Source organism: Rhineura floridana, chromosome 3, assembly GCF_030035675.1.
Source record: "Rhineura floridana isolate rRhiFlo1 chromosome 3, rRhiFlo1.hap2, whole genome shotgun sequence".
Classification (NCBI taxonomy): Eukaryota; Metazoa; Chordata; class Lepidosauria; order Squamata; family Rhineuridae; genus Rhineura; species Rhineura floridana.
Window position 1 is genome coordinate 199003663 of NC_084482.1, and position 62937 is coordinate 199066599.

A 62937-nucleotide genomic window follows, 5' to 3' on the forward strand; every position below is an offset into this window, starting at 1 on the left:
TGTTAAATTTCTTAAATTAATTAAAAATCAGAAATCCATTTTTTAAAACCTTTAAACTGCAGAAGACGAAGGTCAGAGTATGGCGCAAGGTCAGTGATAGGATTACAGGTACTCTGTGAGCATGGCTGATTTTTAATTTCAATAAATGAGACCACTGACAAAAGTCCAACGGGTCTGAGTTTTTTTCTCTCTTTTTCACTTTGAACTCTCAATTCTTAACTGTTTTGTGTATCGCCATGAAAACTTTGTTAAGCAAGCATTTCAGAGTTCAAGATTATAAATTTTGTAAGATTTTGTTTTGAAATGAGTTTATGGGAAGCAGCAGAATGGCATGGGGGTATTTTCAATTTAACATTGCAGAATGTGAAAAATCTATGCTGGCTATAGTACATATTGCCACTCTCCTGGCTATATAATAAAAGCTGGTCCAAGATTTGTGTGTGTGTGTGAGAGAGAGAGAGCCTACCAAACTGATACATTTTACACAGGCTGTGAGCTTTTTCCTCTAGCAATGTAGTGGCTGATTCTGACCTCTTTTAAGTGGAGTATGTTTCTCTTCAGCAGCAAATGTACAAGAATCGTAATTAAAATATATCATTATAGGGTCACAGATGTGGCCCTGTTGTGGGGAAGCCGGCTGAATTGCATCCCAACATTATAATGGGATATGAAAATATATAAACTTCCAGATTTTGGCACTGATTAGATTGGAATAAAATCAGAGTGAGTCCAGAGCTTGGAAAAGTTACTTTTTTAAACTACAACTCCCATCAGCCCCAGCCAGCATCCCGTTGGCTGGGGCTGATGGGAGTTGTAGTTCAAAAAAGTAACTTTTCCAAGCTCTGGACTAAACCCGAAATAGTTTTTTTTAATTAATTGCAAGGCATCACTTACTTTTCTTTTAAGCGCTCCTTGCGTTTGGTACTGCTGGTGCACAAAGGGAAGTGGGGGACTACAGCTCCCAGAATCCCTTGTGCTTGTGGGGGCAGACACTAGGGGAGGGGGGGTGGACTACAAGTCCCAGCAGCTAGATGGCTCCCTAATCCCCTTATTACCAAGAGATCTGGCTGAGATTGAGTCTGGGGGTGGAGGGTAAAGGGGGATCTGCTGGGAAGCGGGGGGAGGGAGCACGCTGAGGAATCGCAGCAGTCGGGAAAGATCCCGGAGGACCCACTGCGCAGGTTTGCCAATGCGGGTGAGGGGCTTGTCCTGCTGGAGAGGGTGGGTGGAGGGGTGGGTGCGTGTGTAGCGGGACTCCCTTCTTCACCCTTGTCTGATCGTGCCTATATGATAATGAATCTAGAAGTGAAGAAGTGGACCGGGGGGGGGAGGGAGCGGCTGCAGCCCTTTGAATTTCCTTTTGTTTCCTTTCCCGCCGGTCGCCCCTCCCCCGCGTTGTGGATGGGTGGGAGGAAAATCCAGAAAAAAGAAGCATTGAGACCTGCTCAAGGCGTGGAGCGAGACAGAAGAAAGGGGCGGAGAAGAGGCTGGCGGGGAAAGAGGTGGGCAGGGAATCCGGCGAGGTGTCGGCTCTCCCTTACGGTCATAAAAATGAGATGTGGAGAGGGGCGGGGCGACGCTTGAAAAAACAGGAACAAAGAAAAGAAGTTGGAGCCTTGGCCAATTCTGCAGCACCGTCAGGGACCGGGGAACCTGCCGTTGGACTACAACTCCCATCCGCCTTAACCATTGGTCGTGCCGGCCGGGGCTGATGGGTGTTGGAGCCCAACAAGGTCTGGAGGGCCACAGGATGAGAACATGGATCAGGGCAAAGGCACATCTAGTCCAGCATCCTCTTCTTAGAGCGGCCAACCAGATGTCCCATTGGGAAGCATACAGGCAGGATCTGGGCGCAAGAGTACCATGCTCACTTGCTGGTGTTCAGAGGTATACTGCCTCCGACAGTGGAAGGAGAACAGACCCACCGTGGCTGGTAGCTATGGATAGCTTTATCCTCCCTGATCCCTCCCCAACTTTAAAACCTAAGTGTTAGATGAGTAGAGTCCAGAGAACATAAGGAGAGCCTGCTGGATCAGGCCAGTTGCCCATCTAGTCCATCCTCCTGTTCTCACAGTGGCCAACCAAATGCCCGAGGGAAGCCCCCAAGCAGGACCTGAGCGCAAGAACATTCTCCCCTCCTACAGTTTCCAGCAACTAGCATTTGGAAGCATACTGCCTCTGACCATGGTGGGAGAACACAGCCATCGTGGCTAGTAGTCATTGATAGCCTTTTTCTCCATGAATTGGTCTAATCCTCTTTTTAAATCCATCCAGAGGGGTAATGGTGCAGCTGAGGAGCCTTGTGGTACCTTAATTTATAGGGGCAGAAATTTTCGTGGACTAGAGTCTGCATCATCAGATGCAGGAAGTGTTAGACAGATGGGTATGGACTGGCCCTGCGGTTAGGGGGAGTGAGGTGGACGCCTCTGGTGGCAGATGTGGGGTGAAGAGTGCCGCGGAGGTGTTGGGAGGACGGAGTTGTGTGTGTGGCTGCATATGCACTACACATTTAAAGCTGTGTTAAACCACTTTAAAGAATCATGGCTTTCCCCAAAAAATTCTGGAACCTGTAGTTTGTTAAGGGTGCCGAGAGTTGAAAGAAGACCCCTGTTCCCTTCACAGAGCTACAATTCCCAGACTGGTTTAACAGTCCGTCCCTCTTCCTAGAGAACTCTGGGAACTGTAGCCCTGTGAGGGAAATAGGGGTCTCCCAACAACTCAGCATCCTTTGCAAACTACACTTCCCAGGAGTCTTTAATAAAGATATTGCTTTAAATATATCATGCGGATGGGGCCTGAGTCACACGGCCTGTTCTGTACCCCCAAAGCTAGTCTGCTGCCCTCAGGAGCGGTGGAGGATGTTGTCCTCTCACCAGCACTGAAGCAAGATTCAGCCGCCTAGTTCAGGTGTGGGGAACCTCTGGTCCTCCAGATGTTGCTGAACTGAGCTAGGTGGGTGTTCCCTTCCTCTCCGCTCCATGCGTGTCCCTCCCAAAACTGTGAGCTTGGTGGAAGACAGCCATTCCAGATAGACGTATACTGTTCTTCGGTCAAGAGTATACAGTTCTCATAATCCCTGGCCATTGTCCATGCTTGCTAGGCTTGATGGTAGTTCTAGTTCAGGAACATCTGGAGGGCCAAAGATCCCCCACTCCTGGCCTAGTTGGTCAGCTTCTATACATGAAAGTTGCTGTGGGGAGGGGAGTGTCATCTTGTACTTTGCCATACAAAATGTATGGGTGGGTATGGAGAAAGATGATGACTAATGGCATTTCACAGCCTTTTGGACAATTTCCCCCCATGTGTATGTCTGTTAGGCTTGTCCGATCAAAGAAGTTGTGGAAGATTAATCAAAATGATTTTTAAAATATTTTCATACGAACTGTCAAATGACAAAAATAGCCATTCACATGTTAACTGATTCAGTCTGCAAATATTTGCATATGACTAAGCGATAGTTTTGAAAGGAATAAAAACCCTTGCTTTTAGATGGTCAAGTAAGTGTTCCAAAAGGTGCTACCTTAGAAGAAGCCTTCTGTTCCATGTGTGAATGAAGAGAATGTCACTTCTAAGATGGTGTCTGCCACTGCTTATTTTTATAAGTAATTGTTTTTAATATAAGGAACTTTTTTTTGTAAGTGTCAACTGATTAATCAGGGTGCCTATTTAGTAGAATGAACCACTTCTTTTAATTGATTAGTCTACCTGAGGATTAATCTTGCTCAGGATATCTTTTTAGTTATTTTTATTTATTATAATTATGCACCCTACCTTTCAGGATGAAAAATGGAAATGGACTGCCTTCAAGTCGATTCTGACTTATGGGTGACCCTATGAATAGGGTTTTCATGGTAAGCAGTGTTCAGAGGGGGTTTACCATTGCCTCCGTCCGAGGCTGAGAGGCAGTGACTGGCCCAAGGTCACCCAGTGAGCTTCATGGCTGTGTGGGGATTTGAACCCTGGTCTCCCAGGTCATAGTCCAACACCTTAACCACTACACCACACTGGCTCTCATGCCTTTCAGGATATATTACCAATTTTTCCAAAGCTGCTGACAAGTCATATTAAACTACATTTTTTAAAAAAAACAGGTCAACATATTTTTAAAAAATCAGGATCCTTCCCACAGGACATTTGGTGGGGTTGGGGAGGGAAAGTCTTATTTCCACACTTCTGATAACATTGGCTTTATCCTATGAAATCTTCTGCCACTATGTGTGTGTTATGTGCCTTCAAGTCGATTACTATGTCTTTTAAATTTTAAATGTTGTGTTATGTATGCTTTTATCCTTGTAATTTGCTTTGAGACATTTATATAGTAAGAGACAAATAAATGCTAATTATCATCATCACCTGCTAGACCATTGGTTCCCAAACTCCCCCCCCCGTGGACCCCTGGAAAATTGCCAAGGGTCTTGGTAGAGCACTTAATAAGGTTTTATCCTGTTGTAGCCATTGTAATGCTTTGTGGTTTTTATTTCTGTTTTTACAGACTTGTCACAGACCATTTCAATGAAGCTCGCAGACCACCAGTGGCCCATGGATCACAGTTTGAGAACCCATGTGCTAAACTTTAGGGTGTCTCAAGACTCATTTTTCTGTTTAAAGCATGCTGAGTGCTTTAGACAGTGATGAAGTGACCTAGGCAAGGTCAGGTACAAATACCTGCTTGTCGAGGATGGGCGTCTGGAGTCTCAGCCATGCTCCAGCCTACCAGTGTATTGAACCCCTTCTACATAATTTCTCAGCCCTTGAGAACATAAAACCATAAGAAGAGCTTGCAGGATCAGGCCAGTGACTCATCTAGGCCAGCATCCTGTTCTCACAGAGGCCAACCAGATGCCCATGGGAGACCTGTAAGCAGGACTTGAGCACAAGAGCACTCTCCCCTCCTGCGGTTTCCAGCAACTAGTATTTGGAAGCATACTGCCTCCACCTATGGATAGTCATCATGGCTAGTAGCCACTGATAGCCTTTTCCTTCATTAATTTATCTAATCCTCTTTTAAGTCCATCCAAGTTGGTGGCCATCACTGCCTCTTGTGGGAGCGAATTCCATCGTTTTAACTATGCGCTGTGTAAAGAAGTGCTTTATTTTGTTTGAGTCTTCCAACATTCCACTTCATTGGATGTCCACAAGCTCTAGTGGTATGAGAGAGGAAAATCTTTTCTCTGTCCACTTTCTCCATGTCATGCATAATTTTACACACTTCTGTCATGTCACTGCTGACTCTCCTTTTCTCTAAACTAAAAAGCCCCAAATGCTGCAACATTTCCCCATAGGGGAGTTGTTCCATCCCCTTGATCATCTTGACTGCCCTTTTCAGAACCTTTTCCAGCTCTGCAATATCCTTTTTGTGATGAGGCGATCAGAACTGTACACAGTATTCCAAATGTGGCACATGATAGATTTATATAATGGCGTTATGCTATCAGCAGTTTTATTTTCACAATCTTTCCTAATGATCCCTAGCATAGATCTCTGCTTTGTAGTTCCTGTCTTCCCCCTTCCCCCAGTTACCTTAAAAGGAGTTATTCAGAAAATGGGGAATATACAGGCAGGAGGATATGGTGGGGAACTAGTGTCAGGAACTGATTTATTTGTATGGTTGGGTCCTTTAGCTGTTAATAAGAATCATAGATATTCTAATTTAGGATTTAAAAAAAAAAAATTGGAAAGACCTTTATTGTACCATACAAAAAGAGGCATCACAACTCAACTACTAGCAGATTTATGAATGAATAATATATGTTATTATAATCAGATGTACTATTCTGTAAGCAGCAGTAAAATTCTAAAAGGGAAATGGCTTCCCTTCTGCGTGCACACATTGTTTCATATGTGTACAATTAATATATGCAATTTCACTTCCATCAGATATGGTGACGGCCACTTTAGTAGACGTCTTTGGGTGTTTTTAAATAAAGTTTTTTTTAAAATTGTGGGAGTTAAGTCTATTGATGGCTATTAGCTATGTGGAACCCCCATATTGAGAGGTAGTATACCTGGATGCTGGGGATTAACTATGGAAGAAGTCTTCCTTTGTTCCCTGCTTGTGCCTTTCTAGAAGCATCTGGCTGGTCAGTGTTAGAAACAAAATGGCAGATGACACTGAACTTTCCCAGCAAGGCAGTTCTTAGATTCTAGTTTGCAAATTTATCTTTCAGCTTCTTATCCTACAATTTCATCAGTAGTTTTCTGCATTGTGAACAGTCCTTCTGTGATACCCTTTCCTTTGCCCATTTTTGCTTTCACCTCAGAAAATTCCAATGTAATATTGAAAAAGTGAGATTTTCCCCACCCGCTCCTTATGCTTGAAATTAACCCATTTTCCTTTGGCCGTTTAACCTCTACAGAACACACAATGAGGGCCATGGTTCTGTCTGAATTGTCCCCTCTTTCCAGAGGATGGCAAAGGGCTGCAGTTGAGCCAGCTCAGGTAGGAAATTACCTAAAATGTTGGAGACCCATTCAAAGTTCTCCTCCCAAGTGGAAGAGATTGGGGTGTGGGGAAACATATTTTAACCCCAGGAAAACTACTATCCATTGAGGGACTGAACATCATTCCCTGCCAGTGGCTAAGATAGACACTATGTTTTTAGAGCATTGTGGCCAGTTTGAAAGTCCCTCCACAGCATTCAATACAAAGCTCTTTTTATTATTCTGCGACAAACTCTGCAGAAACAGTTCTGTATATTTGCAGCTTGGTCAGTTTGAATTTGGGGAAAGATAGCTGTAGTAGACTAGGAAGGAACAAATCTGTCAATTTCAGTTTCTAAGTTTTCCAGTCTTAAATTCAGTTCTCCACATTTCTGCGATTTGTAATTTTTTAAAAAAATCCTCATGAAAATTCATCAGCATTTTCATCTGAATTTTTTCCTAATAAACACATTTTTGTAAGCTGCTTTGCCAAATATGCATGTTATTGCAAGCAATCTTTCCTTTTATAATGCATTTCAAATGTTGTTTTCACAAACATATGCATTTCAGAGCTTGGAAAAGTTACTTTTTTGAACTACAACTCCCATCAGCCCCAGCCAGCATGGCCACTGGCTGGGGCTGATGGGAGTTGTAGTTCAAAAAAGTAACTTTTCCAAGCTCTGAAATGCACACTTTCCCCTAATATGTGCATTTTTGTAGACACTGGTTAGAGAATTGCATCGCAAAATTAGGAGAAGTGTGACTTTTGAAGGATAGGTGTGTTCTGATTCACATACTAGTTCAAGAAATGAGAATTAGGAATTTTCTCATTAAAATGCAAACAAAATCAAATTTCTCCATCATCCCTAGTTTTGCAGCTGTTTTTGAAATGGGAGGAGTGGGGGACACTGGACCATGCATAATGGCTTGGATCCAAAGTTGCCTTACACAAGTGGAAAGGCACTTCTGCTCATGCAAGGCATACCCCAGGATTCTCCTAAATCCCCCCCCCGCTGCAGCCCCCCCCCCCCCCCGTGCCTCGCTGTTCTAGGATACTTCCAGACTGTTGCTGTTTTCAGGCGGGATTCAATCACATATCGGCAAATTCAGGTTGTGCAAATACAGTTGAGGGGAGGTCTTGCATAACAAGTCTGCTTCCCCCAAATATCTGATTTTTTTGATATAAGAAAAGTGATGGGGAAATGCGCTGCAAAGTGTGGGATAATCCTGGCTTTGTTGTAATGTCATTTAACCTCCCCACAAACAAATCAGAATTACTTTCTATTTAAAGCCAGCGTCGACTAACCTCCCTGCAAGCAAATCAGGTTGAATGTTCAATAAACCCCTTGTTTGGAAGCACCCTCAGAAGGTCCCGTGACACTTGGGAGAATCTTTTTGGGGAGTACAGTGAGCTGGGACCCGTAAAACTGTTTTGCACATCCAAACTATTGTTAGGGGAAAAAATCACTAAGGTTTTTATGATAGCTTGGTGAATGCACATTTAGTGTTAGTGTGACGGGAACCTATAGATGTACATGCACGCAGGGCTCCTCCACATGAGCAAGAATGCTAGTCAATCAGCATTTCCACTCCCATGGAAAAGCCCTGTACGCCAAAGGCCGCCTACACCCTAGTGCTAAATGCATGGCTGCTAGGACCAGTGATGTGGGTTTTCCAGAAAAGCATGAATTGTTTGCACAAGGTCATTTCCATCAGAAAAATATCTGATGCCCTAGAACAGGGATAGCCAACATGGTACCCTCCAGCTGTTGCTGGACGGCAACTCTCATCATCGCTAACCAGTGGCGATGCTGACTGGGGCTGATGGGAGCTGGAGTCCAGCTAGGTATGGAGGGCTCCATGTTGGAAATCCCTGCCCTAGAGAGTGATCTGATTTAGTACGTTTATTTGACATGGATGTCAAGTTTGCCTAATAATATGTTTGCAGTTGGCATCCATTCATTGTTACAAATTAACTTAGGAAAATAAGCACTTGAAAATTTCCGCCCCATGTCACTGAGATACACAGCCAGTGGGTGTGTCGGCTTAGGGGAGGATGTGGCTGTCAGGTGTGATCTCACTTCTCCCTCATGCATGCACTGAATGCTTTGAGTTGTCTGAATGCTGCACTGTGTATTTTACGGATTTGTTTCCTTGTTCCATTTCCTATAAGTTTTGGGCTGAAATATTTGCAGACTATTGTTCTGTCTGTGTGGTTGAGAGAGTTTTTGAGGGAGTGGAGGCTGAACAAGAATTCTTTGCTCTTTCAGAGGCTGGTGACTTTTAAAGATGTGGCTGTCTATTTCACAGAGGGACAGGGAGCTCTGCTGGACCCAAATCAGAGGGCCTTATACAAAGAGGTCATGATGGAGAATTATGAGAATGTGGCCTCTTTAGGTAAGGAACTTTGCCTTCTTGTTTCGTTAAGCTAGAAAAATATGAAATTCCGACAGTGGCTTCTTCTTTTCCATAGTCCTTTATATTTTCAGGAAGATGAGTTTTTATTTTATTTTTTTAATCCAGGATTTCCAGTTGCCAAGCCTAACCTGATCTCTCGTCTGGAACGAGGAGAAGTTCCATGGGTACCGGATTCCCGAGGCTTGGGTCGCAGCTGCTCAGGTGAGGGAGTGGGATACATCAACAAGCAAATAATCCACTGGGGAATCTCTAATCTGCCCCCATCACCCATACATGGTGAGCAATGGGTCTTAGTCACTACATTTGAACATATTGCTGACTTCTTACCAACTCAGCCTCCCTGTTATCAAGAACGGTCCCCTCCATTTTTATTTGAAATGCCACTTCTTCACCATAGCTCTTCCATCTGACTTCCAAAGCAGGTGATTTGATTTGTTCAGGCTCACCTTTGCATGATTCTGTTGACTCCATCCTATGAAGAAGCTGCTGCCAAGGCTTACAGAGGACTAGCAACAGACCTAGTTGACCAAAGTGGTGTTTGCACATTCTGGATGTTGCTATTCCTTGTCCATGTGATTAGTCACTCCAGGGCATTGCTCCTTCATATTTTCCTATTTTGGCTTCCAGTTTAGAATAATTCCCTGAATTGATAATGGTGGCGGCGATTTTATTAATTTATTTCATTTCGGGGTATTTATCCCACTCAGGCAGTTTTCCCCCAAGGCAGCTATACGATGTCTCTAAACAAAATACAATCGGTAACAATGCAACAGGTAAAACAAACAAAAGCGAGAGCTTTAAAGCACCAGATTCACTAGGAACTAAAACTTTTTAAAGCCTGGGGAAATCAGTGTCCTTCCTTCAACCCCAAGCTTTGCAGAAATCCCAAAAATCTTTAGCAAAAACCTCTGAGCAAAGGGACCCCCTAAAATACCCCACTGAGGACTGAGCATGCTCAGTGGCTCTGGAATGCTGACTGACAGTTGCAGGAAAAGAACGGAAAACCAAACAGGGAGGGAGGAATAGAATGGAGTGGTTGAAATCCTGAATGGGGAGCACTTCACGCTGCAACATTTTGTTATGAATTCCACTTACCATGATTAGTAGACATTGATAGCTTTATCTTCCATGATTTTATCTAATCCCCTTTTAAAGTCTTCTGAGTTAGTAGCCTGGCCATCACTACCTTCTGTGGCAATCCTTATGCTGGTCACCGACCGTAACAATAAAGAGATATATATACCTTCTGTGGCAAAAAAATTCTTCAGGAAATTTGCAGTTAATTTTTCACCACTACCACCACTTACCCTGGCCTGTCTCTTGATCCACTTTCCGCAATTCTTCCTCTTCTGGAGTCACAAGTCAATCCTGGCAGTGTCTGCATTTTTTTCCCTACCAGGTGTGTTGAGGAAAAAGAACTCTTGCCGCAGGTGTGGAAAGTGCTTTGCTCAGAAATCGGATCTGGTCATACATCGGCTGGTCCACATGGGAGAAAAACCTTTCAAGTGCTTGGAATGTGCCAAATATTTTGTCCACCATTCGGAGCTTGTGAAACACCAGCGAGTCCACACGGGTGAGAGACCCTTTAAATGCCTGGAGTGTGGGAAATGTTTCTCGCGTCAGTCTGTCCTTGTGAATCATCACAGAATCCACACGGGAGAGAAACCCTATAAATGCTTGGAGTGTGTGAAATGTTTTACCCAGAGATCGCAGCTTGTCAGACACCGAAGAGTCCACACGGGAGAAAAACCTTATAAATGCTTGGAATGTGGGAAATGTTTTGCTCGTCACTCAGTCCTCATAAATCACCAAAGAGTCCACACAGGAGAAAAACCTTACAAATGCTTGGAATGTGCAAAATGTTTTGCACGCCAGTCAGTCCTCGTAAACCACCAGAGAGTCCACACAGGTGAGAAACCGTACAAATGTCAGGAGTGCGGGAAACGTTTTGCTCACCAGTCAAACCTTGTGAATCACCAGAGAGTCCATACGGGAGAGAAACCCTACAAATGTTTGAAGTGCGGGAAATGTTTTGCTCAACAATCGGATCTTGTGAAACACCGGAGAATCCACACAGGAGAGAGACCTTATAAATGCCTGGAGTGTGGGAAATGTTTTGCTATACATTCAGACGTTGTGAATCACCAGCGAGTCCACACAGGAGAGAAACCTCATAAATGTTTGGAGTGTGGGAAATGTTTTGCTCAACGTTCAGCCCTTGTGAGCCACCAAAGAGTCCACACAGGAGAGAAACCCTACAAGTGTTTGGAGTGTGAGAAATGTTTTGCTCAGTTGTCAAACCTTGTGAAACACCAGAGAGTCCACACGGGAGAGAAACCTTATAAATGCTTGGAGTGTGGCAAATGTTTTGCTCGACACTCACACCTCCGAGTACACCACAGAGTTCACTTAAGGGTGAAATCCCATGAACGCCCCAAGTCTCGTGAAAGCTTTACAGACAAAGGGAGCTTTATTCAGTATCTAACAGCCAGCACAGGTGAAATACATTCTGAATAATTCAAGTTTAGTCAAATATATTGATAGCTATGTTTTCTTGACATTAGATACCCTTCTCTAGCTTGGATACTGCATAGTACCTTAGGGTGAGGACAGATTTGGTATGTAGAGAATAATAATAGTTCTTTACTTGAAGTGTGAGCCTGAGCTTGGCTTTGCAATCTGCACGATAGTCATATACGAACAAGTCTAACAGTGGTTCAGCTGTCTCTTTTGCCTCCTTCCAGTATGCTTTGTGTGGGTTGTGGACCTTTAACAAACAAACAAGCAAGCAAACCACATGTACATTTGTTTGTTTGTCCTTCGCCTTTTTTAAAAACCCCAATACCAGATACGTTAAGACCAGTTGCAAAATTGGGACAGGGAAATATATTTGTGACATGGGCACTCGCCAGTTGGCACTCTCCACTGCTGGCTTTTCCCTGGTTCCTCTTTTTTTAGAGCTTATCCCAAGCAAGCAAGCAAGCAAACCACATGTACATTTGTTTGTTTGTCCTTCACCTTTAAAAAAAACCCCAATACCAGATATTTTAAGACCAGTTGCAAAATTGGGACAGGGAAATATATTCGTGACAACATGGGCACTAGCCAATTGCCACTCTCCACTGCTGGCTTTTCCCTGGTTCCTCTTTTTTTAGAGCTTATCCCAGGCTAAGGGGATCATAAATTTGTATTGAATGCAGTGGGGAGCTTTCCAAGCACTCCCACGGCTCTGAAAATGTTGCTGTCTGTCTTTATTACTAGTCTATAATTAATTGGGAGAAATCAGGTATGTATTTTTTTGTTTCTGAGTGTATGGCTTATGAAGGCAGTTACTGAGGAGGCATCCCCCACCACATTGGCTTAAAGAGATGCTCTGCAAATGAAGCTACAACTCTGCAGAGGAGCTGCTTGAGCTATTCTTTTTCAGGTTTGAGGCTCCACAGTGATAAAGCATATTAGATATTCAAGGACCACACATATGTTCACACTAGCCACAGAAGCTGCAGAGAGAGTAGAATTTGAGTAATCAAAGTGAACCTTTTTTTAAAAAAAATTATAAGCCACTTTGAGTCATTTAGAGAAAGGGAACCTGAAAGATCTAAAATAAATATATAGAGCCAAAGCTGTTCTGATCTGTAATGCTGACTTTAAAATCGTCCCTGTTCTGTAAGCCAGAGTTGCGATCTGACCGATGGCTGGCATCTATTGTGTTGGGTACGAATCAGAAGTTTGATTTGAATGGTATGGTGGAGAAAGGCACTTAGGTTCTCTGATGAGCAATGTTGCAAAACTTTGGTGGCTTTGGAGGGGGGGCATAGTTTGTGTTTGAGTCTGTGTCTCTGAGATGGGATGAGGCTTATGAGCATCTGCCTATGCACTGTATAAATCACTTTGCAATGTTCATTGCAGTGTTTATTGCATACCGTAGAGCAGAGGTGCAGAACCTTTTTTCCATGGAAGGCCATGTTCTCTTGGGGGTAATTTGCTTTCTAGCAGTAGGTGGGGCCAGAATCTGTGGTGGGCGGAGCCCTCTCTCTCTCACACACACACACTCACACACACACTCTGCTACCCCCTTTCCCCCTGTTTTTCCCTCTTGACCACTCTTGAGAAATTAAGCTTGTGGCCCAAGGGTCATAAATCCACTATCCATGCTGTAGAGCAGGTGTGGGGAACCTTTGGCCCTCCACATGTTGCCGAACTACAACTTCCATCATCCCTGGCCGTTGGCCATGCTGGGATTTGTAGCTGATCTACATCTGTGGGGCCAAAGCTTCCCACCCCTTCTCTGGAGCGGCCAGCAAAACCCAGAGCAGGGTTATGCAGAGAGGGGAAGGTTTGATTCTTAGTGGCTGGGGTCACCAGGGGCAGATATAGCCCCCAACCCAGTAGGGTGCACTCCTACATAAGTGAATGGCTGTGATGCACTCCTAAAAGGCAAAGCAATAGTCTGTGGCGACACTGCAACTGTGGGGGCAGAATCTCCCTCCCACACCTCATAGTGGGTGACCCTACTTTCACTGACGGGGATCCCATAAAGGTGCGTTTGATTGGTGTGCATGCGCTGGCTCCTTCCCAGGGATCTCCGCAGTATAAAGCTCACACGCACACTGTCAGAATGACAGCATTTTGCCAGTTTTCACCACAATGTTTGCCTAAGACGTTTTGTGGCTTAAAGCAGAGACTAAATGGTCTCTTCCACCTCTCTCTGAGGCAGAGCCAAAATGGTACCCTCCCTCCACTAAGACAAACTCTTTGAAAAGCCTTGCTGCATCATTCATGCCCCAATTCTTGCCCTCCCCTGTCTCTCCCTTACGGTGCTGAAGCAGGCTGCTTCACTCTGCTGCCAGGCAAAGCTAGCCCTGTTGAACCATCACTTAGTCTCATATTAGCATTTTTTGTCAGGATTCCGCTGGAACAGACAGACATAAAATAGGGAGGGGGAGAACCATATGTGTCCCTAGGAGGAAAGGTGGGACAGAAATATCATAATTAAAAATAAAAATGTGGATGTTCAATGAATTATCTACATATTAGCTACCAAAGAACTGTTCGTTATTTGAAGGCCAAGTTGGAACTGAGAATGTCACTTACAAAGATAACCTTACAGCTCTGCTGGGCCATCCTGTACAATAGCACCATTTCTTGCTCTGTATTATTGTTTGCTCATAATACTGTGTTCATGACCATGGTATTTGTCTCTCCCACATATTTACTTCATATTTTATGTTTTGCTGCCCCTTGGGTGTGCATTGCTATTTATGTGAAGCTTGTGCTCTTAATTTATAATTTCATTATAATCGTTTATTATGCTGCATTATTTGACTTGGTGTTCCACTACATGTATTTTATTTATAAAATGTAATATTTCATTGTTTCTTGCTCTTTTGCAGTCAGTATGGCTCAAATTAATCAGTAAAGCCTTGAGCTCTGTTTTTTAAAGTGGTTCAGTATATATATATTAAAAACCCACCACCAATCTTGTAGTATTAATCACTACAAAGAGTTGCATCCCTTTGTGGGGAATTCCATTCGTTCCACGGGACTTCCGTTTCCTCTCCATGCCCCCCCCCAATCTGCTTTGAAGAGCTCCCATCCAGAGCTGATTTAGTGTGCTCAGGGAGCTGGAGAGGAAGAAGGAAAAAAATCTGCTGTGCGCACAGAAGTATGTTGCGCAAGCAGAGCTGCAGCGTTGGATGCAGCTCAACGTCCCTAACATTTTAAGACAACCGGGATATAAATGTACTTTATGTGTATTCCTGGCTTATTGGTAAGGTTCCTCCCTCGGGCAAGTTGTTGAGTCAGAGGAAGAAAAATATCAGATCAACCTCCTTTTACTTCCAGATGGAGGAGATTTAACAATGCGGTAGACTTCAGGAAGGAACTGAAGGGGAGAATTAAGCAGGAATGAGGGGAAAATATTAAAAGGCTATGAGGATGAGTTTTCTTTCATTTTACAATCCAGGCTTTCTTAGATTAACATTGGCAACATGTGATAAGTACGGTTGATTTAGAACCATTAGGCACAATCCAGCCAAATTTAAGCAATTCAAAATCTCCTATCAAAACACACGAAGCTGACTTATACAGAGTCAAGCCATAGATACATCTAGCCTAGTATTATCCACACTGACTGGTAACAGCTCTCCAGATCTCAGAAAGAGCGCTACTTGGAGATTTCAGGGATTGAACCTAGGAACTTCTGCATACAAAGCATGTGCTTTACACTGAGCTAGAGTCTCTCATTGAGTTTGGTGGGAGAGATTTTAATAGTTGCTAAATTTTGCTGTTGAAATCAATGGGACTCTGAAATATTTGGCTTTGGCACAAATTGGCAGGATTGTGCCCAACGTTAAAAGCTTTGCTGATGTTAAATAAGGAAGGAACTAATTGTTTGTTACCTCTGATAGATTGGGGGAATTATATCAATAATTGGTATTTGATATGTATGCTATTCTTGTGGTTAAATGTTGGATAAAATGACTTGAGTACATGCATTGTCTGTAAATTGTTTTTGTAGCATAATTACTGCAGTTATTACAGTGGTGAGGAAAGAGATGGCAAATTAGGGACCTGTGATAGCATATTAGTGGCTTATCACTATTGAATTTTTCATAAAGGTTTCTTAATTGAAGTAGGCATTAGGTCATAAGTATTGTGGTATTTTTAAATTTTGGTTTTATTGGCTATAATAACTGATTCACAGCGCAATCCTACATAGGTTTACTCAGACATATATCCCTCTGTGTTCTCAGTGGAATTTTCTGTTTAGTAAGTATGTTTAGGATTGCAACGTCAAATAAAATTCATTGTTTGTAATCACAGTAATAGAACTAATAGCAATTTGCAGTTACATTTTGTAGGATTATGTAGGAGAGAATAATGAGTGTTTGGGGTAACAACATGAGTTAATAAATCTTATATCCATAGAACTACTTTGTAAGAATTCTGTAGATTTTTATATTAAACACTGTAACATTTCAATGGGATCTCCAGTATAGAAAGCTGTCTCTGTACAGAAAAGAAAAAGGACAGAAATATTTCATGACACTTCTCACTTAAAATGGAAAGATATTCTAAAGCAGAACATATATTTTCTGCCTCGGTACCTAACGGTGATATAATATTTTTATAATCAAACTTGGAATATTGGACAAGCATCATAATTAGATGAGTAATATATTCAGATGAAATAATGGGTTATAGCCACCTAAGCCATACTCAAAGTAGACCCATTGAAACTAACAGACATGAAAAAGTTGTCAATTGATTTTAATGGGTCTACTCTGAGTGTGACATAGATGGATGTAGCCCATAGTCTGGATTTTTAAAAAATTGGGTGGTGTCAAGGAGTCATAAGTTCCCACTGGGGTCAGGTCCCAAGCCCAGGGCAATGGATCCCAGCCAGGCACAACCCATGTCTCCCTTACCAGGGCTGAGTTAAACCAACACCAACCCTCCCTGCGAGATAGGCAGACTGCCACCACCCCTTAAACCTGGTTGCCCACTCTGGGCCAAGGGAAAACCCAACGTGCCAGAAATACACCTGCCAATGATTCCAAAAGCCAAAGATGCACTCTTTGTCCTGGAGCCTTAAGGTAAAATACCCAGCTATACAGTAGTCTGTGGCTAACTGGCCAAGGTGCTCAATTCAGAGCCAATCTCCCCCTGAAATGAACACACACTGGTAAATAAGAGGTAGCTTGTTAAAATAAAAGTGCAAAAACGGAGCAGCAAAATAATTCCTTAAGCCAAACACCCCTAGGGTTAGGTAAAATACAAAAGGCAAAGGGTTCAAGTCACAGGTAAAAAATAACAAAGCTGTGTAACCTAATCTATATTCACACAATATAGGTAAACCAGCAGAGTAACATCATGGTTCCACATCTTCCCAGAGATGTATAGCCTGGATAGCAAAGGAAGATGACACCCCAACATCAGCACCAGGGAACACTGGAGAACAAAGACCCAGAATCATAGCTCTGTTTTTATGGGGAAAAGCCTAACAACAGCCAGGAATTAATTAGCCAGTCAGGGGGCTTTCTGATGATATCTTCTGGAGCTTTCATGCGTTATGGTCACACACTTCTAGAACCTTCCCAGGCCTGTGGCCTTGAGGTACCAGTCTCAGGCTGATAAGTAGGTGTTCCTGCTCACTGCCTAATTAACTGAGTTCAGCTATGAGAACTGACAATCTCATGGCCTCCCAGAGGCCCTAATTCAGGCAAGATGTTCTCCCCACAATTCCTTGCCACAGAACCATTTTAGTTAACAACCTTACAAACCAGGCATTCTTGACAGGCCCCCCACTAAAAATATGCAGTACATGAATGTTCAGCAAGCCTGCATTTAAAATTAAGAAGCACCATAGGAGAATAATACATAAACAAGAAAAGCGTTCATCAAACAACATGGGATCGAATTGATTAAATGGAAAATAAAGGTGGGGAAAACATTTTATTCAGACAGATCCAGAATAAAATGAAGGTGGGCAAGTTGTAGTTTTAACAGACTCATGTGTCAGTGTACTATTGGGAGCTCCCCAAGAATCAGTTGAGGAACTTGGGGACAATACGGGGGCTGTCGATCCTACTGTCCTGAGCCTTATTTTGCCCTCAACTATCCATGCTGTTGGAAAGATCCTCCTTGGTTAGTGCCTAGCAGGGTTACAAACAGCCAGTTACAGGATTGACCAAGCACCCCAACACATCCAGGCTTCCTTGAAGGAGAGGACGTGTTACCACAGCAATGGGACCACACTTCTCTGTTTCCTTGCTTTCCTTCTTTGGTAGCCTTGGTTTTTGCTGGAGCAAAACGGGCATTGTTTTTGTAGTGAACACTATCAGCATGTGTCCCCTGGCTTGGTGGGTCACAAGTGCTGCCTTCTCCTTAACCATTAGCCTGGATCAGTGTGCCATTATCAGATGCCTGACAGTGAAGATGAGCTTGATAGCTGCATGTTCAGTAAACACCAGTTCTAGTCTTGTGGGTCATGGTGTGAGATGGTTCTGCCTCACATCTCTGCTCCAGCTCATCCTTATTTGGGGGCTCTCCCTGGTTTTATCTGTGGGATCCCGGGCAATTTAGTTTGGTTGCCAGGCCCGGCCTCCAAGAGGTCTTTTGTATCTTTAAAAGTTGTGCAGGGGAGAGGGAGAATTGAATTCCACCTTGTGGTTTTTCCCATTACAGCGTTGCAAGAACACCTGCACTTGGCTGACTTTCTTTTCTCCTAAAGATACAGGATCAGTCTCAGGGATTGAACCTGGCAACCCTAACCTGAACACATTACTCTCCTCACATAAGATTCCCAGCAACTGCTATACAGAGTCATATTATAATAATATAATAAAAATTAAAGTAGAATAATATTCTTAATGTTTTGAAAATAACATGTTTCTTTATAAGCCGCCCATAGAACTATGGTTACAGGATGACCTATTCCACTGAATGAATGTATGAATAAATAAATATACACTCAGAATACACAGTACATAGGGCACTTAAATATTGGATCATTTATGTGATTGAATAAGAATGGATTAAATTATGTAACCCGGTTGCTCCATGTATAAATTGAAATATTTCTGATCTGAAAGGTTTGTGATGTCTCAACCTATGTGTTCTGTATGGATAAATGTAATTTTTCAACTTAATACTTAATAAAACATTTAATGTATATTCAATAATCAATAAAGAACTTAAAGATCATAAAGGAATCTTTGTTGTATTTTCATTTTCTGTTTTAAAGAGATAACATTAATTTTGCTGTCTATTATATCCCTTTACTTTCTCAAAAGTATTTCCTTTAAAAAAAAATCTTCCCAGATCAACCAGTTTAGTAGTGCCAGTTCCCATAAAATTTGTTTCATATTCTTGGAAAAGCTGGATCTGATTGTTTACACGGTGCTATGATGTCATCATGTTCACTATGTGATCCCTCACTGGCTGGGATCATGCAGTGAAGGAATCTTTTCTGGTTAAAAAACAAGACACTCAAGCAGCAGCAGGTTGGGGGAATGCATAGCTCCCCCCACCATACACAAAAAATCCCTTATCTGAAATGGCAACTCGTGGACCTGCACCCAAAAAGCCTATCATTTTAAAAATCCCATGGATTTGGCCAGAATAGGGAGAAGCTTTTCCATTCTATGCTCTGTCACTTCTCGACCACATAAAGAGGCATCAAGGACCATCCAGCTCTCTTTCTGTGTGCTTGTTGTTACTTTAAACTGTTGCATATAGATTTGGTTAGAACCAGTAAGTTTTTATTTATTGCACATATTTGTTTTTCCTCCTGTTTCCCCCTTTTATTCTTCCTTTATAAAACTTGAGTAATTTGACATTTGGACTTGATGGATTCCTTTATCCAGCCAGATAACAGATTCTCTCCATGCTGCCTTGACTGGGTTGTACTCCAGGCTTTTAACAGGGTTGCCAGGTCAGAAGCATCCCAAACCCTGATATTTCAGGGGTGGGACCTAGTGATGTCATTAAGCATATGTTCAGCATCAACCACAGTTGCTTGGAGCGCACCACTCAAACAAACAAAAAATCCGATTGGAAATTAAGATAGAAAGCTAAATTAGGGTATTCCCAGATCCAGCTGAAGTGATGGGATCATTCCTTCTCATCTGCTTAGGGAGCCTGGATAGGAAACATGTAATCTAGCCCAGTGCTTCCCAATCTTTATGAGTATGGTACCCCCTTTGTAAGCTCAAAAATTTTTGTGACCCCCCCCCCCATGCTAATTGTAATTTTGGTCTGTTAACTGGGAAAAAAATGGTGCGTGGCAAAATCACATCTCCAAATATCCCTTTCCAGATAGGGAGGTGTTGCTTTCTTTTCTTAATGCAAAGGTCCAATCAAATTGGAATCCCCCTACCCCCTCCACAGTCTGAAGTTGTACAGACCTGTCTCCCAACACCAGTGAGTTACAGTGTTGGACTAAGATTCAGGTTCAAATCCCCACCCAGCTATGAAGCCCACTGGGTGACCTTAGACCAGACACAGTCTGCCAGCCTGACCTATCTCATAGGGTTGGTGTAAGGATAAAATGCAATGAGAGGGACCATGTGCACCACCTTGAGCAACTTGGAGGAAAGGTAGGATATAAATTCAATAATTAATAAATAAATACATTTCAGCTGCAGTATGTGGACCCCACCCTCATTATTATTTTAAAAATAATAATAATAATACAGCCATGAGAATGGCTGTATACTATAGTCAGCATGGATTTTTCGCATTCTGCAATGTTAAATTGAAAATACCCCCTATGCCATTCTGATCCTTCCCAGCTCATTTAAAAACAAAACCTTACAAAACTTATAGTGCTGAACTCAGAAATGCTTACTTAACAACCCTCTAAATGTTTATGGTGATACACAAAACAGAGAATTGAGAGTTCACAGTGTAAAAAGAGAGAGAGAAAACCCATACCCCTTTTGGACTTTTTTCTGTGAGAGTTCTCAATCTGTTGAAATTAATTAAAAATCAGCCATGTTCACAGAGTACCTGTAATCTTTTACTGACCTTGCCCCATACTCTGACCTTCATCTTCTGCAGTTTAAAAGTTAAAAAAATGCCTGGCTGATATTTAATTAATTTAAGAAATTTTGGCTTGAACTCAATGATAAGGCTGGGCATGCTCAGTAAGAACCAACTGTCAGTGTTCTAAAACCCAGACTCACAGCTGCTGGGCTTAGAACATAAGAAGAGCCTGCTGGATCAGGCCAGTGGCCCATCTAGTCCAGCATCCTGTTCTCACAGTGGCCAACCAGGTGCCTGGGGGAAGTCCGCAAGCAGGACCCGAGTGCAAGAACACTCTCCCCTCCTGAGGTTTCTGGCAACTGGTTTTCAGAAGCATGCTGCCTCTGACTAGGGTGGCAGAGCACAGCCATCATGGCTAGTAGCCATTGATAGCCCTGTCCTCCATGAATTTGTCTAATCTTCTTTTAAAGCCATCCAAGCTGGCGGCCATTACTGCATCTTGTGGGAGCAAATTCCATAGTTTAACTATGCGCTGAGTAAAGAAGTACTTCCTTTTGTCTGTCCTGAATCTTCCAACATTCAGCTTCTTTGAATGTCCACGAGTTCTAGTATTATGAGAGAGGGAGAAGAACTTTTCTCTATCCACTTTCTCAATGCCATGCATAATTTTATACACTTCTATCATGTCTCCTCTGACCCGCCTTTTCTCTAAACTAAAAAGCCCCAAATGCTGCAACCTTTCCTTGTAAGGGAGTCGCTCCATCCCCTTGATCATTCTGGTTGCCCTCTTCTGAACCTTTTCCAACTCTATAATATCCTTTTTGAGATGAGGTGACCAGAACTGTACACAGTATTCCAAATGCGGCCGCACCATAGATTTATACAACGGCATTATGATATCGGCTGTTTTATTTTCAATACCTTTCCTAATTATTGCTAGCATGGAATTTGCCTTTTTAACAGCTACCACACACTGGGTCGACATTTTCATCGTGCTGTCCACTACAACCCCGAGGTCTCTCTCCTGGTCGGTCACCACCAGTTCAGACCCCATGAGCGTATGTGAAATTAAGATTTTTTGCTCCAATATGCATAATTTTACACTTGTTTATATTGAATTGCATTTGCCATTTTTCCGCCCATTCACTCAGTTTGGAGAGGTCTTTTTGGAGCTCTTCGCAATCCCTTTTTGTTTTAACAACCCTGAACAATTTAGTGTCGTCAGCAAACTTAGCCACTTCACTGCTCACTCCTAATTCTAGGTCATTAATGAACAAGTTGAAAAGTACAGGTCCCAATACCAATCCTTGAGGGACTCCACTTTCTACAGCCCTCCATTGGGAGAACTGTCCGTTGATTCCTACTCTCTGCTTTCTGCTTTTTAACCAATTCCTTATCCACAAGAGGACCTCTCCTCTTATTCCATGACTGCTAAGCATCCTCAGAAGTCTTTGGTGAGGTACCTTGTCAAACGCTTTTTGAAAGTCTAAGTACTTTGGCTAGTCAGGGGGCCGTACCCCCACCAGACCTTTATTTCACTTGAGACAGTCATTGCTTCCCCCAAAGAATCCTGGGAAGCGTAGTTTGTGAATAATAGACTCTTATTCCCCTGACAGAGCTCCAGTGGCCACAGTGATTTGTCAGCCACTCTGATTAAAGCTCTGTGAGGTGAAAGGGCATCTCCTAGCAACTCTCCTGCAAGCATCTGCAGACATGCAAGCTTTCAGGAGGGGGGGGAAGCCCTCAACTGCCGCAGCATCTTGGAGAGATTGGGGGTGTGGAATGTAGGTGAAAGAAAGGGGATGCTGGCACACACACTTAGCAGAGATTGGGGGTGAGCAAGTCCAGAGTGTCCTCACTGCTTCTTGGCTCAATCTGGGCAGCCTTGCAAATAATAATTTTTAAAAGGAGATGGCAGTGAAGCAGGAGCCAAAAAAGGCAGGAGGGGGAAAGCAGCCTTTCCTTGCAGCCTTGCTTCTTTTGCTTCACGAAAAGCCTTCTCTTATCGTTCTGAGCAAGGACGACAGCAGTAGCGAGGAGATGGGAGTCAGCGATTGTAATCCACTCTTCTTCTTGATAGCTCCACCCTCAGCTTCTTTTGGCATCTGCCACATGTTTTATAGGCAGACGCCTGCCCTCGGCATGCCGGAAAGACACTCTGCCACTTCAGCAAAAGTCCTCTTTCTCGTTTGCAGCAAGGGGAAGGTGTAGTCTGCAGCGACAGTGGAGAACTGACAGCATCCTGGGAATGAAGACTTTTAAACAAATTAATAATTCATTTCTTTACTAGTTGTGTCCCCCCTGGATTACTTCACGGGGGCCCTGGGGGTCACGGCCCTCAGGTTGGGAATCACTGATCTAGCCTACTTGCTTCTGGGAAGAAGGATTTAAATGCCCCCAGGCCAGGCCAGTCACCAGAAGGCCATTGTAGGAAGAAAGCCTAGTGTTGTGGAGGTGTTAGATGGGAGTACTCAGGAGTAAAGATGAATGCCCCTAAAGGCTGCAATTCTAAACACACTTACTAAGGGACTAAGCCCCATAGAACTCAACAGGACTTAGTTCTGAGTAGATACGGTTAGGATTGTGCTATTGGTGAGGCTTGACTAGGGATCCTGTGCAAAGATATTGATATCTAAGAGGGTTGGCAACCCCTTGACTGGAATGCCCTGCCTGCCTGCCTTTTCACATGGCTGCTCCAGACGTCTTTGCAGACTTGACCCTTCACCTCAGAAAGAGATTTGAGAAATGAGTACTAGTTAAGAAGATTCTCTACCCTTTTGTGCCTATCCTGTGGGCTGCTATAAACTCACTTTGACAGCCAATCCAATTCCAGTGAGTAATAATTGACAGAGAGAAAACACACTTGGTTTGGTCTACCTTCACAGGCAGTAGCTTGTGAACAACAGCAACTGAAGCCACACTTCCCAATATGGGCATTCTCTTTTACCACTATTGGGCAAGAAACAAACTGTCATGCAAACAACAAGGTGCATCATCAATGGGTTTAAGGAGGTTGACCTGAGTGCATGGAACCACTGTTGTTGCTTCTATGGATGTAAGGGAGTGAGGTTAAAGGTAAATGAAATGCAAAAAGAAAAAGACAGTGATGATTTCCTAAATGCAATACCATATCAACCATAACAAGATGCCTACAAGTAAAGCAGAAAACCTAGCATCCCACAACTAGTCAAGATTCCTAACCAAAAACTAAAACTAAAAAAATCCTGGCAGCCAATCAGTCAAGGTCACAGAAATCCCCATGAAGCAGAACCTGACCTCGGGGCTACAGTTAGTGCAGAATGCTGTGGCATGATTGCTGACATGAGTGAGATCTTGTCAGCACGTAATATCTCTGTTCTGAAATCTGCACTGGTTGTCGATATGCTACCAGGCCAAGTTCAAGGTGTGCTTTCCATGTTACGGGTGCCACATAGTATTTGTTCTGCTCTTGTAACAAATCAGTCCTTTAGTGTGGCAGCACCTACCCTTTGGAACTCCCTGCCTATTGACATTAGGCAGATGCCTTCATTGTATTCTTTTCAGCATCTTTATATATAAAGATTCATAGGGTCACCATAAGCCATAACCAACTTGAAGGCATATAACAACAAATACCTACCTTTAACTATTTTTGCCAATAATTTTATTGTTTTAATTCCTTCTGTAAACTGCTTTGACGTTTTTTACAATAAAGCGGTATGCAGTATAAATGTAGTAAATAAATACATAAATATATTGCGGAGTCACTGTGGCCCTTGGGTCTCTTTCCTCTCTTAGGAACAAAGGAATCTACCTGATAAGAACCCAGGCCATTTGACACCATCTAGCTCAGTACTGATGACATGGACTAGCATTAGCTCTCCAGGATTCCAGGCAATAGTCTCTTCCAGAGATTGAATTTTGGACCTTTGCATGCAAAGCAGGTGCCCTACCACTGAGCTATAGCCCTTCCCCTGTTAAAAATTATCTTTTAAAATTGCTGTTTTCAATTCACTAATGAATTTATTTATTTATTATTTATTTATTAATTATTTTATTTATGTCCCACCCTTCCTCCCAGCAGGAGCTCAGGGCGGCAAACAAAAACGCTAAAAACTTTAAAACATCACCAAAAACAGAAAATACACTAAAACAAAACAACTTTAAAAACATTTTTAAAAGCTTTAAAAACATCTTTTAAAGGGGTTAAACAACATTGTTTAAAAAAAGATATTAAAAAGCAATTCCAACACAGATGCAGACTGGGATAGGTCTCAACTTAAAAGGCTTGTTGAAAGAGGAAAGTCTTCAAAAGGCGCTGAAAAGATAACAGAGATGGCACCTGCCTAATATTTAAGGGGAGGGAATTCCACAGGGTAGGTGCCGCCACACTAAAGGTCCATTTCCTATGTTGTGCAGAATGGACCTCCTGATAAGATGGTATCTGCAGGATGCCCTCACCTGCAGAGCGCAGTGATCAACTGGGTATATAAGGGATAGGTCTTTCGGGTATCCTGGTCCCAAGCTGCATATGGCTTTGTACACCAAAACTAGAACCTTGAACTTGGCCCGGTAGCAAATGGGCAGCCAGTGCAATTCTTTCAGCAGCGGGGTGACATGTTGGCAATACCCTGCCTCAGTGAGCAGTCTTGCCACTGCATTTTGCACTAGCTGCAGCTTCTGGACCAACCTCAAGGGCAGCTTCACATAGAGCGCATTACAGTAATCCAGCCTGGAGGTTACCAGTGGACAACAGTGGTCAGACTATCCTGGTCCAGAAAAGGCCGCAGCTGTCTTACCAGCCGAAGCTGGTAAAAGGCACTCGTAGCCACGGAGTCACCTGGGCCTTTAGTGACAAAGATGGATCCAGGAGCACCCCCAGACTACAAACCTGCTCTTTCAGAGGGAGTACGCCCCATCCAAAGTAGGCAACCGAACAATTATCAAAACTGTTATGAATGCATAACATACATAGGGCAGATCAACACCATGCATTTAAAGCACATTCAACATACATTTGAAGCACATGAATCCCACCACACAAACATGGGAACTGTGGTTTGTTAAGGGTGATGGGAACCATAACTGTGAGTGGGAAACTACACTTCCCAAGATTATTTGGGGGACCTCATGCTCTTTAAATGAGAGTTGGATGTGATTTAAATGTATTATGTGGATCTGCATTACTTCATAAACTTTGCCTGCATATAAATCGTTTTAATTATTTTTTAAAACTGAAATCAGCTACAAAGTTTACTTGGTTAACATGGGCTACTCACCATCTCTCTACTTAAACCAACAGAGGGGGACCATGACCACCCCAAGCAAGAAAGGTACACTTAAAATGTAGAAGAAATAATAATGTACAACCATAGTGTGAAATCAGATACATATCAGGACATAGTATGAAGAAATATTTATATTCAATGGGGCTTACTCAAACAGGGAAGTGTACAGAAGATTGCAACCTTAAATGATAAGGAACTTCACTCACCCAACTCAAAATTCAGAATCATGCCACTTTAAGCTGTTGTGCAAGTCTTTTATATCTGCTTTATGTTCATTGGATTTTAAATGGATTTATTTCTTATTATGAGCTGCCTTGGTTTCCAATCCTACCTCACAGGGTTGTTGAAAAGATTATATATACACACACCCTGGAGATCTAAAAATACACACACCCTGTATAAGAAGTTTATTGTCAAACAAGTTTATTGGTCATTGCAGAATATTTTTTTCTTAAATCAGTATTAATTTCCTACCAAATGAAAGCATTGACCTTTGGGTGAAGGACGGGTGATAAATTCTAATTCTAATAATAATTTTAAGTAAGCCCTAACTAGTTGCTTTAAAAAAAAAAAGGATTGGAGGGGAGAGAAAGATTTACAACACAAACACAATCCTTTCCGATGTTCACTCAAAAGTCTCATTGATTTACAGCACAATCCTAACCATGTCTATTTAAAAGTAAGTCCTACTGAATTCAATGGGGGTTTACGTTTAGGTATGTGGGATTAGCATTGCAGCTTTACTCCCAGAAAACTGGGTAGAGGATTAAAGCTTCATATTGGGAAGGTTTTCAAAACAGGCTACGACTTAGGCAAATAAACTGCCCTCTTCAACAGCCCAGTAAAATTTAAACTTGTTTGACTCCTTATAATTAGAAAAGTACAACATATTGTAATGACATCATGAGCTGCAGCATGTACACGTTTTCAAATTTCTGTTCAAAAATTATTTTAAAGATAAAATGTATAATATGCTATTTTACAAGTAATTTTTAAAAAGCACATGTACACTTTTATTATAATCATAATAACTGAAACTGTTTACTGCATATGCCAAGATCCTGCTGTAATCTTCTAGAATTCCTGGTACATTATTGTAGAAAAGCAAATGCTGCTGCTGAAAGTTATACACTCACTAACTTCTGATGTGTAGACAAACAAGAAAAGGAAACTGTTTTCAGGATTTGCAATGGGTTCTAGCTATTGCCTGGAGGTCAGCAAATCTCTTCTCAGTCACAACCCTGACTTCACTTATTGGCTAAAAACCTGAAAGGGCAGGGATTAGAGCAGCTGACTTCTAACTGAAGTTGTGAGGGGCAATGGTTGACATTTAATTAATTAATTAATTGATTGATTGATTTATATCCCACCCTTCCACCTGGCATATTTTGCTGTATGTTTCTTGAACCAGACCACCTAGCAACTTTTTTTAAATGAAAGCTAAGAATATGGAGATTAAGAACATAAGAACATAAGAAGAGCCTGCTGGATCAGGCCAGTGGCCCATCTAGTCCAGCATCCTGTTCTCACAGTGGCCAACCAGGTGCCTGGGAGAAGCCCGCAAGCAGGACCCGAGATTGGGGTGACTCACTTGGAGACCCAGAGAGGACCCCTAAAAATCAGAATCCCCAGACAAAAACAGACCAGGCAACCCTCTCTTCCAGTGAAGCACAATCACAGCCCAAGGATACATTCCCCAGCCCAGTATCAGTACAGATGAAGGGTGAGCTATAAAACTTTTTAATATTACAACAGCAATCAAATAAATCACACCTGAGTTACACCCACAATTGTGAGGTGTATGAAGAGATGATGATGATGAGGCCTCCCCAGCTGTTGCCATGGGCTGTGGACTGCCTGTGACATCACAAAAGCACATGGCTGCTGAGTGGATACTGTATAAAGGTGGGCCAAGTGGAAAGCCAGTGGACTGAGGTAAAGCATTGCCTGGTCTTTCACTTGGAGGAGGCGAATTGGCCAATGCAAGGAGGTGATTATCTGGCTGCGGGATGCCATCATGGAGCAATAATGAGGCAAGTTTACTTGCTGAGCGGGATCGCGGCTTGAAGGTGGCTGATACATCTGAAGCTGGCTGATGTCTAGCGATGGACCTAGCGGATGGTGGCTATTTGTGGGTTGAAGCTGGGGCACGAATGTGAATGGATGGGGGGGGCGAGAGAGGGGCGGATGTTGCCACTGGCGTTCTTCATGGATGTCGGCTGGCCATGTGTTTGTGTGTGAGTGGGGTTTTGGATGCGGTCCTTGAACTTTAATGACACCTGTTGCTTAACTGGACTGGAGAAATGGGAAAGTGCAGAAACTTTTCATTTTTGCATAGCTGGAATGGAGCCGAGTGTACAAAGATAAGTCATGGCCGTTGCTCCACCAACACTCGCATCTGACCATGCCTCTGGCAGTGCCCCCCTCTGGCATGTAGTCCCTGGAACGTTGCCCACAAGGGAAGGCCATCCTTGGGCTGAACAATCTTCCCCAGCTCAGTATAAGTACACATGAAGGGTGGGCTATAAAACTTTTTAATATTAAAAGAGCAATCAAACAAATCCCAACTGAGTTATACCCACAATTGTGCGGTGTGTGAAGAGATGAGGAGGAGGCCTCCCCAGCTGTTGCCATGGGCTGTGGACTGCCTGTGACATGACAAAACCACATGGCCGCTGAGTGGATATAAAGGTGGGCCAAGTGGAAAGCCAGTGGACTGAGGCAAAAGCATTGCCTGGTCTTCTTTCACTTGGAGGCGGCGAATTGGCCAATGCAAGGAGGTGATCATCTGGCTGTGGGATGCCATCATGGAGTGATAATGAGGCAAGTGTACTTGCTGAGCGGGATTGCGGCTTGAAGGTGGCTGATACTCACATCTGAAGCTGGCTGATGTCTAGTGATGGACCTAGTGGAAGCTGGCAGATGTTGGTGGGTGGAAGCTGGTGGATTTCGCATTCAGAAGCTGGCGGATGCCGCAAGGCTGAAGCAGGTAGATGTTTGTGGAGGAAGCTGGTTGAAATTCACCTTCGGAAGCCCATCGACAAAAGCGGTGGATATTTGTGGGTTGAAGCCGGGGCACAAATGTGAATGGATGGGGGGGTGAGAGAGGGGTGGATGTTGTCGCTGGCGTTCTTCATGGATGTTGGCTGGCCGTGTGTTTGTGTATGAGAGTGCGGTTTCAGATGCGGTCAAGGGGAGTGGTGGGTGTAAGTGTGTGAATGTGACATGTGAAAGAAAACAGGTGGATATTCGTGAACAGATGAAACCTGTGAATGTTGAATGTTGGCAGGTGGAAGCTAGCGGATGAAGTTGCCAGGTGGACGCCGGTGGAGGTGCCTGGGTGAGGTTGCTGGATAGTTGCCATCCCCCTCATTGTCTGTGTTTTTTTCCTTCCAGGGATGTCTCTGAAGCTGGCGAGGTTTTGGAAGAGACCACCTGTGAAAGCAACAAAGAGGACTGCAAGGCTTAAAGAAGCCAGCTTTTATTTCTAAATGAAATGTTTTTTTGTATTCATCTCCTGTGGAGTCCTTTGTTTTATTCAAACACAGATAATGGGAGATCAAATCCCAGAGTCTTATAGTGTGCCTCTCCCTGGTATCAGTATACATGAAGCCATAAGTATATATGAGGCTATAAATATTTTAATAATAAATGAATAAATCACTGCTGAGGTGTCCTTATCATTGTGATGTCACAAAAGGACATGGTGGCTGAGGGGAAGGAGGCAAGGGGAGGGGGGACGAATGGAGGGAAGGGCCCCAGGAGGAGGGGGAGGCTGAGAGGAAGTCAATATGTAAACTGGAGAAGCTGGGCTGGCTCCCTACTGTGTACTTGAGTTGCCAACATTTTGCTCCCTCAGAGCTCCTGTGCCTGTTTCACCTGCACTGCTGTCAAAAAAGGAGTATAACTGAGGATTCTCCTTGCCTCCATACACACCAATAAACACCTTAGGAGGATCTCATGGGTTTGGAAAGCTCTTTTAGTTGTAATATGCCTGCTGGGGCTGGTGAGGAGCTTGCTTCAGGATCAATTGATGACAACTTTGAAGAGCCTCAGTATAATCTAAGAGCTCAGCATCTAGGCTTTGAAGAGGACCTGGGTTCAAATCTTGCCTGCATGGAAAGGGGGAGATGTTCTTTTCTCAGCTTCCCCTTCTCCCTCCCTGGTCTGGGGCTCCCTTTATGGAATCAATCCATCTCTTGTTTGGCCTTCCTCTTCTTCTACTCCCTTTTGTTCTTCCCAGCATTATTGTCTTTTCTAGTGAATCATGTCTTCTCATGATGTGTCCAAAGTATGATAACCTCCATTTCATCATTTTAGCTTCCAGTGACAGTTCTGGTTTAATTTGTTCTAACACCCAATTATTTGTTTTTTTCGCAGTCCATGGTATGCGCAAAGCTCTCCTTTAACACCACATTTCAAATGAGTTGATTTTTCTCTTATCCGCTTTTTTTACTGTCCAACTTTCACTGAGATATTGTATTGCCCTACAAATTTGTCAAAATGCAAACAAAATTTGGGTTGGTCTCTCACAGTCCAAGCCACTTCCTGTGTAGGTTGGAAGAATTTGGTCACATGTGCCTCTGAGCATATGGTGAGTGGTGGCAACCCCTGCCATCTCCAAAGATGGAGGATTACATTTTTGTATGTTTGTTGGTGTTCTTCTTACTTTGCTTCTTTTCTGTGTTACTATTGTTTCTACAGAGTTTTGTTAAACTATGGCTTATTATCATAGCTTGGCATTCTGTATGAACGTTGCCCATACAATGTTTTGTCAGCAAGCCATGATCTGAAGCCATGGTTTGTTGTTGGCTTAAGAACCTTGCTTTGTTTTAACTGAGGCTTATTGTTCTGGAGAAACCCAGCATCCTTTCTTAACGATGGTTTGTTTGGCTTCCCCATCACAGATGCTCACCAAGTTACAAAGACATGAGGCAAGAGCATCTGGAAAACAAGCCAAACTTTGGAAAAGCAAGTCATGGTTTCTTTGTCTGTAGGGCAACTTGCAATTGTTAAACAAACCATAGCTTAAGGTTATATGCAAACCAGTCCATTGACTGGCAAATAATAGAAGCAGAAGAGAAGTTATCACCAGTGCATGTTTGGTTATGGAAAAGATTTGGAATTTGGCTAATAAAACAACAGTCTGACATCAGACTCCTCTGATGTCTGTTAAGGTGTGATTGATGCAGGGAGGTTTTTCCACAAGCAGAGCATTTATACAGTGCATTGCCTGTATGGATTCTCCTCCAGTGGACAATCAAGTCTGAGCAATCATTGAACCTTTTTCCACAATCCATGCATACGTATGGTTTTCCCCTGTATGTGTCCTCTCCTGCCGGATGAGGTGCGCTCCACGGCCAAAGGTTCTTTCACAAGATGAGCACTTGTATGGCTTCTCCCCAGTGTGAATCCTCTTGTGCACCACGAACATGGACTGCTTCCTGAAGCTTTTCCCACAATCCGCACATAGGTATGGCCTCCCTCCTGTGTGGAAGCTGTGGTGCCTAATCAGGTGCAAGGGGCGGCCACACCCTTTCCCACAATAGAAGCATTTGTAAGGTTTTTCTCCTGTATAGATGTTCATGTGCACTATGAAGCTTATAAACGGTTGCTAAAGCTTTGCCCACAGTCCGTGTAGACATATGGCTTCTGTCTGGTATGCTTTCTCTTGTGCATAATGAGCTGGGAGCTACAGTTAAAGCTTATCCCACAATCTGAGCACTTGAACGGTTTCTCCCGTGTGGATTCTCTGATGTTGGACACGTTGTGCTCTGCAGGTGAAGCTGTTCCTGCGGTCCAAGCATTCGTACAGTTTTGCTCTGGCGTGGGTTGCCTCTTGCAACATAAGCTCGTGCTCCCAGGTAAAAATGTCCTCACGTGTTTTTTCTCTCTCATCCTTGAGGATTATTTTTTGGACGATACTCCTTGGGACCCTCATCTTCCTGAGAAGGAAGCGGTCTGTTCCTTCCATGCACAATTACCTTGCCAGCTCTCAGGGGCTTCTCCCTGGTCAGGAGGGTGACACACCATCTACTGCTTGCTTTCCAACAGCATCCAGTGCAGCTCAGCTTCCCCCAGATTTTCCAGCTGATGTCTTTCCTTCTTCCATCTCCTCTGGTCATCTACTGGAATACAAAGAGAATCCAAACTAGAAATCATCTGTTTGTCAAAGGCAAAAAGGAACCTTCAGTCAGGTTGTGCACTTGGGGAAGAGGGCAAAACCTGGGGACGGGGGAATGAAATGGAGTGTCCTGGAAATGGGCATGCCTGGCTGGCACTGTAAATAGGAGCACTTAATGTGGCAACCGCAGGTTCCACTTGTTGCACTGTGGAGTGCTCCAATTAGAATGCCAGCCAGCCAGCTGGCCATGCCCACTTTAAGGATACTCCATTCCACCCCCATCTCAGTTTTCTGTCTCCACCGCAAACTCATTCAACATTTCATGCTTACAGAACATATCACTGGGAGGTTTGGGGGATTTTTTCCCAACTGGAAGAGTTATTTTGCCTTTTTTTAAAAAGTGTGTACTTCTGCAACCCCTTGGGTCCCCTTTCCTCCCAAGCCTGTGGATACCTCCCTCTTGTGTATTTGTCTGGTGCTGTTTTGGCTACATAAGAATGAGTTTGTTATTATTAAATAATAATGATATTCCAGTTTTAAGGGATCGATGCATTCTCAAAGCTTATCAGGTACACCTGAGGTCTAGGAAAAGTCACTCGGAACTGCTGCTTGTAAGCTGAACCAAAATCCTGCATCTTCTTCACTCTGGTGCATTGTCTTAGTTCGACTGAGGAAGTGTACATACCTTTAAAGCACATGACTTTCCCAAAGAATCCTAGAAACTGTAGTTTGTTAAGGATGCTGGGAATTCTAGCTCTGTGAGGGGTAAACTACAGTTCCCACAGTTCTTTGGGGGAAGCCCTGTGCTTTAAATGTGCTTTACATGTATGAGTTCTACTCCCCATATTCCAGAAGCCAGGCAGACTGAGACACTTCTGCCCTTAAGAAAGACACCAAGACCTGCTTAAAACATGACCCAGAATTTCTTGACCAAAGTTTGCTTCCTTTGCACTCCATGGCACTCTCTAGGAAGAAGAAAGATGTGCCCCCGCCCTGCATAATGGGCTGGATGAGGGCTAATAAGCTGAATCCTTGGAAAACCAGGGCCCTGTGGGTCTACAGAATGGGACCAGCACCACTAAACGCCCAACTTCTAATGGAGGCCAGTTGGGCCTCTGTAAGGTGGAGGACAACGAACAGCGCTCCTCTGGAGGAACTCAGCGATGGAGCTGGGAGATAAGGGCTCAGGCAGTCCATAAATGATGCTGGATCCAAGCTGTTCAGGGCTTTGTATATCAACAGAGGAACCTTGAACCTGGTCTAGTGAAATCAAAGTACAGACGTTGCTTCCTTGATCCTTTTCAGCAATGCTTAATTCCTTCAAAGAATATTAATCTGCTGGCAACACAAAGACTGTTTTCGTTAAAATAAAGTCATGAATATTTATATATTTATATAAAATATATAAATATAACCTTTATCTCAAACTGTGTGTCATGACAGATGTGGGGAATCTCAGCAGCCCTGCAACACGTTCGGCCGGGCCCTCAGGAATATTCCCAGGCCCAGCTCCAAACCCTCCTCGAGTGCTTTTGTGTCCTTGAACTATGATGACGCCTATTGCTTAAGTGGACTGGAGAGATGGGAAAGTGGAAACCTTTGATTTTTGCATAGCTGGAATGGAGCCAAATGTACAAAGAGAAGTCATGGCTGTTGCTCCGCCCACACTTGCATCTGGCCATGCCCACTTTTTGCCTCTGGCATGGAGTCTCTGGAATGTTGCCCACAGGTGCCTTAATCAACATTGCATCATACAAAAAGTGTCAGGTTTGTTGTGCTCCAAAGGCCTTCCAGTACATGGAGGTCTTAAGGGCTAAACCCTGAATGAACATGGAAGGGATGGGACCAGCGATTTCCATAGTTTAACTATTATTTATTTATTATTATTTAACATGTATCCCGCCCTTCCTCCCAGCAGGAGCCCAGGGCAGCGAACAAAGCGCTAAAAATACTTTAAAATATCATAAAAACAGATGTTAAAATACATTAAAACAAAACAGCATTACAAACATTTAAAAAAAACATATTAAGCAATTGTAACAGACAGAGGCTGGGATAGGTCTCAACCTAAAAGGCTTGTTGAAAGAGGAAAGTCTTCATAAGGTGCCGAAAAGATAGCAGAGATGGCTATACTCGTGTGAAGAACTTCTTCCTTTGTCTGGCCTGAATCTCCCACCATTCAGCTTCCTGCATGTCCCTGAGTTCTAATGTTATGACAGAGGGAGAGAAAAAAACTTTCTTCTGTCCACTTTCTCCATGCCATGCAGAATCTTATAGCAAAGAATGTGTGCGCATAAGCAACCTTGACAGGGAAAAGTTTCTCTGCCCATGTCGAGCTAATAATGTGGTTGGATTCCAACTCCCAGCAGCGGAGTTAGTGGGAAACCGCTCTATGCTTTTTCTGTGACTAAATGGGTTCTTTGCCTGGTCCAGCAAGGCTCTGCTTGTTTTTATTACCAACCTTTCACTGTCCCAGACTATGCAGGCGCTGGCAAACACTTAGGCATCGGTAGACACATTGGCTTTCAAAGTGTGTCAGGGAGGTGGCGGGAAAGAGCAGGAAAATAGGACTACAATTCCCAGAAGCCTTTTTGTTGTAGCTTAAGAACAGGACTACAATTCCCGGCAATTAGTGGGCTTCCGGATTCCCTGCTTTTAGGAGGCCGGATGGGGGGGGGGGAGAGAGACGTGATTGAATGGCGCAGAAAGACCACGAAGGCTGCAAGTGCGCAGGCAAGAACTCTCTGAAAGGGGTGAAGGACGCGTTTGGGTTGTTTGTCCTTCTGTGTGCCTTGGAGAGGCGAAAGCCGTGATGGAGGGGCGAGAGAGAGAAGGGGGGAAACGCGGAGGAAGAGGGGGGGGAAGTACCGACTTCTCTGAAAGTGAATGGGACGGGGCAATGGGATGGAAAGGGAGAGGGAAAGAAGTTGGAGGGGTGACTCCATTTTGTTGGTACGTGGGGAAGGAAGAAGTGCTGTAGCAGGAAGGGGGAGAAACCTGTGGTCCTTCAGACGTGGCTGGACTCCACCTCCCATCAGCCCCAGCCAGCCGGCCAGTGCCCAAGGATGATGGGTGCTGTAGTCCACCAACGTCTGGTAGGCCAAAGCTTCCCGAGCCCTGCACTATGGTAGCATATCTGAAGCATCTGGATTACTGCAATGCGCTGTGTGTGGGGCTGCCCTTGGCCCTGCATTGGAAGTTCCAGCTGGTGCAAAATGCGGCGGCCAGATTGCTGATGGGAGCATACAGTGGACAACATGTGACAATCACTTTTAAAACATCTGCACTGGCTGCTCATCTGCTACCAAGCTAGGTTCGAGGTTCTTGTATTAATTTACAAAGCCCTAAACCACTTAAGTCCAGGATATCTTAGGGACTGCCTGAACCCTTATATTCTAGCTAGATCACTGAGATCTTCTGCAGAAGGAGCTTTGGTTGCCCCCCGAGTTGGTGAGGCTCATTTAACATCGACACAAAACTGAGCCTTCAGTGTCATCGGCCGAGTTTTCTGGAATGCTCTGCCAACAGAGATTCAGCAGGCGCCTTCTGTTTTAACTTTTAAGCGCCTGCTGAAAACCTTTCTGTTTCGGCAGGCTAATGCAGGCAATTAAGAACATGCTTTTTTTGCAACAATTGAAGCTTGTTTTCATTGTATTTTTAATGTTTTTTTTTAAATTCTATGGTTGTTGTTTTAAACGTGTTGTAAACCGCTTTGAAGTTTTTAACGAAATAGTGGTATACAAATATTTTTTATAAATAAATAATCTGAAGTGTCCACGTTCTTTTAGAATTCTACAGGGAGGGGATAATTATAACACAGTTTGCTTAAAAAACCACTTCACCCCATAAATACCAACTCAATCACTTTGAACTGCAGAACTTGCACTTCTATAAGTACTTCATGATGTCCATTCTGCATGGGTAAGAACTTAATCCTTTTCTGTGGCGGTCCCTGTACTTTGGAACTCCCTGCCTCTTGACATTAGGCCGGCACCATCACTGTACTCTTCTAGACGCCTTCTGAAAACTTTCATGTTTTGGCAGGCCTATCCAGACACATGATTTAGTTACATCTGTTCTTAATAAAATGTCTAAAACATTTTTTATTGTTTTCAAATGTTTTTAACAGTATTTAAATGTTTTAAATATGTTTTTGTTTTATTTTTAATTGTGTTTTTAATTGCAGAAGAGTTTGTCTGCTCCTTTGAGAGAAAGAGTCGGATATATATCGATATACATCGATATTTAATAAATAAATGTACATAGCCTAGCTAAACACTAAAGACACAAAGTTGTCCAGTCTAGCTTTCTGTAAAAAAAAGACTGTTGACCAATACCCAACACAATACACAAAGTTGGGATTACCATCTTATTTTCAGCACTTGCCCATCACTAATTTTGTATATATATATTTAAAGGATGCAATCCTATATATACACAATCTAGTTTTTGTGAAATGAGCTAATGACTCTGGATTATTCGAGATAATCAAGCTCTACGTGGGGCTGCCTTTGAAGATGGTTCGGAAACTGCAGCTTGTGCAAAATGCAGCGGCCAGATTGTTAACACGGACCAGGCGGTCTGAACATATAACACCGGTTCTGGCCCACTTGCATTGGCTGCCTATATATTTCCGGGCTCGATTCAAGGTGATGGTTTTAACCTATAAAGCCTTACATGGCTTGGGACCACGATACTTGATGGAATGCCTCTCCCGATATGAACCTACCTGTACACTGCGCTCAACATCGAAGGCCCTTCTCCAGGTGCCTACGCAGAGGGAAGCCCGGAGGATGGTAACAAGAAAAAGGGCCTTCTCAGTGGTGGCCCCCGAATTATGGAACAACCTCCCTGATGAGTTACGCCTGGCACCAACATTGTTGTCTTTTCGGCGCCAGGTTAAGACCTACCTCTTTTCCCAGGCATTCTAGCATTTTAGTGTTGTAGCATTTAGCATTTTAGTATTTTTAGTATTTCAGTATTTTAGTTTAGTATAGATTTATTTGGAAATTTAATGAGTTATGTTTTAAATTGATTAATGTGTGGCTTTAAATTGTATGTTGATATTTTGATGATGTGAACCGCCCAGAGAGCTTCGGCTATGGGGCGGTATAAAAATTTAATAAATAAATAAATAAATAAAATACCTACGGCAAGGGATGACACAAAATTCTCAAGCTATAGGCACTTGGCTCTGGGTTCAAAGCACAACTGAGCTAGTGCAATCCTTTATGTATCCTACTGTGAGCAAGGGAGGGCTCACTTCCATCATGAGCTGAACCAACTGCAGCTGTTCAGCCCAACTAGCTTGCCCCAGAGGTCCTCAGTGGGCTCTGCTGCCTATTTTTATTTATTATGCCTGCCCTCCACCATAACAGCCCAGGGCAGGTTCCAACAAAATAGTGCTTTAATTTGAAATAAGAGAAAGCCAATATTGAATCCAACAGCTAAGCTAGTGTTTAAAACAGAGAATTAAAAAGTAGGTTCAAAATACGCATCTCAGTTGTCAAAGGCCAAGATGAAAAGGTGTGTCTTCAAATGGTGAAAACTACATTGAGGACACTAGACATGCAGAGAGGGAATTCCACTATTTGGGATCCCCCACAGTGGAGGGAGACCAAGGATGGGAGCAGAAATAATCCTGAATGTTCTGCCACCTGAATCATCCTGTCACCATAGGGATATTTCTCTTCTTGATAAAAGATTCCGGTGTGATTTTCATTTAAGAACCTTTGGTGAGCTGCTTTGAAATCCTCTCAGGACTGTAAAGTAAGATATAAGTATTATGAGTAGTTAAATAGCAGTTTGGAAGTAAGTCCCACTGATTAAATGGAGCTTAGTACCAGGTAAGGATGTATAGGATTGCAGCCTGAAAGCCAATTTAGATGCTACTTAATCCCAACTACTGTCCTTGATGAGAGAGGACATAGCTGAGTGACAAAACACCTCCTTCGCATGCAGAAAATCCCTGGCACCACTGTTTTTTTTTAAAAAAAGGATTTCATATAGAAGCAGTACTGGGCAAGACCTCTCTCCCTGGAAAGCTGCTGCCACTCAAAGAACATAGTGGGCTAAACATACTAATGGTATGACAGAATCTGCCTTCCATCTTTGGGTTTTGGAAGCGGCCATAGTTTAGTGGTAAGGCATATGTTTTACATGCAGAAGATCCCAGTTCAGTCTCTGGCTTCTCCAGTTAAAGCAAAGGTGGGGACACTTTTTGGCTCCACGGGCCAGATCTTTATCTGGCCTCACCCCTGCAGGCCAACTTTGACAGGGATGGGACAACTTACCTGTCAATCACAAGCTATGATTATATCACATGATTGACGGAGGGTTGTCTCACCCACCTCTCAAAACCTGCTTTTGTGGTGGGAAGTGGGGTATTTATACCTACTTTATAATATTGAAATCCAACTTCCACTCCAATGGTTCTGCTAAATCTGTGCCGCTGCCACCGTTCAAGTCCCAGTTATTCCCTCTGAACCTGTAACCTTTTGTAAACCACTTAGAGGTTTTTTGCAATCAAGTGGTAAATAAATTTTGTTAAATAAAACAAAAAACAAAACCCCTTACCAGTAACCTGTTAACTGTGGGTTACATGCCAGTCATATGCAGACACTATATTTAACAAAAGCATTTAGAATTGTTTATTGCAAGATTGAGAGCCAGTGTGGCGTAGTGCTTAAGGTGTTGGACTATGACCTGGGAGACCAGGGTTGGAATCCCCACAAAGCCATGAAGCTCATAGGGTGACCTTGGGCCAGTCACTGCCTCTCAGCCTCAGGGGGAGGCAATGGTAAACCCCCTCCGAATACCGCTTACCATGAAAATCCTATTCATAGGGTTGCCATAAGTTGGAAACGACTTGAAGGCAGTCCATCATCATTGCAAGATTATTAAGTGCACAAGCTTATTTGTTTACTTTAAAAGTCATGTTTCTTTCAATGAGTATACCCTTTGTTAACTTGTTACTATCACTTTAAATACCAACAGCTTATATTCACCTATTAATGTTAAACTAAGATAGCTTTAAGGAAGCAGTTACCTTCCTTTAGCCCGCTGGTTCCCAAACTTGGACCCCATGGACCATTTGAAAATAAGTGAGGGTCTTGGTGGACTGCTTCAATGATTTTTCTCCTCCTTGTAGCGATTGTCATGTGCTGTGATAGATGCTGTATGATTTTTAGTTGTATTTGTATTGCTCTTTTATTATTTATATTGTACTCATATAAAAATACCAATATAAGAAATAAAAGAAGCACTAAAAATACAATTAAAAATCAATCTGAGTATTTATTGTGAACATGCTGCGGACCACCTGAATGAAGCTCATGGACCACTGGTGCCCCAGGGACCACCGTTTGGGAACCTCTGCTTTAGGCAAACTTCCCTTTTGTTTTCTCCAACCCAGTTAAGCCTCACCAGTACTATAATGGACTCTGTGGGAACCCTCTTTTCCCAACCTCTTACTGACCTATTGAAGCACAGGCTTGTCTCACTGTTCTGCCCTGTAAAGCTTCCTTGTGGTCTCCTAGTCACCAGAGACCTGCATGCCAAGCTGCCTCTCGCTTCTCCCTGCAGTGCTGCGGACAGGTTCCTCCTTTGCCTCTTCAGCATCAGCCAAGCGATTCAGCTGTCCCCAGCGAGTCTTTGGCCACCAAGCCACTCCACCTGCCTCTCAGGTCTTCCTTCTTTCCCGATCCTCTTCCTCTGCTGTCTTCTGGCTGACTCCATGGACAATCAAGCACCAACAACTCCAACTCTCTTCTGCTGACCAGTCCCCAGACATATATAAGCTGCTTCTGGCCTTTCTCGTCCAGCCCCAGCCAATCACATTGTGTAGCTGAAAATTCTAAGCCTGCACCCACCAATCAAAACGTGTGTATCCTTTTGCATACTGAGAATTCTGACACACAGCTGTCTGTTAAAACCCCGAGTGACTGTTAAACTGACTTTCCCTGGACCAGACAAAAAACTTCCCATATCCATTACATTACAATGCACGTTACAAGGCAGAAGTCAGAATACATTACACAGTGCCCATTAAAACTTAATTCAAATAAACAGGATTTCTTCCCAGGCTTTGAAGAATGCATGCTTATTGAACTGAAGTAGAACAGACAATTTTTCTAGGGTTAAAAATACTAACTATCAGATATTGGTTGACCAGGTAATACTTGCAAACTTCATAAGTGATTTTTGGGAAAGGGTGTTTTCCTCTTCTCAATTCTGATAAGTCATTCTTGTCCCCCCAGAGTGCAAAATGATGTCTGCGCTTGAATCTGGATTATCTTCTCTTCCTGGAGAAATGGAAAGGGCTGCATTGGAGCCAGCTCAGGTAGGAGGAAAGTTCTTTGGAAGCTGCTGCTGGAGAAGGAAAAGGCACTGTGCCTATTGCTGCAATCCTATGCACGCTTGCTTGGGAGGAAGTCCCACTGAGATCAGTGGTACATACTCCAGGCGGCCTTCCCCAACCTGGTATCCCCCATTCATCCCCTTGCTGGAACTCCCATAATCCCCTTGAACATTGGTTCTGCTGGCTAGGGCTGATGGGAGTTTGAGTCCAAACCATCTGGAGGGCATCTGGTTAGGAGAGATTGCTCCAGAGCATCAGATGGCGATGCCAAGCACTTGACTTCATTTTCTGCTGGGGCTCAAAAATGCAGGCTCTGTTCATTTGATCTACAGAACCATAAGAGATAGGGGAATCCCATTCAGAAAAAAATGTAAATGTACTGCCCTCAAGTCGATTCCGACTTATGGCGACCCTATGAATAGGGTTGTCATGAGGCTGAGAGGCAGTGACTGGCCCAAGGTCACCCAGTGAGCTTCATAGCTATGTGGGGATTTGAACCCTGGTCTCCCAGGTCATAGTCCAACACTGGCCCATTCAGAACAACGCCTTTAAAATGGGGGGGAATACACCCTCCTAATGGCAGAAAAGGCTCTTACTAGAAAGATCACCTTTTTGTTCCCTGTCTGTGATGGAAGCTATCTTCTTTGCCTGTGGTAAACCTGCTTTTTTTATCATCAGCATCATATATACTAATAGTGACCTCAATTTTCCTTGTGCTGATTCTTATATAGCCAAACTGTCACCGGCATGCCCATGGTAGATGTATATAAAAAAATCATTAGGAGGCCAACCTCTGTTCCCCTCAATACAGGTCAGTAAAAACTGAGCATGCTGAGTGGACGCAGAATGCTGATTGACTGGGGGAAGAAGGGCAAGAATGGAAAACATGGGAATGGAGTCACTAGATCCCTGAATAGAACAGCACTCTGCAGTGCAACATTTTGTTGCCGTTCTCCTTGTAACATTTCTAGCTCTCCTTTCTCCCTTGGTGGAACTCAGTGTTGTGTGTTTGTGTGTGTGTGTGTGGGGGGGGTTTTCCATATGGTGTCCCATCCAGGAACAAGTCTGCTCCATCATGCTGCTTTGGTCTCTGACCCAGGAAATGCAGCTTAGTATTACATCCAGTCTATGATTACCAAGGCAGTGTGCGCACCATCTATTTAAAGCACATGACTTCCCCAAAGAATTGTGGGAACTGTAGTTTACCCCTCACAAAGCAACAATTCCCAGCACCCTTAACAGTTCCCCAGGATTCTTTGGGGGAAGTCATATGCTTTAAATGTATAGCGTATATGCAGCCTCAGCAACAGTTTGCACAGTCCATAGGTTCAAATGGTAACACTTTTCATAGACTGTATCTCTTCAGCTTGCAGCTGATGTTTTTCATGTTTCTGACTGTCTCCCCCCCCCCATGAAAACCAAAACTGCAACCGAGAGAGACAGCTGTGGTCAGATGGACAACATTAAGAATTCACTGGTAATTTATAGGATTTTGGGTACAGTAAATAATAAACAACAAAGACGCGCATATAGGTAGTACAACGGCAAAGAAACACATAATGTACTTCTTTCAAGGATACCAGAGGATATCACATTCCGTCCGTCCTCCTGTCAGGCTGACACTTGCTTATCTTTAAGGTCTTTGAAGTCCTTGGGAAAGAGACAGAGGAGCCATCTTTATGTTTGACAAATAAACAACTAATTCCTTTAGAACAAATCAGCGATTACCCCTCACCTTTGCTCTACATACTTAGCAGTGATGATACGCAGCCTTAAAGGAATAGGAATCTTAAAGGGACAGTAACTCCCATGGCTCACAGATTCTGAGAGAACACAAAATACTACAAGAAAGGAGCAAGAGCACCCATATAAATTTTACAGATAACATTATATCAAAAGCTTGTTGGGGATGGGGCAGATTCAGCCTTGAACTTTGCCTGTCTAAGAGCTCCTGCTGGGAGGAAGGACAGGATATTAATAATGTAGTAGTAGTAAAAGTAGTAGTAGTAGTAGTAATTTATTATTATTATTATTACTATTGATTGAAATGAAATAAAGAAATAAAGTGTTTGTAAGTAGGAATGTTACCTGTATATATTGCAGTTGAATTATATTTTTTAATCAACTGCTATACAGCTTTTTAACTGATTCATTAACTGGTTATGTTTAAAATCTGTTTATTACTGAAACATGGCTTATGAAACAGTGGAAACTAGATAGAAACCATTCTTCTTGCAGAGTCCGGTGACCTTTGAAGATGTGGCCGTGTATTTCACGGAGGGCCAGGGGGCTCTGCTGGATCCAGATCAAAGGGCCTTGTACAGGGATGTCATGATGGAGAACTATGGGCATGTCACGTCGTTGGGTAAGGAACTTGCATCCTCATTTTGCAAGACATAAAAGCTAGGCTGAGATATACATGCCTGGTCTTTACTGAGGCTGTCAGCTTGTATCTGGGCTATACTATATAAGGTGGAAGCTTACAGGAAGGAATCCTTCTCTTACGAGAGAGAAAAACTTAATTTTCTCTCTTCTTTTTCCACACAGTGCATAATTTTATTGGAAGATTCAGGACAGACAAAAGGAAGTACTTCTTTACTCAGTGCATAGTTAAACTCTGGAATTTGCTCCCACAAGATGCAGCAATGGCCACCAGCTTGGATGGCTTTAAAAGAAGATTAGACAAATTCATGGAGGACAGGGCTATCAGTGGCTACTAGCCATGATGGCTGTGCTCTGCCACCCTAGTCAGAGGCAGCATGCTTCTGAAAACCAGTTGCCGGAAGCCTCAGGAAGGGAGAGTGTTCTTGCACTCGGGTCCTGCTTGCGGGCTTCCACCGGGCACCTGGTTGGCCACTGTGAGAACAGGATGCTGGACTAGATGGGCCACCGGCCTGATCCAGCAGGCTTTTCTTATGTTCTTAATTTTTGCACCTCTATAATTTTTACGCCTCTGTCACATTACCCCCACTTACTTGCCTTTTTTTTTAACCGAAAAGCTCCAAACATTCTAATCTTTCCTCATTTGGATATTACTTCAGCCCCTTGATTGTTTTGGTTGATCTATTCAGAACCTTTACAGAACCCTTTCCAGGTCTACAATATCCTTTCTGAGGTGTGGCGACCAGAACTGTTCACAATATTCCACGTGTGGTCATACCATAGGTATAAATGCATTACTGTATTGGCAGATTTATTTTTGATTCCTTTCTTAATAATCCCTACCATGGAATCTGCCTTTCTCAAAGCTGATGCAGACTGGGTTGATATTTTCATTAAGCTATCTAGCACAACCCCAAAAACTCTTTCCTGGTCATTCACAACAAGCTCAGATCCCATCAGTGTGTATATGAAGTTAGGATTTTTAGCAACTTCACACTTGCTTACATCTTCTCATTTACCCATGAAAATCTCCTAAGGACCCCTAGCCTTCCCCAGAACACAAGTTATTGGTTTAGAAAATTCTTTGAAATTATATTTAGGACTCTCATGTTGACTTGCCTACAGGATTTCCATGCCCAAAGCCTGAACTCATCTCCCAGATGGAACGAGGAGAAGAACCGTGGGTGGCAGAATGTCAAAACTTAGGTGAAGCAGAGATCCCTGATGCCTGCTCAGGTGAGGAATGGGTGATAAAACCTCAGCCAGCTGATCCCTTCCCCATTAAAAAACAACAACAAACTTCACCACCATTCTTGTGGTGGTTGTCTGGAGCACTCCATGCCTCTTGTGTATTTACTTATTTATAAAATTTCTTACCTGCCCCTCACTGTAAGGTCACAGGACAGTAATATAGTCATACAGTTATAAAAACAAAGAAAACTTTCCATCCGAACCAAAACAGAACAGTGTAAATTCAGTGCAAATATTATTAATTGAAATTGCTTGCTGCTTGTCACACAAGAAGTTCTCCAAGCAGCTGATAACCTATTTAAGAGCATAAGCATAATACCTTGTAATAAAATCACATTTACCCAAAACAGATTTATGCAAAAACACATGCAATTCATCATAAATCCCTGGGCTCCCACTGGGAGGAAGGGCTTGATATAAATCTAATAAATAAATAAATAAAATACAAAGCAACTCCCAATAACAGTTAAGAAACAACAGTGGAATGCACAGCCCTCACTTCCTGTTCCCGTTTGACGGATGTCATTTGAGCGGCAGGTCCACGACGCAGGTGGGGGAGTCGCTTTATCCCCTCATCTCTGTGGCAGAAGCCCAATTCGCCTGACATTTGGTCCATGCACAAATGCCTGTGATAATTTAGAAACAGCACATGCTGATCCAACTGTATTGGGACTGGGATGCTTTGGGAAATATTTGACCAGGGCCAGCTATACCGTTTAGCATCAGATTTCTCTTTGGAGAACAGTTATGAAGAACAGCCTTTATTTCCTGTTGTATTGTTGTTGTACACCAGAATGTTAATTTGTAATGTTTAGCAGTTTATAAATCAGGCCTGGCAAGCAGGCAGATAAGTTGGGGAGGCAGCAAGCGCTCAGGGGAAACGTTCAGGCAAGCGGGAGCACAAAGTATTTGGGGAAGGGCCATAGCTCAGTGGTAGAGCCTCTCCCACGCATGCAGAAGGTCACAGGTTCAGTCCCTGGCATCTCCAGGTGGGGCTGGGACTGGGAGACACACCTGCCTGAAACTCTGGAGAGCCACTGCCGGCCAATGCAGACAGTACAGAACTAGATGGACCAATGATCTGACTCAGTGGGTTGTATCCGGTGCTAGTCCTACTTGGAGTAGACCCATTGAAATTAATGGACAGAACCAACTCCAATCCATTAACTTTAATGGGTCTGCTTGTGAGTAGCACTGGATACAACCCAGTATAAGGCACCTTCCTATGTTCCTATTTTCCAAAATAAAATAAAATTGTCAGTGTCTGCCTGTGTTGGCAAAGTTTGGCTACCATTAAAGGGGAATCAGATTGCCAGCTAGTTACTTTGTTGTTACTGCAGTGGGTGGATGCAGCTTGATCTTCCACCACTTTGGACAGCAAGATATCTTAGGCCAGCCCTGAATATGACTGAGAGAAAGAAGGGGAGAAGGTGATACAGAAGAAGGCCCCAAACAATGACGTCAGTTGCATCTTCAAAGGGAGAGTAGCCATTGGACTGTCATAGTTGCAAGCCACACGTCTGTACAACGCCTCCTCCACACCATCTGTAGACTATACCTTTTTTCATTTATTTATGGCATTTATGCCCCACCCTTTAGCCAAAAAAAGGCTCTCAGAGTGGCTTACAAAAATCAGTAAAGATTGTCCTTCCCTTCTGGCTTATATAAAGACATGACCCACAAGGAAAAAGGAATGGGAGGGAGGAGGGGAAAAACAAGCTCAAGGCCAAGTTCTTACGTTACAGTCCTTATCAGAGTTAAGAGCAGCAGCTGCTGACCAATGTCAGTGGGAGTCTGGGTGTCTTACCCACGAGAAAGAACAGTTGTTCCTCCTCCTCCCCCCCCCCGGGCGATCTGATCCAGGAGCAGAGTAGGCGACAGTGTCTAGGCCAGGAGGACAGAGCAACTCCCGCCACATAGTCTTGATGGCAGAATTCATGTTCAGGAACATCTTTCTCTCCCACACACCCTTCTTGCTTAATATCCAGCTGGATTAAGAGTTTTGATGAACTCAAAAAGCTCGTTTACTACTTTGTACCATTTTGTTGTTGTTGTTACATGCCTTCAAGTCTATTACAACTTACGGCGACCCTATGAATCTTTTGGATGTGTTCATAGGGTTCTCATGGTAAGAGGTATTCAGAGGTGGTTTACCATTGCCTTCTTCTAAGCCTACATCACCCGGTATTCCCACACAGTCTCCCATCCAAGTACTGACAAGGCCTGACCCTGCTTAGTTTCTGAGATCAGATAAGATTGGGTGTGTTCAGGGAAGTATGGCCGTTGTACCATTTTTAGTTGTCTCTAATAAATTTGATTACTCTACTTTTGGTTTTAGATTCTTTCTAATTAATCAGCGTGGTTGGCTGCAGTTTTCCCCTCATGTTTCTATTTCTTGAGGGCTGCTTGTTTTCTACCCCTGCATGTTAAGATAATGTCCTTTCTGAACTTCTTTCTTTCCCCAGAAATGAGCAGGGAATTCTGTACAGGATTTATAGATCTACTTAATCATCCATAACCTCTCTAAGCAGTTTACACAAAATACTCATTTAAATATATTTCTAAAATGTTGATAAAATTTCTCCTTTCTCCTACCAGTTGACCCTCTGGGAAAGGCTGAGTGCCCCCAGTGTGGGAACCATCGTTATGTTGTGGTCCAGAGAATCCTTGTGGGCAAGAAATCCTTCAAATGTTTGGCGTGTGGGACATGTTTTGCTCAGCAGTCAGAACTTTTGTCACACCAGGGAACCCAGACGGGGAAGAGAACCTACACATGCCTGGAGTGTGGAGAACGTTTTGAACAGCACTCCACCTTTGTGAGCCACTGGAGAGTCCACACAGGAGAGGAGCCATACGAATGCCTGGAATGCGGGAGGTGCTTTCCTCAGCCCTCGGCCCTCATGAAGCATTGCCGAGTCCACGCCGCCAACAAACCCCACATGTGTTTGGAGTGTGGGAAGTGCTTCGCTCAGGAGTCACACCTTTTGACTCACCAGAAAACGCACATGCAAGAGAAACCCCATAAATGCTTGCAGTGTGGGGAACATTTTGCCGACCACCCGGCCTTTGTGAGGCACCAGAGGGTCCACTCAGGAAAGAAACCTTACAAGTGCCTGGAGTGCGGGAAATGTTTTGCTGACAGGTCCCACGTCGTGGCCCACCAGAGAGTCCACAAAGGAGCAAACCCCTACAAATGCTTGGAGTGTGGGGAATGTTTCGACCAGCACTCTGCCCTTGTGAGCCACTGGATGGTCCACACAGGAGAGCAACCCTATGAATGCCTAGAGTGTGGCAAATGCTTTCCTCGGCCTTCAGCCCTCGTGAAACACTGCCGGATCCACACCTCTGAGAGGCCCTACACGTGCTTGGAGTGTGGGAAGTTTTTTGCTCAGCAGTCGGGCCTTGTCAAACACCAGCGCATCCACACAGGGGAGAGGCCCTACACGTGCTTGGAGTGCGGGAAGTCTTTTGCCGACAGCTCGTCCCTTGTGAGGCACAAAAGGGTCCACACGGGAGAGAAACCTTTTGCCTGTTCGGAGTGTGGGAAATGCTTTTCAGACAGATCAAATGTTTTGGCTCACAAGAGGGTCCACACGGGAGAAAGGCCCTACAAGTGTTTGGAGTGTGGGAAGTGCTTTTCTCATCGGTCACACATTGTGAAACACCAGAAGTTCCACATGAAAGAGAAGCTCTCTGGGCCCCAGCAGCCCCAGGGGCTAGCCCCAGGCAAAATGCCTTATCCTAGGACAATCAAACAAGAATTGCTCTGAATCTCTGGGGAGACATTTTCCCCTCTAAAAATCACCAAAGGTCTTTGTGCAGTACTAAGCTTTTAAACACATACCCACAGTGGACTTTAGAAAAATGAAAGTCTACAGTGGGGAGTTATCTCGGGTGATAGCATTGTAGCAATTGAGACCAGAGCTGGTTACAGTGAATGACGCACTTTCCAAGGTCTGAACTAGATATTAACAGAGAGATTTTTGGTTATAGCTGACTTGCGTTTATTTCTTCTGTTTGTCCTATAAAGTCAAGTGGAAAGAGACAAGTGACCTGATGTTATTGCACTCAGCATTTCCCTGCCTCCCAGAATTATTATTATTAATAATAATAAATTTTATTTATGAATCGCTTCCTGTGAAGCATCTCAAAGCAATTTTACCATACAATAAAACATACTGTTACTCGTTATTAAATTTCTATCAATTAAAAACCACTACCTATGTAAAAACAGTTAAAACAATTACATATATTAAAAACAATTTTAAATCCGGTACAGATACTGAGATTTAAAAAAAAATCTCCACTTAGAAATCTTATTGAAAGAGCAAAGTGAAACTGGGGGAGGGGGGCACTGGGGAAATACCAACCACAGGGGTGTCACGTTATGTGAATTCTTAACTAGAAGTTAAGGATTCAGCCTTGTCTTTAACAACTTACCGGGCTACCACAGGTAAACAGGAAATCTGTGCAGCTGAGTGAGAGGGCTGGTGGAAGGGAGCAGATCACTCCATCCCTCCTCGGCCCATGGTTTCTGCACTAGCTGTAGAGGAAGGAAAGTCTCTTCCTCCATTGCCTGTCAAGAAACTGCAGCAGGCTGGTGGGTGGTGGTGGTGGTAGGAGAGCTGGATCACACTCTCCATGCTTGTTAGATTTAAAAAAAACAACGAATAGCCTGTGAAGAAGTTAGTATCCTATATTTCCATGCTGGCAGTGGAGGAGATTGCCCATCATGGAAATGCAGCCTACAAGGGGGAAAATGGCAAGTTGTGGTGGTGATTACCCGCCCTTCACCAGCAGGTCTCAGGATGGGTTGCAGCAATGTAAAATCCAGTATTAAAAGCAATTAAAAGTCACAGGAATCGGGTGGGTTCTAAAAACGCACATCTCAGGTGTCAAAGGCCAGGGTAAAGAGTGTTATCTTGCTAACGTATTTACGAGACTGATTTAATGAATATAGTTTTATATAGGGTAAAATAGTCAAAATACTACTGTTGATAAGAGAAGCAGCAGCAGCAGCCAGGATTCTAGTTTGCGGCAGGTGATGGGATGTGGAGATTATCCCAGCCATGGGAATGTATGGGAGCGGGGGAAGCCCACAGGGGCAGCAATCTGCCTTTACAAAGTAGTATTCCTCTTGACAACTCGAATCAGTTAGATGAATTGTTTGGGGCTGCTGCAGGCATCTCATTTGCAAACGGTTTAAATCTCTCAGTTGATGAGGATAAGCTTTGTTAATGTTCTTTTTACCTGTTTAAATCAACCACGGCAGGAAGTTCACACCATTTTTACTAGTCTGCCCACACATGTAAGTAATTTGTAGCTGATCAAACAGACTGAAAAATAAAGAACTCAGACTTCCTTACCTGCTTACATAAAGACTTTCCTTATTGGACACAGGAGAATCCCTCTTTAAGACTTGATTTAGGAAGCTGCCTTACACTGAGTCAAACCATTGGTCCATCCACCTCAGTACTGTCTACCCTGACTGGCAGTGGCTCTCCAGGGTTTCAGGCAGGAGTTTCTCCCAGCCCTACCCGGAGATGCCGGGGACTGATTTGGGACTTTTGGTATGCAAGGTGCATGCTCTGCCACCGAGCCGCGCCCCTTCCCAACCAGTCTGATGTACTGTATATATTTCCCTATGTTTGTTTGTTTTGCTTTCTTGCAAATATAAAAATATTTAACTTCCCTTGCAAATATAAAAATATTTAACTTTTACTCTGCTTTCAGTTTTGCATTGAAAAGTCAGCATGCTAATAATCTGTTTATCCAACATCTGCTTTAATTCCTTAGTGTTAACGTCCCTTGCCTTTGCGTTATATCTCACTTTGCCTCCATCAGCTTCCCTCTGAGTTAAAACTGAGAAACACTAGTTATCCTAAATGTAGAGATCTGCATTTTATTCTTACTGAGCAACCTTATGCATGTTTACTCAGGAATAACTGCTTCTGTGTTCAGTGGGACTTCCTCCCAGATAAGTGTGTGTGGGATTGCACCCTTTAGTATACTGAAAGGTATCCAACTCAAGACAGGCTCCCCCCCCAGTAATGGGATAGTTGAAGACTTGAATTGACAGAAGCATGCAGCTATTTTTGTGCCTTGCAGGAAAAGTCCTGGCAGAGTCTTCAGCCACACACCTGGCAGGTGAGACTTGCCCCTTCTCAAGCGATTTCACTACAGCAGTTGAGAAGCACTTTTTCCAGCCCAAGAGCCTCATTCTCTTGTGCGGAACCTTCTGGGGGCCACATGACAGTGACTCCTGGGGCCAGAGGCAAAAGATGTGGCTCTTGTTCACTAAGTTATAAAAGTGAAGGGTTTCTATACACCCTCCCCACAAATAGGGCAGTCCAGCCAGGCAAAAACATTTAATGGGGGGTGCAGAGCAGAGGGAGTTGGGTGTCGTCTGGAGAGAGTCCCGGCTGCCAGACAGAGGAAGCCCAGAGGGCCACAGTTGGTCCCCAGGCCTGAGATTCCACACCCTTGCTTGAAAGGGAAGAATCCTTTTTATTCAGTCTTCCTTACTAGTGTTTTTTTATTCCTTTGTTTCTGCTTGCCATCTCATCACAACTGGGGAGTGGGGGGAAGTTGCTCCTTGTACAGAAAGAGAGAGTACTTCATACAGAGTGACAGCAAAAGAGTGAAGAAACAAACTGCCTTCCACTGTGAGGGTGAACCTGTGCCAGCTATTTACAGTGCAATCCTGTGCTTGTCTACATAGAAGTAAATCCCATTGACGGCTTGGAACTTAGGTAAGGCTATATAGGATTGCAGCCTTAAAACTGGCTTAACTGCATTACAATCCCTAGGATGCTTTGAGTGGAAGCACCATGGCAGTAAAACTACCGTATTGATGTAGATTCTGCAATGTAGATCCTCAATTTCCTTTTTGCCATCACTAGGCAGAAGCTCAATTTTTATGTTGCCCTCTTCACCATCGGTATTGGGAAATGAGGAGAAGAATCATCTCCAGCTTAGCATCTTTCAGTCTAAGTTGCTTCTGTGCAGGAGAGAGACCTTTTATGTCCAGGATTTGTTCCCATTCCCACAAGAACATTTAGTGTCTGTATAAATGCCTCTAAAGTATTGCAGAACAATACCGAGTATGTATTGCCTGCATATAAAAATGGGAAGGATCCATAGTCTAGGGGCAAGACATTTATGTATTTGGGTGAGCCTGGACTATTTAGTGACTGTTACTTTTTTATTTAAGCATATAGAACTTGGATTTGCAACTCTTATTTCTGCAAATCTCTACAATTTCCTGGGGCTGTTTTCAGTCTTAGTCATATCCTGAGCAGATCCATTGAAATTAATGGACAAAGCTAACTAAGGTCTATTGATTTCAATGAGTCTCCTTTCAGTAAAATTTAGTTGGATGCAAACCCAGGAAAATACACTTTACAAGTGGAAGTGAGAACTACCAATAAAGATTGCATATATTTTGTTCCATCTGTAAATCTTATTTTATAAATGTATAAAGAAATACTCCTGGTCTACTCAGTGTATCCAAATTTCCCCCATGATTTGAGAACTGTTGTCTAGAAGGATACTATTATTTTCACTACATGGTCTGAAGGCACATAAGGCCAGCTCCCTGCTAAAGCTAAGCAGGGTCAGGTCTGGTCAGTGCCTGGATGGGAGACCGCCTGGGAACCATAGATAAGCCACCTTGGGTTTCTGTCATGAAAAGAAAGGCGGGGTATAAATGTAATAAATAAATAAATATCCTTTGAGTAAACAAATGCTGGCTATGCTTATTTGTATTTTGTGGGAGAAACAAAGTGACTGGACAGTGATGGAGGAACAGAAAGATGGAATGGGCAGATTTTGGCCTTGTGAGAGTGGAAATGAGGGGCGGAGAAAATGGAGACTACTTGAAGAATCCTATGTACAAGTGAAGGGGAACCTTTTTCAGTTGAAGGGTCCCATGGGGCCACATGCCAGTGGTGGGGGGAGCCGGAGCCAAAAGCAGGCAGGGGGTGTCCCTTTCTTGCATCCAGTAAGCCACGTCTGAGCAGGATTGATCTGATTTAAATCACTTCTCTTAAGGACTCAATTTCAATGATTTAAATCAGTTTAAAGCACTACTGAGTAATTCTATGTAATCATTGTTTTTAATATAACCTTCATACATTCTAGATCAGATTATAAAGCAGTCAATCTGTAAGCACCTTCAAAGCAATGTAGTGATTACTAGGAGCCAACATGGATTTATGAAGAACAAATCCTGCCAAACTAATCTCATCTCATTTTTTGATTGGATAACCTCCCTTGTAGACTGTGGGAATGCTGTGGACATAATATATCTCGACTTCAACAATGCTTTTGACAAGGTGCCCCATGATATTCTGATTAGCAAGGTAGGTTGGGTGCCTGCCTGAGTGGTGGAAGCTTACATTGGGGCATGTGTCAATCACAGGGGAGTGATGGGGGAAGGGTGGGAGGCCAATGTATACCGAGGCTGGGCGGCAGATGCTGGGGGAAAGCTAGGGGCAGGCCACGTCAGGTAAGAGGAACTAGGGAGAGATGCATAATATCTGTCCCCTGTTCCGGGCCTGTCCAGAGCCAACAGACAGCTGTGGGATGCTTGACTCCACACACTGGCCTTCGACTGCTGCTGTGCAATGCAAGGTCTGTTGCCCAAAAAACATCCCTCATCCATGATATGATATTGGATGAGGGCGCGGACCTTGCATGCATTATGGAAACCTGGCTGGATGAGGCTGCTGCTCCTATTCTTGCGGCCATGTGTCCGGCTGGGTTCTCGTATGCACAGCAGCCGAGGGTCGGTAGTCGGGGAGGGGGAGTGGCGGTTATTTACCGAAGGTCCCTGGTTCTCACCAGACCTCCTCTCTGTGAGACCAAGGTGGCAGACTGCATGTACTGGAGGTTGGGCCCAAAGGGCAGTCTAGGGATTCTGCTCGTGTACCGCCCACCCCGCTGCACAACGGACTCCCTGGCTGAGGTGCTGGAGGTGGTCTCGGATGTACGTGTACAGTCCCCAAACCTGTTGGTATTGGGGGACTTCAATGTACATTCAGAGGCCATCCTTACCGGGGCGCCTCGGGACTTCATGGAAACCATGGCTTCCTGGGAGCTGCACCTTATTACAATGGGGCCCACCCATGTAGCCGGTCATGCACTCGACCTTGTATTTGTCTCGGGAGAGGAGGGGAGTGATCTGAGAATTGGGGGTACATCCATCACCCCCTTGTCATGGTCAGACCACTACTTGGTGAGGATGGACTTTTCGGTGCCACAAACCCTCCGTGGGGGTGGAGGACCTATTAAAATGGTCCACCCCAGGCGTCTGATGGATCCTGATGGATTCCTGAATGCACTTGGGGACTCTTTGGAGCATGCACACAGCCACTCGGCTGAGACCCTGGTGGAGGCGTGGAATGCCGCAATCGCCAGGGCATTAGACTGGGTGGCTCCGAAACCCCCTCTCCCCCTGAATAGAGCTCAGACGGCACCGTGGTTCACCCCACGGTTGCGAACTCTGAGGCGGGAGGTGAGACGGCTAGAGCGCCGGTGGCGGAAATCTCGCTCTGACGATGATTGGACACATGTTAGAGCGGCTGCGGTAGCCTAGCATGTGGGAATAAGGGCAGCAAAAAAAAGATTTTTATGCTGCCTCTACTGCATCTGCAGAGTGCTGTCCCAGGAGACTGTTCCAAGTGGTCCGGAGCCTGGTCGGTCCAGTTGCTCCGGAACCAATGGAACATGCTAAGGTCTCTTGTGACGAGTTTGCTAAACACTTTGCGGAGAAAATCGATCGTATTAAGAGTGTTATTCCGTGCGCTGTGGACACAGTGAGCGAGCCAGAGGTGACCAGTGGTGCTCTGGTGGCGTGGGATCGGTTCCAGCTTCTTCCATCTCATGAAGTGGACAAGGTGCTTTCAACCTTAAAGCCAACCACTTGCTTACTCGATCCTTGCCCATCGTGGCTCATTATGAGCTGCAAAGATAGACTGGGTGAGGGGATCAAGATGGTGGTAAATGCATTCCTCGAAGAGGGAGTAATGCCATCACCGCTCAAGGAGGCAGTAATAAAACCAATCTTAAAGAAGCCCTCCTTGGATCCCCAAGATCTGAACAACTTTTGCCCAGTCTCAAATTTGCCATTCTTAGGCAAGGCGATTGAGCGGGTGGTGGCAAAACAGTTGCAAGCGCACTTGGAGGAAGCGGATTATCTGGATCCATTTCAATCGGGCTTCAGGCCTGGACATGGGACTGAAACAGCCCTGGTCGCCTTGGTAGATGATATGAGGAGGGCGTGGGATAGGGGCGAATGCACCTTCCTTGTCCTCCTTGATCTCTCAGCGGCTTTTGATACCGTTGACCACGTTATCCTCTTGGACCGCCTGGAGAGGTTAGGTGTGGGGGGCACTGTATTGCAGTGGTTCCATTCCTTCCTCTCTGGTAGGTACCAAAGAGTGGCATTGGAGGATGAGGTTTCGGATCCTTGGCCTCTCACTTGTGGGGTGCCACAGGGTTCCATCCTCTCCCCGATGCTGTTCAACATCTATATAAAGCCGCTGGGGGCAATCATCAGGAGATTTGGGCTGCAATGTCATCAGTATGCGGATGACACGCAGCTCTGTCTCTCATTTAAATCTGCACCGAGGTTGGCTGTAGAAACCCTGTCCAAGTGCCTGGAGTCGGTGAGTGGCTGGATGGGAAGGAATAAACTGAAGCTGAACCCTGACAAAACTGAGGTACTGTTTGTGGGAGACAAGGGAAGGCTGGGGGATGTGGACCTGGTGCTCAATGGGGTACGATTGCCCCTGAAAGACCAGGTCCGCAGCCTGGGGGTCATTCTTGACTCCCAGCTGACCATGGAAGCTCAAGTCTCGGCTGTGAGCCGGGCAGCGCTGTATCAACTCCATCTGATACAGAGGCTGCGCCCCACCTTCCCAACCATCGGCTCCCACCGGTAGCACATGCCCTGGTCACCTCTCACCTAGATTACTGTAATGCGCTCTACGTGGGGTTACCCTTGAAAACGGTCCGGAAGCTGCAACTGGTACAGAATGTGGCGGCTTGTCTGATTAAAGGCAGCCGCCGGCAAGATCACATCACTCCAGTGCTGAAGGAATTGCACTGGCTACCGGTTGTTTACCGGGCCCAATTCAAGGTGTTGGTTTTGACCTTTAAAACCCTATACGGTTTTAGCCCAGTCTATCTGAAGGAGCGCTCCAGCATCGTCAGGGATGCCGCTCAACAAGATCAGCCTCAGAAGACCTTCTCTCGATCCCACCGGTTAAAACAGCTAGACTGGTGAGGACTAGAGAGAGGGCTTTTTCAATAGTGGCCCCCACCCTGTGGAACTCTCTCCCAAATGATCTCCGCCATGCCCCTTGAAGACCTGGCTCTTCAGGCAGGCTTTTGGGGTGGGTTAGGTTTTTATTGTTATGGTTTTAAATGTTAACGTTTTAATGTATTGTTTTTATCTTGTACGTCGCCCAGAGTGGCTGGACATCCAGCCAGATGGGCGACTAATAAATTGAATAAATAAATAAATAAATAAAATAGCTAAATGTGGGCTGGATGAAACAACTATCAGATGGATCCACATTTGGCTCCAGAATCGTACTCAAGAGTGCTTATCAATGGCTCCTTCTCAAACTGGGCAGAAGTAACGAGGGGGGTACCACAGGGATCGGTCCTGGGCCCAGTGCTCTTCAACATTTTTATTAACGACTTGGATGAGGAGGTACAAAGCATGCTTATCAAATTTGCAGATGATACAAAGTTGGGGGGCATAGCTAATACCATGGAAGACAGAAACAAAATTCAAAGGGACCTTGATAGGCTGGAGCATTGGGCTGAAAATAACAATGAAATTCAACAGGGATAAATGCAAAGTTCTACACTTAGGAAAAAGAAACCAAATGCACAGTTATAAGATGGGGGATTCTTGGCTCAACAGTACGACACGTGAGAAGGATCTTGGAATTGTCGTTGATCACAAGCTGAATATGAGCCAACAGTGCGATGTGGCTGCAAAAAAGGCAAATGCTATTTTAGGCTGCATTAACAGACGTATAGTTTCCAAATCGTGTGAAATATTAGTTCCCCTCTATTCAGCACTGGTTAGGCCTCATCTTGAGTACTGTGTCCGGTTCTGGTCTCCGCATTTCAAGAAGGATGCAGACAAACTGGAACAGGTTCAGAGGAGGGCAACAAGGATGATCAGGGGACTGGAAACAAAGCCCTATGAGGAGAGACTGAAAGAACTGGGCATATTTAGCCTGGAGAAGAGAAGGCTGAGGGGGGATATGATAGCACTCTTCAAGTACATGAAAGGTTGCCACATAGAGGAGGGCCGGGATCTCTTCTCGATCGTCCCAGAGTGCAGGACACGGAATAATGGGCTACATTGAGCAGGGGGTTGGACTCGATGGCCTTATAGGCCCCTTCCAACTATACTATTTGATGATTCTGTGAGTTGTAGTTCAGCAATATCTGGAGGGCCAAAGGTTCCCCAAACCTGTTGTAGAGAGACTGTCTCAGGAAGTCCCTGATCGATGCTGCCATGTCTTGGAGAGCAAACCTTCCCTTGAGTTCACCCAATTCTCTGGTTTGGCAGTTGAAGCTCTCTGGGAATTCAGCTTGTGTGTGGGACTCTCCAGTGGATGAGATCCAGCCTTCCTAAGGAGGAGGGTATCTTATGCCATTCTCTCTCATCATGGGAGCCTATGTAACTGTACTAGCCCCACAACGTCCCCAAAAGTAGCACTCAAAGATACCCTGAGTCTTATCTCTTTTTAACTAACTCTTCTAAATTAGTTTATATTGTTATTCTCACATGCAATCCTGTGCAAGCTTCCTCAGAAGTAAGCCCCATTGTGTTCAGTGATGCTTACTCCTAAGTAAGTGTGCAGAGGATTGCAGCTTTGCATAGCAAACTAACGGTTGGCGTTTTTGCACCGATCATTCCAAAGCAGCTTTCTGTCTTCTCTCAGAAAGTCAAGTGTTGAAACCTTGGCTGCTCTAGCAGCTGATTAAAAGTTGTAGATATACCTTGCGAGATGTCAAGAAGAAGGGACTTGCTATAAATAGAAGGGAAATCTGTCTCGTAATGAGTGAGGGTGGGGTGGTCAAGGAGGGCTTCTCTGGCTTTTAACCATTTTCCCCCCTGTCTGCTTTTTCTCCTGACATCTCCTGGGGGAACATTTCCACTTACAATGGTTGCTAAGACAGGTGGTTGCTGAGGAAATGACGTCTAAAGAGGGGGAATGTCATCCAGCACTGAGAACCTGAGCAAGAGGGGTAAGAGGAAGAAAGGATGGACAGTAGTGATGGAGGACAAAAAAACAAATAAATGGAAATAAAGGAGTGTGAGACTTAGGATGAGGGGGAAATATCCGGGACTTTCATATACTAAAAATTAAGGATTTCATTGCTTAACTGCTGCTTTGTTGGAAAGGTAATTACAGTATGTATGTGTACATGGGGAGACGGGACATAGATGATGGGGGGGTTGGAAGCCCCATCTTTTCTATTCTGTTTTCAGTCTGTAAGACATATGGTGTCTCTTGTGTTTGGTGGATGGTTGGAGTCAGATCTTGGAGGGCAGCTGGGTGTGTGTTTATACCTAATGAGGGAGAATAAGCTGCAACTTGACTGTCAATACAAACCCTGTTAAACCATTGGCCAACTTGCTGTGATATGGGGGGATATGATAGCACTCTTCAAGTACATGAAAGGTTGTCACATAGAGGAGGGCCAGGAACTCTTCTCGATCGTCCCAGAGTGCAGGACACGGAATAATGGGCTCAAGTTGCAGGAAGCCAGATTTCGACTGGACATCAGGAAAAACTTCCTGTTAAGAGTCATACGACAATGGAACCAATTACCTAGACATGTAGTGGGCTCTCTGACACTGGAGGCAGCTGGACAGCCATCTGTCGGGAGTGCTTTGATTTGGATTCCTGCATTGAGCAGGGGGTTGGACTCGATGGCCTTATAGGCCCCTTCCAACTCTAGTATTCTATGATATTCAGAGATGTAGGCTTCATTAGAAGGTAGGTACACACTAAGCAATTACTCAATTGTTTTCAGATTAATTTTCATCAAAACAATAGGATGATAATTTCATCATTTTAGTACTAAAACAGAATGAGCTTGTGAAGTCATTCAGGAGATGAACCAGCTCCAGCTATTCAATCAATCATGATATTTTTGTCAAGACGTGCCAGATTCACCACCCACCAAACAGGCTTTTAAATTGTACTATTCAGGTTGTTTATTCTTCTGGTTCGTTTGTTGAGAAGCCCACTCAAAAGCTATGGCCAAGGCAGTCCTTAAGAAAAACAAAACGACAAAAAGAATATTTACTGACCTGAAGATCCTGGATGTTCCGACACACTCTCTTCTTTATCTTCAAAGTAGGAGCACTTCTCATAATGATGGTGTTTCATTTGGGCAACCAGACCCTGCATTTCTTTGTTGCACTGTTTACATTTTGCATGCATGCCTGTTTTACCCACAGCAGGTACACAAACAAAATATTCCTAAATGGGGGTCTCTTTTATGGCCTGCTCTTGCCATGCTAGATTCCCCTTCTACAGCAGAAGTTTCCACAGGAGTCAGAACTGCATGAACATGTTCTGTTCACTTTTGGTTTCACTTTCTATTCCCCCCATTCCTTGCATTTATATCGACTGCTCCTCCTTGTTCAGATCTATTCCATCTCCCCAAAATTCTCTATTCGTTGACTTTCTCTATCTTTGCACTTAGAGAGAGGCACGGCCTTGAGGGAGAGTGCGCAGTTCATGTAAACCACCTGTAGAATAGGATTATTCAGGTTATCTCCCATCTCCATAAACTGCTGTTAACATATTCACAGAATATAATTAGAAGTTGCATAATTAGTATTCATGAAGATATCTTTGACCCAGGCTCTTTTTTTATTCATTTTTTAAAATTGAAATCTGATTTAACTAAAACAAATTTAAATTTTAAAAATCTGTTTTAAAAAAACATGGATTTTTATCAATCTTGTTTGAGCAATGCAAAAGTGAGAAATTTCTACAGTTGTCCATCAAGGAATATCAGTTTAGCAACATCAATACTTGGCGGCTCTTCTAAATTATGCTAAGATACAGTATTTTTAAAAAATCATGGTTTCTATGATTTCAGATAATTTACACACATGGCCACTAGTGCCAAAATGAGCTCACTTGAAATATTTGCATCTCCTCTTTAAGTCTACATCTTAATAACAAGCAAACTATACTCAATGGAGGCTGGTATCTGTGATATTGTATTTCACCAGTAAAACAGTGACTGAGTAGGTGACAGTTCTTAAAGCCCTTGTAAGGGAGTTATTATTTATTGATGTATGAATCACCATTCACATATGTCTCGCTGTGATTTACAAACGTAGCATAAAAACAGCTAAACTAGATTTTAAAACAATACAAAACCCTATCAAAAATAGGTGTTAATTTTGTATTGCTTTTAAACCTAAGGCAAAGACCTTTCCAGGCAGCCGGAGAAGCTTGTTGAAACAAAAGTGCTTTCAATTGTTTCCAGAAAGTCACGTAGTGACTGCCTGTTGTCGTCGTCAGCTGCCATCTATTGAGTTCATCCCTCCCATTCAAAACGTGGAGTTCATAATCCTAGCCCTGCAATCCTAGCCCTGCTTCTTCCTAACAAGTCTTTGTCCATATGAAAGTCAGAGATGCATTTTAATTAAACCACTAGGTCCCAAACGTTTCTTTCCATGTGAACATTGTGGAGACCACTTAATGATTTTCTCAGCTGTAGCAATCGGAATGCCATAGAATGCAAATTGTAATACAACAACATACAATACAAGAAACAAAAGAAGCAATAAAGTACAATTAAAATCAATATGAATATTCGGTGTGTGATGGATGTGCTGTCTCCCATCTTCGACCACAAACCCACCGACACGCTGCTAATCACCTGTTTGGGAAGCCCTGGATTAAGCCATCTATTCCTTCCTTTATGAACTGGTCCCACTTCACACAATTCCTTACTCATTCTTCCATTCCTCACTTCCAATCTCACTTGATGTAAGTTTGACCCAGGGTTTATTTCTCCCCGGACACAAAACAGAAAATGACAGACAAGAGAAGAATAGGAAATAACAGAAAAAAGGAAAGAGTAAGACAAACAGGTACTTTGCAAAGAATGGGCAGGAATAGGAGAGTATCCCCTTCTTTCCCAAATTTTATCAGGGGTGAAATATATCACTTTCCTATAGATCGGGTGATGGGATTACCTCTCCTCCTTCCCAAAGTATGAACTCCAGTAGTTAGTATTTCCTCTATGATAAGATGGCATGGTCCTGAAAAATAAGTTGAAAAGCTGGTTTATACTATGGTATACTATGGGTTAATAGATTTCAAGTCTGTATAGAAATTCTTGGCAAGTTTGGGAATAAAAGCACTAGGCACTGGTGGAGAATCTTCCAGAAGACAGACAGTTCATCATAAGGGGAACAAACTTTATCTGTGTTTAGGCATCTGCCTGAAAACAAGACAGGTAGAGGTGTGCATACAACACTGAATACAATCCACTGTATCTATGAAACTTTGAGTTTCTCCCATGCAAATTCTTTTTTTTAAATAAAGCATCATAGGATAAAGAGGAACAAAAGGTGCTGCTGCGGTATCAACTGTGCAATCCTATGCATGTTTATTCAGAAAAAAGTCTCACTGAGTTCAACAGAGCTTCCTCTCAGATAAGGATTGCTGTCTAAAACTAGCCATCACAAATGCCGGCAAAAAACCCCAAGTAACTAACCACAGAAAGACAATTACAAAAAATTGTTGTTATTATTATTTATTACATTTGTATACCGCCCTATAGCCGAAGCTCTCTGGGCGGTTTACAACTATTAAAAACATTAAAAACAAATATAGAAACATACAAATTTAAAGACACTTTAAAAAAAACATTTTAAAAAAAACATGCTAAAACGCCTGGGAGAAGAGGAAAGTCTTAACCTGGCACCAAAAAGATAACAGTGTTGGCACCAGGTGCACCTCGTCAGACAGATCATTCCATTATTTGGGGGCCACCACTGAGAAAGCCCTCTCCCTTGTTGCCATCCTCTGAGCTTCCCTTGGAGTAGGCACCCGGAGGGCCTTGGATGTCGAGCATAGTGTACGGGTGGGTTCGTGTTGGGAGAGACGTTCCATCAGTATTGTGGTTCCAAGCCGTGTAAGGCTTTATAGGTTAAAACCAGCATTTTGAATTGAGCTTGGAAATATACAGGCAGCCAATGCAAGCAGGCCAGAGTCGGTTTTATATGTTCGAACCATCTGGTCCCTGTTACCAATCTGGCCGCTGCATTTTGCACAAGCTGCAGTTTCCGAAACGTCTTCAAAGGCAGCCCCACATGGAGTACATTGCAGTTAGCTAGCTTGGAGGTTACCAGAGCATGGACAACTGAAGCCAGGTTATCCCTGTCCAGATAGGGGCATAGCTGGGCCACCAACCAAAGTTGGTAGAAGGCACTCCATGCTACTGAGGCTATCTGAGCCTCAAGTGACAGAGATGGTTCTAGGAGAACCCATAAGCTACAAACCTGCTCCTTCAGGGGGAGTGCAACCCCATCCAGGACAGGTTGACCATCCACCATCCGGTCAGAAGAACCACCCACTAGCAGCATCTCAGTCTTGTCTGGATTGAGCCTCAGTTTATTAGCTCTCATCCAGTCCATTGTCACAGCCAGACACTGGTTCAGCACATTGACAGCCTCACCTGAAGAAGATGAAAAGGAGAAGTAGAGCTGTGTGTCATCAGCATACTGATGGCAACGCACTCCAAAGCTCTGGATGACTGCACCCAATGGTTTCATGTAGATGTTGAACACCATGGAGGACAGAACTGACCCCTGTGGAACCCCATACTGGAGTGTCCAGGGTGCTGAGTAATGTTCCCCAAGCACCACCTTCTGGAGCCGACCCGCCAAGTAGGAGTGGAACCACCGCCATGCAGTCCCTCCCACTCCCAACTGAGATTGTTAATCCAAAAACCCAAGTAATTAACCACAGAAAGGCAATTACAAACATTTATTATGTGAAATTGAGACTTTATCTGAATAAATCTTCAGCCATGCTCAGAGCTTGTCTTATGAGGAAATTCTTTCATTATGAACCAGATTCCCCACATTCAAGTGATTCACACACAAGCCTTTCCTGTGTGGCTGCTATGGCATCCTGCAAAGTAAAACGTTTTCCACACAATGCTGCAAAGTACATGTAAAGAGAAGTGAACAGAGAGGAAAATGAAAAGGCAGGTCCTTGAAAAGAAGTTGGCAACGGGGTGGAGTAATATAATCAAAGTTACACACGAGAGGCACAAACAAAAACAAAACACAGGTCGCATCCGCATCATACATTTCAGCCCTATTATGCCACTTTAAACAGTCATAGCTTCCTCCAAAGAATCCTAGGAACTATTGCTGACAATTCTTAGGAGAGCCCTTTTCTTCTTTACGGAGTTTCCAAAGAGGTTTAACAATCAATCCTTCTTCCCGGGGAACTCTGAGAACTGTAGCTCTATGAAGGGAATAAGGATGTCCCAACACCTTAGTGCCCTTCACAAACTACACTTTGCAGGTTTCTTTAAAGGAGCCATGACTATTACAATGATAGCATGTTGCTTTAAATGTATGGTGCAGATGTAGCCACAGTGAGGCACATGCCACATCTCTTTGTGAAGGACCTGGACCTAGACCTGACAGGAAATAGGTGGATTCTACCAAAAGCAGCAGCAGCAGCCACAAAGTGTGTCTGCAGATTATTTTGGGGTGTGTGTGTGCTTCATAGATTACAGCAAAGCCTTTGACTGTGTAGATCATGGAAAACTATGGAATGCTTTAAAAGAAATGGGGGTGCCACAGCATCTGATTGTCCTGATGCGCAACCTATACTCTGGACAAGAGGCTACTTGAAAGAGAGAATATGGAGAAAGCGACTGGTTCCCAGTCGGAAAGGGTGTGAGACAGGGGTGTATTTTATCACCCTATTTGTTTAATCTGTACGCAGAACATATACGAAAAGCAGGATTGGACCAAGATGAAGGAGGTTTGAAAACTGGAGGGAGAAATATCAATAATTTCAGATATGCAGACAATATCATACTACTAGCAGAAACCAGTAATGATTTGAAACGAATGCTGATGAAAGTTAAAGAGGAAAGCACAAAAGCAGGACTACAGCTGAACATCAAAA

At 43.8% G+C, this 62937-nt stretch overlaps 2 protein-coding genes across 11 annotated transcripts; both read left to right on the top strand.

Annotated features, from left to right (window-relative positions):
• Nucleotides 1-1116: 1116 nt before the first annotated feature.
• Nucleotides 1117-18478, top strand: LOC133381045 (zinc finger protein 501-like). 9 transcript variants are annotated; one of them, XM_061619470.1, is made up of 6 exons: nucleotides 1117-1195; nucleotides 3779-3851; nucleotides 6357-6439; nucleotides 8691-8817; nucleotides 8944-9114; nucleotides 10238-18478. In XM_061619470.1, exons 3-6 carry the CDS (start codon nucleotides 6365-6367, stop codon nucleotides 11353-11355), a joined length of 1491 nt encoding a protein of 496 aa, XP_061475454.1. In that variant the 5' UTR covers nucleotides 1117-1195; nucleotides 3779-3851; nucleotides 6357-6364; the 3' UTR covers nucleotides 11356-18478. The 9 variants fall into 9 exon arrangements, with proteins under 9 accessions (XP_061475454.1, XP_061475457.1, XP_061475453.1 ...); XM_061619469.1 differs by having other exon boundaries at nucleotides 1118-1181; XM_061619468.1 differs by lacking the exon at nucleotides 1117-1195 and adding an exon at nucleotides 1281-1502.
• A 15889-nt stretch (nucleotides 18479-34367) lies between these two features.
• Nucleotides 34368-51456, top strand: LOC133381044 (zinc finger protein OZF-like). Of its 2 annotated transcripts, none has more exons than XM_061619466.1 (5): nucleotides 34368-34452; nucleotides 39978-40060; nucleotides 42317-42443; nucleotides 43586-43696; nucleotides 46310-51456. In XM_061619466.1, the coding sequence occupies exons 1-5, from the start codon at nucleotides 34416-34418 to the stop codon at nucleotides 47479-47481; spliced, it is 1530 nt and encodes a 509-aa protein (XP_061475450.1). In that variant the 5' UTR covers nucleotides 34368-34415; the 3' UTR covers nucleotides 47482-51456. The 2 variants fall into 2 exon arrangements, with proteins under 2 accessions (XP_061475450.1, XP_061475451.1); XM_061619467.1 differs by lacking the exon at nucleotides 34368-34452 and adding an exon at nucleotides 40810-40889 and having other exon boundaries at nucleotides 39974-40060.
• The last annotated feature ends 11481 nt before the right edge of the window (nucleotides 51457-62937 follow it).

Bases quoted from the DNA above. Each gene is read 5' to 3' on its own strand.
- LOC133381045 (XM_061619470.1), top strand. From the start codon at position 6,365: ATGAGGGCCATGGTTCTGTCTGAATTGTCCCCTCTTTCCAGAGGATGG. The intron at 8,818-8,943 runs GTAAGGAACTTT...TTTTTAATCCAG, and splicing joins TGAGAATGTGGCCTCTTTAG to GATTTCCAGTTGCCAAGCCT. The intron at 9,115-10,237 runs GTGAGCAATGGG...TTTCCCTACCAG, and splicing joins GCCCCCATCACCCATACATG to GTGTGTTGAGGAAAAAGAAC.
- LOC133381044 (XM_061619466.1), top strand. From the start codon at position 34,416: ATGGCGCAGAAAGACCACGAAGGCTGCAAGTGCGCAG. The intron at 34,453-39,977 runs GCAAGAACTCTC...TTGTCCCCCCAG, and splicing joins CGAAGGCTGCAAGTGCGCAG to AGTGCAAAATGATGTCTGCG. The intron at 40,061-42,316 runs GTAGGAGGAAAG...TTCTTCTTGCAG, and splicing joins CTGCATTGGAGCCAGCTCAG to AGTCCGGTGACCTTTGAAGA.